This window comes from Populus alba, chromosome 13, assembly GCF_005239225.2.
Source record: "Populus alba chromosome 13, ASM523922v2, whole genome shotgun sequence".
In the NCBI taxonomy this organism is placed as follows: Eukaryota; Viridiplantae; Streptophyta; class Magnoliopsida; order Malpighiales; family Salicaceae; genus Populus; species Populus alba.
In genome coordinates, this window is record NC_133296.1 from 13,233,836 (window position 1) to 13,305,924 (window position 72,089).

The 72,089-nt window shown below is 31.0% G+C and overlaps 5 protein-coding genes and 1 pseudogene across 5 annotated transcripts; 1 reads left to right on the forward strand and 5 right to left on the reverse strand.

Annotated features, from left to right (window-relative positions):
• The first annotated feature begins 9,104 nt into the window (after nt 1-9,104).
• On the forward strand, nt 9,105-12,965 carry LOC118043640 (uncharacterized). The gene is made up of 2 exons (XM_035051666.2): nt 9,105-9,973; nt 12,592-12,965. Coding segments are annotated over exons 1-2 (717 nt in total). The 5' UTR covers nt 9,105-9,257; the 3' UTR covers nt 12,593-12,965.
• A 5,013-nt stretch (nt 12,966-17,978) lies between these two features.
• On the reverse strand, nt 17,979-19,477 carry LOC118043679 (trans-resveratrol di-O-methyltransferase-like). The gene is made up of 2 exons (XM_035051716.2): nt 18,663-19,477; nt 17,979-18,447 (listed from the first exon to the last, which is right to left on the reverse strand). Exons 1-2 carry the CDS (start codon nt 19,431-19,433, stop codon nt 18,139-18,141), a joined length of 1,080 nt encoding a protein of 359 aa, XP_034907607.1. The 5' UTR covers nt 19,434-19,477; the 3' UTR covers nt 17,979-18,138.
• Nucleotides 19,478-27,334: 7,857 nt separating this feature from the next.
• Nucleotides 27,335-30,242, reverse strand: LOC118043676 (G-type lectin S-receptor-like serine/threonine-protein kinase At2g19130). Its single transcript, XM_035051714.2, has one exon. It carries the CDS (start codon nt 30,105-30,107, stop codon nt 27,630-27,632), a length of 2,478 nt encoding a protein of 825 aa, XP_034907605.1. The 5' UTR covers nt 30,108-30,242; the 3' UTR covers nt 27,335-27,629.
• Nucleotides 30,243-33,920: 3,678 nt separating this feature from the next.
• LOC118043675 (uncharacterized) lies at nt 33,921-35,676 on the reverse strand (annotated as a pseudogene).
• Nucleotides 35,677-41,202: 5,526 nt separating this feature from the next.
• Nucleotides 41,203-42,756, reverse strand: LOC118043680 (trans-resveratrol di-O-methyltransferase-like). Its single transcript, XM_035051717.2, has 2 exons — nt 41,942-42,756; nt 41,203-41,640 (listed from the first exon to the last, which is right to left on the reverse strand). The coding sequence occupies exons 1-2, from the start codon at nt 42,710-42,712 to the stop codon at nt 41,332-41,334; spliced, it is 1,080 nt and encodes a 359-aa protein (XP_034907608.1). The 5' UTR covers nt 42,713-42,756; the 3' UTR covers nt 41,203-41,331.
• A 3,975-nt stretch (nt 42,757-46,731) lies between these two features.
• Nucleotides 46,732-48,324, reverse strand: LOC118043678 (trans-resveratrol di-O-methyltransferase-like). Its single transcript, XM_035051715.2, has 2 exons — nt 47,518-48,324; nt 46,732-47,155 (listed from the first exon to the last, which is right to left on the reverse strand). Exons 1-2 carry the CDS (start codon nt 48,292-48,294, stop codon nt 46,847-46,849), a joined length of 1,086 nt encoding a protein of 361 aa, XP_034907606.1. The 5' UTR covers nt 48,295-48,324; the 3' UTR covers nt 46,732-46,846.
• Between the last annotated feature and the right edge of the window lie 23,765 nt (nt 48,325-72,089).

Here is a 72,089-nt window from a genome sequence, read left to right on the forward strand (position 1 = left end):
AATATGATTCTCTCAATCAAGTTTTTTTTTTTTTTTTTAAGCACACTTGCGTCATTAAATATCTTTTTTCAGGTATAAGAAAAATGTTATGTGTCTCAGCATGGTGCGGACTCACAAGTCTACAATGTACTAAAGGAGATTAAAGAATATCTTTATCATTAAAGATAAAAAAAAATGATTTTTTTCAATTATTGGGAAAATCATTAAGCGCTATACAAATATTGAAGGGTAAACTATATAAATTATGTTTTCGTTAAGCATGTATTTTTTTTTTTTTCTTTTTGTGTGTGATTTTAGACAACACCGACAGGAAGTTGCTTACATGAAAGGCTAGCTCACCACCATATAAATCCATCCACAAATATAAATATACGTGTGTGTGTATTATTAAAAAAAAATCAAGTTTGCACCTCTCATTTATTATATATATAAAAAAAATCTTATGTTTTGACATATCAGCAACACACGTTAATTTGGATCATCCAATCAAAAACTAACAAAAATCCTTTAAAATTGCATTGTTAAATTAGTATAAACAAATACAAATTGGTGAAGATGACCAGTCAACAGCTAGCTAGGCAAGTTTGATCCGTTGGTAAGTCATTTTCCAATTCAATTCATGAAATGGAAAGGGGAAAAGGCCGGTCCTAACGTGAGTCTGTTTCACAAGCTATCAAGATTTTTAATTTTAAAGGAGGTTTCAAGAACAAATAAAATAAAAACACACACGACAGCTACTAGTCGAAAATACCCAGATTGTTTGGAAAAACAAGAGAGCAAGTGGCTCATAATGTTTAATGATCTAGTAGAAGTGATGATGATATACCCCAGAAAAGATGGGAGCTAAGGTAGAGGGTTCAATTTAACTTCCAGCAGAGGAAGTAATGAGTTGCGCTAAGTTTTTAGAATTCTTTTTCACAATTAACACATACCAAAGGAGCTCATCAGCACCATTACTGTTCATCATATTACAAATCATTATTATAGATTGTAGCAGTGATATTTTTTTTAGAATTTTTAATTTAATTCTTGAATTTTTGGTTTAGCTTTTTTAAACCTAAATTAACACTCGATTGCATATTTTCTTGCGAGGGTGGGTTGAGTTGAAAGATAGGGACTAAAGTGAAAAAAATAGGTGAAATGGAATGATAGCTGTGAAATTTGCTTTAAAAGTTCATTTTCACCCTTCTATCTTTTTTGGTTCTTAGGTAACCAGTCCTTTCAATTTTTTTAAAAAATCAATTTTGATACCAAACTTTATTTTCCTTTTTTTTTCCAATTCTTTTATAATAGGAGAAAAGAAAAGGGCTCTTCGGATTCCGACTAAGAAAGAGAAAGTTGTCATTGACAACGAATTCCAATCACTAAAACGATCGATTTATATATCAACTGATTCCATTTGATAAGAGGAGTTCAAACTAGGTGTGTGTATATATGTGTTTTTTTTACCTTGAAAATGCCTAAAAAAACATATCTAAGCTTGGAAAGATTTTTTTATTTCAGGTTGGTTTCAAGTTTGAAGGCATTTTTTGTTGTGTGTTTTGAGGTCATAAATTGATTTAACAAGGTTTCTAGAGTGTTTTTTTAGGTGTTTTGCATGAAAAAAAACATGAACTTTATTTTTTCGGTCACCACAATGACCGAAATTTGGAAATCCAAACGATGTGTCATCTATTTTTTTTCAAAAAAAAATTGGGACAGATGACATATTGTTTGCCTTCATTAACTTATAAAATAATAAAAGGGCCCATGCATGGCCCATGATGGGCCAGGCGTTTGGCCTAACTTACCAAGCTTAGCAACGTCTAGCCTCATTCTTTTCTTTTTTATTTTTTTGTAATTAATACCCTTTTTAAATGTCTTTTTTTTTTACATAATTTTTAAGTTTATATTTTAATTAATATTAATTCTCTATGATTTTCTTGGCTTATTTAACATTTTTTAATGGTGGTGGTCGTTTTATTATGTTAGGGTATTGAATTTTTGAGAAGGTTAATATGATTCATCTGTAATTGTTTTTTATATTTTATATAGATAAAATTTATTTTTTAAAAATACAAATGTTTTTTTTTTTTATAATATTTTTAATAAGTGCAGTTCTGCATAGTATTTTTTTCCTTTTATTTTATTCAATAAATTTTATATGTGTATCGATTTCTATTACAAATTAATTTTAATAAACAAATTCATTAAATACAACTAGGTAAATGATTTGTATTACGATATTAAATATATTGATCTATATTACTCTCTCCACCTTGCCAATTTTTATTTATTTATCATTAATTTTTTTTCTATTAAATTATCTTGATCTTATAACGTAGGATGCACAATAAATATGTAATTTGAACATATCTTATATTCAAGTCACAAGTTTCACGTGTTAGTCAGACAATATTTTGTTTATTTGTTGTGCTACATCATTTTTTCCATTAAATTAATTAAGATTTAACTCAATTATCAATTTCTTTAAAAACAAAAAATATAATCGTCCATACTATGCTAAATTTTTGATTGGCATGCAGCATTGAGCATGCCACCAATCTATTTTTGCACTAAATGAGTGGTGTTTCCTTTTCTCTTTCCCTATCTAGGTTTTAGTTGACTATATCCTACATTGTTGGTACCCCATCTATGTCATTATTGGTATTCTATCTCTTCATGCTATCACTCGTTATTTATTCGTTTCATAGACACTTGATCTTCCTAGTTTCTTGACTGGGTAAAATGAGATTGCAACAATTTGTTAATAGATGGGAACTTAATTGGAAAAAAAAAAAACTTAACATAAGGTTTAATGGGTATGCTAAGATTAATCATTCAAGGTTATGCAGGTGTTTCTATGGTCATGTTTCTTAAAGTAATTGAAAAAAAAACTCTCTTAGCTAGTACCATAAACACCATAATCCATGCGTTTGCTCATCAAATTCTCATAAAAGTGTGGTGGAAAAAAGATTAGCTAGTATTGAGTATTTTTATCATTTATGTAACCGGTTTTGACCCCTGTTTTCAATATATTTTTAAAAATAAAATTAAAATAAGAATTGCTACAAATTTTGTTGACGAGTTTAGAGCTTCCTAGTCTTGGGCTATTAAAAAATAAAAATTTAAGCGTAAAATGATTATTAAAATAAAGAGACCAAAATTAAACATAAGAGTTTAAATCATGTTTAACTATAAGAGGAGATCAAAAGAAAAGAAGATAAAGATAAGAAAAACGAATTTAAGATAAAAAAAAAAAAGTCAAGTAAAATGTGAGTTATAAATAGACCGGACGAGAGAAATAAAAGGAGATGAGAAAAATATATATATATATATATATATATAAAAGAAAAAAAATCTTTAGTGATTAGAGAGAAAAAGTTATGGAAGGATACTCCGTGAATTAAAAAAAAAAGATTAATAAAAGAGAGAATAAAAAAAAAAAAAAAAAAAAACAAGAAACAAACACACTAAAAATAGAGAGAACAACAATAAACAAAAAAAAAATCCATTCATCATCTTTTTACATAAAAAAAAAAAAAAAAAAACAAATACTTTCTGGCCAACCATCATAGACCAGAAGCCTCGATTTCCTCTCTATGGCTTTAGCCTAATCACTTTATAAATTATCACCCAGAATCTTAATAGTTACCCACCATCTTATTTTCTCACAAACCAAGTGAATTACATCCCATATCATTGAAAATAAGTGACACACATCATCTCTCTTTATTTGAGTGTCCTAATCTGCTAAAAAAAGACAGAATAGTTATATTTTTTCCTACCGTAAACAACCAATTAGCTTAAATTCTAGCCTGAAACTCAAAAAAAAAAAAAAAAAAAAAAAAAAACCACATGAAATCATAACCCACAATAACCAAAGATCACAATCTTAATTTCCACCTAAAAAAATATTTTTATTTCTTTGCAGGTCCAAACAATAGCGCATACAGGGTATGCATCACCAGACCTGATTTTATATAGCTAAAGAGGTCAGTGTTTTACTGTGGACTGCACTGTGCAGTCCACAGTAAAACACTGAACCCTGCTGCTTTACCGGTTTTTTTTATTATTATTTATAAGTTGTGTGTGTTTTATTGTGGACTGCACTGTGCAGTCCATAGTAAAACACTTATCCCTGTTGATTTACGTGTTTTTTTTTAGGTTGTTTTTTTAGCTTTTTTTTAAGCCTTTTGGAAAATTATTTTTTGCTTCTTTCTTTATTTTTTTTCTTTTAACAAAATTTTTTTGTTTAATTTAGTTTATTAATTTTTTATTAATGTTAAATTTTTTTATTTAGTTATCAGACTTTCATTACACGTTTTCCGGATTTAACGGGTTAACCTGGTTTGACAAGTTAACCTAAATTTTATTTTTTTTGCTTTTTAATCTTTTTAATTAATTTTTTTAGTTTAGTTTAGTTGTTAATGTTAAATTTCTTTCTATTTAGTTATTAGACTTTCATGACATATATCCCGAGTTTCACGGGTTAACCTGGTTTCACGGGAGAACCCAATTAATTCTGGGTTGACCCGTTGATTTTTTTATTTATTTTTATTTTCATGAATTTTTTTGTTTAATTTAGTTTGTTAATGTTAAATTTTTTTTATTTAGTTATCAGACTTTCATGACACAGATCCTGGGTTTAACGGGTTAACATGGTTTAACAAGTTAACCCGGATTTGTTTTTTGATTTTTTCTTTTTGATTAATTTTTTTCGTTTAGTTCAGTTTGTTAATGTTTATTTTTTTTATTTAGTTACTAGACATTCATAACACGGATCTGGGGTTTAACGAGTTAACTTGGTTTGACGAGTTAACCTGAATTTTTTTTTTGCTTTTTTTTTTCTTTTAAATTAATTTTTTCGTTTAATTTAAATTGTTGATGTTAATTTTTTTTCTATTTAGTTATCAAACTTTCATAACACGGATTCCGGGTTTGACAGGTTAACTTGGTTTAACGAGTTATCCCAGTTAATTCTGGGTTAACCCATTAATTTGTTTTTTCATTTTTAATTATCAAACTTTTCACGATGTGAATTCAAGGTATGACGGGTTAACCTGGTTTGAAAGGCTAACCCAATTAATTCATATTTTTTTTTCTTTTTCTTCATTAGTTTTTTTCTTCATGTTAGTTTTTTTTCTTTGTTTTTTCTTTTTAACTAATCTATTTAATTATCACACTTTTATGACACGACCTTTCATTCAGACCAACGTCCAATGCTATTGGGTCTAGTATTGCAGTCCAGACACTTTTATGCTAAGGGTTAACCTAAGTTTAATGTTATTATTAATATTATAAATGTTACTCTTGGATCAGGCGTTGCAATCAAATCTAAGACTCTTGGATATAACTTTGCAAAAAAAACCTAACATTTTTAGATATTGACTATTTTTTAAATGCAAAAAATAATTGACCCGCGGCATCGCGCGGGGCATATAACTAGTTGTTCCTAATATGCCAGCATGTGTAAGCCATAGGTCAACACTGATCCACTTCATTTTAGGGCATTCCAATCAATTTCAACAGTTATAGTAAATCATTCTCGGTTCCAAAAATTTTATTATTATTATTTACTTTGGATAATTTGTTGATTATCTTATGTGTGTGATATTTGGGTTTTTTTTTTTTTTCATATGCTAGTGATCATGTATATAAGTGTTAGGTTATTTTTATTGATTTTTTTTTTATTTTGTGTGGATATGATGGATGATCATTATGTGCGATATTTTATTATCATGTATAGATGTCTTTTAAGTTTGGGTTTTAATTCAGAACATTGAAAAATCTCAATACGATTGTAAGACTAGTTATGATGTGCATTTATTTTTATGAGTAGTTATATTTATGATTTGTTTGTTTGCTTTTATGTTTTTTTATTTATTTTTATTTCATTATCATACATATTGGATTGGATATGGACTTTATGCTAGAATGAAGTCACTACACAACATTCATTCACATGTGAATTACTTTAGGTTAGTATGAGAAATTAGTGTTGTCTTGATGTGGCTTCATCTTGGGTTAGCACACAAGAAACCTCAGACTCTCGTTGAAAGTCTATATATGATTATGATTAGTAATCGACATGTCATTGCTTCAGTCTATATTTCTTTCACCTAGTAGGCGTCAGGTTCTTTTTAAGGTTTGTTTACATGAACGATAAGTGATTCTATAAAGATCTTTAGGTTAGTCAACGTACCCTTGTAATGTCATTGGGCAAGTATGATGTGTATGAAATCTCATAAGATTAGGTTACAAGACAATCAAAATCTACTTGAGAACATGCCATTGTTATCACTTAGAAAAGGTGGAGTCGATTTATATGATGAATTAATGAAGTATTTTGTATATATTTCCCCATCTTTAGATGAATCAGAATCTTGAGTCTTTATTCTTAAAATGTAAGGGTTTGTAAAAGTGTCAAATGTGCACGAGGTGCACACTTCGATAGGCTGTCCAAAAAAGTGCCTGAGGGTGCCAGCAGCCATGCCAACAGTGGGATAAAATGGCAATGTAGAATTGTGCAGCTGTAAGTTCGTCAAAGGAAAATCGGCAGCACATATTGTTGATGAACATGAACTGGATGATGGATTGTCCAGGCAAAGCAGGAAAACTTGTCAGGGGGATAAGCTGACAAGAACTAGGGCTGTTGTGGAATTCGACAGTGAAGACATTGGTAGCCTACATGCAGATGCAGATTTAGTAGTGCACAACAGCTTGTACAAGTCGTTGGTTCGACTTGGCATGATCTGAAACTTGGATGAAGGCCTGTCCAAGGCATGCGAGAGATCAGCAACAGACACAGCAAGAACTGACAGTTAAGGCTGCCAATATTTTTGTGTGAGCAACTCCATCATGGATCTCACCATTAGAGTTTTCAACAACAACAATTGATGTAGATGAAAATAACACATTATGTCTTTGATGTTTTTTTTCTTAAGGAGTAACCTCATTATCCCATCCTTCATAAGTATGTCTTATTCTATAACCTCTTTCAATCATGGTTATTCAACAACACACAATAACTAACCACTAGGAATTGTTAAGCTTTGATAGAAGTTCTTTACGACCTCAAACCAAAGCCATGAAGAATCATAGAGATATTCTAGTCATGGTTATTCAGCAACACATAATAATTAACCATTAAGAATTGTTAAGCTTTAATACACATTCTCTACAATAGCTAACCAAAATCATGAAGAATTGTTAAGCTTTGATGCCAACTAATACAAACAAGAGCAAAGGATAATGAAGTTTATTATAAGTTAAAATCTTCAAAACTAGTAACATCATAATTATAGGAAGATACCCAAAATACTCAATTTTTATTCATGCATGTCTCACTTGCCAAAAAGATATTACAACTCTTTATATAGTAAAAAAAAAAAAAAAACCTTAATAATACTGAATAATAAAATAAAGTTGGAAAACTATTACCTTCAAATAGAAAAAAAAAACACTAGAAAAACTTAATAATGTAAAAATAGAAAAATAAAAATAAGAAAAAAAATAAATTAACTAAGAAAACTATCTATTTTACTAAAAAAAAGCTCTTGTATCAGCCTCAAATGTGTTTTAAGAGGATTTTGGAATTGATGAGGGTTAAAATTGATATTCTTAAATTTCAGATAAAGGTCATGAAGTAGATGTTCAAATATTTTTATAGTAAAGAAACTAGTTCATATCATGTTAGTAATAATATAAAAAATATGGGGAGAGATTGTTTGGTTCTTCTAGTAATAAGTTTCTCGTTGAGTTAGAATTTTAGAAGACTACTGCAAGAGTTGTTGCATTTGGTCTTTCATGTAATGCTTGAGATTGGTTTTATTTTTAGGGAGGTTGAGTTCTTTTGTTAGTATGTGTGATGTTTCTAACAAAAAAGACTAAGCATGTAAATGGTTGAAAACTTTTGATTGGACAATCATAAAATGAAAAAAAGAGCAATTTGAAAGAACAAATTCTCTCTATACTAAGAATAATTATATAAGGAATTTTCTCTAGCACACAACTTTATGTTAACAAGTTTAATTTTTGATTCGATTTTTTAACTGAGTTGAAAGTTTGTTAGGAAATTGTAAAGGCTATGTTTTCTATTGAGTTAGAATTTTATACCATCCAAGTTCGGGAAGGTATTTAAATAAAATAAGGTATAAATATAATTGTTTGGGATTTGCAGTATATTTCTTAATTGATTTAAGATTTGTTTTTTCTTATTTAATTTATATCTCTTTTATTTTTTTTTAGCTTGTTTAAGAAAGCTTTCCTACTATATAGGCAGTTCAGCTTAGAAAAGTTGTAATATTGAGTTTTGATTAGATAAAATATTAAACAATATAATTTTGAATTAAGATTAACCTGCAAATTATTAAATTAAATTGGGGTAATTATTTTTATTAAAATGAGATCATTTTTTTTAAAAAATTTTTCTTGGTATGGCCAAGTCAAGTTTGGACCAAATTTAGTGAAGTCAATTAAGCTATATGATAAGTTTGGATCTAATGAACAAGTTTAATAGTTATGATAAAATGAAAAATTAATAATCATGTAAATTATTCTAATGGTAATTATGCTCTATAAGTGTGTGTTTGATATTATAGTGTAAAATATTTTTTAATTAAAAATATATTAAAATAAATTTTTTATTTTTGATATATTTATATCAAAATTATTTTAAAAAATATTAATTTAATATTATTTTTAAGTAAATATCTAAAAAAAATACTTTAAACAAATAGTTAAAATTAAAAAACAAACGCACGGCACATAGTGAACCGTACGGAAGCCAAGAAACCTTTTTGTCCAGGAAACCACCTAGTACAAGAAAAACAAGTGTTTGAATTCGCCACTTCATCCTCTTTAATAAATCCACTAACTTTTCCCCACGTAAGCAACAGAAAACCACTTCGTACGTATATATGGAGTAACGGTTCAACTGACTTTTTATTAAATTAATTTTTTTATTTAAGATAATTTTAATTTGATTATATTAAAATTAAATTTTAAAAAATACAAAATATTATTTTAATATATTTCAAAACAAAAAATATTAAAAAAAACCCTCCACAGCACTGTCACGTGCACAAAAGTCCAACTGCACAAATAGAACACCTGTACTCTTCTCTCCATTCCTTTTCGTTTCATCTTCAAGATCCAATCCGTGTGTTTTCCCTCTTACCTTTTCCTCTGCAGTTCTAAAATAACAGCCAAAGACCCATCCTTTGCTCTCTGCAAAAAAGCAAACAAAACTACGTAGTGGTTGTTGCTGGTGGTGGATGGCAAGAGCCAATAAATATGCCTCTGTTAACTTTAACCATGTTTATGACAAGAACATAAGCAATTCCACCTCTTCTAATAACACAAACAACAACCCATCAAAGCACCAATCTTCCACTTCCTTTTACTCTACTATATCATCACCTAATAGCCCAAACAATATCTACAAAAGCCAGCTTCCATCCTCGTCAACCCGTACACATGGCCGGATGCTGGTACTGACCCGAACCGCACCTAAACCTATACCCTCTATCCAAACACCACCACTGACTCCCTCTCCGAAAACCCCACCTGCCCATCAAACTCAAGTTCAAATCCCGGCTCAAACAGAGGCTGAACCGGAATCGGACCGGATTTCTCTACGTCCTCTAGGTCGAACCGGGGCTGGCTCGATTGCTTCTTCTCCGGTTCATGGACAGGAGAAGCAGAAGGAGGTTGGGTTTAGTGTGGGGTCGCCTAAATCGGATAAGTTTGTGCCACCACATCTTAGACCGGGTTTTGTTGGGAGAGAGGAAAGGCCTGGGCCGGAGGTTTTTAGGGGTAAGGAGGTGGGTCAAAGGCAGCAGCAGCAGTTTTTTGGTTCTCCGGATCGGTTTGTTGAGGAAGGGAGGCCCAAGTCAGGTGGGTATGAGATGATGAGGAGATTTGATGAATCAAATCTAGGTTTCGTAAATCGACCCATATCCAGTGGGAACCGGCCCGGTTCAAGTGGATGGTATGGTTCTTGCTAATGTTGATCTTGTTTTTTCCTTGCTTTGTCTTTGATTGCTTTATTTCTAGTCATGTTTGCTTATGTTATGTGGTTTCTGATTTATATTTTTAGTGATACATTTTTTTTTGGGATATTTTACTTGTGGATAAGTTTAACTAGCGTGATCACAATTCTGTAGTTTAGCTGCATAGTAAATAGCGTTTAAAGGTTTGATCTTGAAATGGAGTTAGTTGTAGATATTTAGTTTGATAGAACAATTTTTTATTGAAGATCTAAATTTGTTTTGCATTTGAAATTATTGGCGTTTCAAAAATTGGGGGTAGGGGTTCATAGGACTATAATTATTGCAAGCAGGTATGGTTTTGGATGTAAGTATGAAAGCACAGTGTTTGTATTCAAAATCTCAAGTTGTTTAGATTCCTTCTGAACCCGTCGAAGCTAAAAATTAGGTTTTGCTCATCTCACTCAATGAAGCTTTACATTCAAACCCCTTTGAGTTCAATTGTATAATTTCTATCTACTATTTTTCCGTATAAGGGTTTTACATGTGGAGAGGATTGTAGGCATAGACTTCTTCTGCATTTCTTTAGCTCTTGCTATATAAGGTTATGTCATATGATTTCAATTTGAAAACCTGCATATTATAAGCACAATTGTTGCTAATTAATGACTCAATTATGCTATCATAACATTAATAATTGCAGTGATTTTGCATCTTATTTTATGGGAGATAAAGAACTCCTTGAGAACACAATACATGATGAAACCAAAATAACATCACAAATTGACAAGAGCACATTTTCCTTTGGATATTTCCATTCCAAGCAAGAAACCTTACTCTCCAAAAAGTTTACCATGTTGACATGCCATCTTGATGATGAAGTCATGATTTTGTTGAGTAAATACAAAATAAAGAATTCAATGAAGGGTTGGACATAGCAAACTACAGAAGATGAATTACAGTAAACAAACCCATGAAAAAACCCCTTTAAGCATTACTTGGATGGAAACTTTACCCATGCCATACCAATTTATACTTGTTTTTAATCGAAATTATACACTTCCCATTTTGACTTAAATAGGTATACGTTGGTATGACATGGGTAAAGTGTCCATCCAAGTTCATTTTAAAGTGGGTTTTTTTTATTTTATTTTTTATGCGGGCTTGTTTTCTAAACTTTAAGATCTTTTTTATTTTCTGAAGTGGTAACCCTTAATTAATTTCTTTACATTGGTTTTTTCTACATTAGTCAAAACAATACAAAAAGACCATTTTGGAGAGCATCTGTGGTCTTAAGAATGACAGCGATGTTCATCAAACTAAACTTTCAATCCGCCTCCGATGTCCCTGTTGCTATCAGTCTGTTTTTGGAAATTGCCTTTACCTATGGCTTCTTGATTGGAGCCTCAGTTTCGCTATTTCTATCAATACTGTTACTTGTTTGTAAGGCTGTTGATTGCTATAACTTGCTGACCTTGTGTCATCTGTATGTTGATTGCTCTAGGGATTAGTGTGTACTTTCTATTTTCTGCACAACAAGTTTTTCTATCATCCTGTTAAGGACTCATGATGAACAAGGGGTCTGATATTTAGTAGAGAAACTAGTTGCCTCAATTTGAGCAACAGTAATTTGTTTTTTTGTCGTTTATTATGCTGTTAAGGTGTTTTTATTTTATTTTATTATGTGCTGTATTTTCTCATTTTTTGTAGTGGGTTATTTCACTTCATGATCCAGTTGATTTTAGTATGTGTCATGTTAATTATCTTAATTATGCAGTTTAGCTGTCAAGTAAATAGCCAGGTTTTAGTGTTGAAATGGAGATGATGGTTAGATTTGTAGCTTGATGGAAGCAAATTTATTGAAGGTCTTACAAATTTTAGTTTCTTTTGCATTTAAAGTTTGTGGCTCCTGAAAAAATGGTTGGGACAATGTTCAGAGCTGAATAACATGTATACAGCTTGAAATTGGGCTCTCAAAATCATATTCATTACAAGACACAAGCAGATATAGATGTGTTTCAGTGTTTGTGTTCAACATCCCAAGTTTAGATTGAATTTTGATCCAATGGAAACTAAAATTTAGGTTTCACATGACTCTCATCTCACCCAATCAAGTATACTAACCAGTTGCGGTCAATTTCATAATTTCTCGTTACTATTTCACCCTATTTCACCATGCAAGGTTTTACCTGTGATTTGTAGCTGTAAAAGTCTTCTGCCTTTTGCTCTTTCCCTACTGTTTGTTAAAAAAACACAATTGCATCTTGTTACTGCAGTTGTTTCTAATTGATGACTAAGTCATGTTGCCTCGTTTTCAACTGATGTCTAGCAACCCTCTTCCTCCACAAATAATTGCAATGATCTGATATGCTATACGTGGAAGACCAAAACACCTTATATAACTAAAACCAGAACTAATGCCACACAACTGCAGGAGATGTTCACTGAAATGGACCAGGTTTTAGGGAATAAGTTTTAGCCACTTTGAAAGCCAGCATTCATGGAGTTGCATACCATTACGAAGCTTAATTTCATTTCTGGTCATGTATTGAGTTGTCTGGTTCTAATCTGGTGTTTTGAGCTGAAAGTACAACTCACTTGGAATGAATGTGGTTTGCAGAGTTCTTACGGCATTGAAGTCATCGACGTGGACAAGAACAGAACTTTCTCGATACTACTACATACCAGATACATCATTGAGCCCCAGTTTCCATCTATTATTCCCTAAAAATTCTCGCTGTCTTTTCCTGAGGATCAGTGGCATTTTAACCCATGCAGCCTGGTGGCACCTTCTAGTTTCTTAACTCGGATGATAGAAGACACCTAGATACCCATGGATTGTAGGATGTGCTTATGTGATTTTTTGTCTTTGATCAGTTTTAGCGTTCTGACATGCATTCTGTTTGTATGCTGCCTCCTCCGTAGCTTTTCCCTCTTTGGATGTACTTCAAAAATCTTTGTTCTACGACATCTCGTTCCCCGTTATCCCAATAATCTCATTTGCACTATAGGAAATAGGAGTTGCTTGGAGGTTTACTGATATGCATGAACTAGAGTATTGTGATCTGGATATGTTATATTGGTCGAACTTAATATATAATTGCTCTGTTAAATACTATTTATTGAGAGGAGATTCAAACATGGACATTCAAGGTGATGTGAAGTGATGAGACTTGGTGGGCTGTGGCTGGGAATAACCCTTTAGGCTCCCTTAACTGTATAAAAAAAATAAGAACTATAATGGATGTTTGTTTCTCCTCATATTCGGTTGAAACAAATTACTAAGATATTTTAGTTAATCCTTTTTATTTTAAATTTTAAATTTAAAAAATAATGAGTTTATTAGGATTTGGAATTCTTATGCTTTATAAATACAAATCCACATGGAAGAAAAGAGAAGGCAAAAAGGAGAACGAGATACAGAGAACAAACATTAAAAATAAAAAAGGAAAAAACCTAGCTACCCTTATATATCTCCCATGGTTTTCCCAGCCTAGCCGCCCCTCTCTCATAAAAAAAACCCGCTCAGCCTGACTCTCCCTTTGATCCATGATTACCAGCATCACGTCACTAAGGTCAAAAGTCGTTGAATCCTCATTGTTGTTTCAGGTATAAACCTCAGCCATGCATCACTACCTTTATACCTTTTCATGCTCTTGATGTGTGGTGATAATATTTGCTTCAGGTCTATTTGCATGTGAAAATCATCTTATTTTAATCATTATGCCAACATCTTTTATATGTCAGTTTCGGTTAAACATTGTTATCTTGAAAATGCATTGATGAAAATAAAAACCATAGTTTTGAAACCCGACCCAGTAGGTTGACCTAGGACGTGGCTGACTCGAGGCTGAAACCGGGCCAGGTTGAAGAAAAAGTAGGAAAAGAAAAAATCCAGTGTGACCCGGCTGATCCAGTAACCTAAATGACTGAGCAAAACCTGGTCAAAAAGCCGGTTGCAACTCATTAACTTTTGTTTTTTTTATTAAAACAATGTCGTTTTGATTTTTTTTTTTAAATTGACCTGGACAACTTAGTAATTTAATCAAAACCCGGAATTCGAGTCTTGGATCGGGTAGGGTCTAAAAACTATGATAGGAACATTGGTGTTTGTTTAGATGTCTTTCTCAAAGTAATAAATAATTTGATAAGACTGATATCGATTGATTTGCAGGAAAGTTATATATATATATATATATATATATATATATATATATATATAACCACAAATAATAAAATAAAGAATTAAAAAGATCTTTAAAATGTGGTATTAATGTAAATATTTAACAAAGACAAAACAATTCCTAATATGAGAGGATACACTTATGATATTTTAAATAACTAGTCTAAACTCTTTCTATTATTCAACTGGAAACCATACACAAAAGATATTTCAATTAGCTGATTTATCATTAATAACTCATTTTAATTTAATAACATTATCATATTAATTATCTTTAATTATCTTATTTGAATAACACCAACACTTATAAATGTTGTCAAGTATTAATGGTGCTAATTTATTTCAACAACAAATTAAGATTCTTTCATAGTATAGGTGTCGGTTCTCCAAGTGGTAAGTTATGAAAGAATAATTATTTGTTGTGCCAATGATTATACACTATTAATCAAGACTCGCCACTTAACAAGGACGATATTAAAATTGATTAAGATAACAGTTACAACACATGTTAATAGAAAATTTTCTTAAATTTAAACATTAAAATTCATGTTGAGTTTGTACGATATTTATTCTTACACCATTAGTGTAACATTTTCACATTGTAAAAAAGAAACTTAACTAAATATAATTAAGAATAAAAATATAAATAATCAAGATGAGAGTATAGGTATGATAGAAATTAACTAAGTATAATAAGGAAAATGATAGGTATAAACAAGAAATTAATGAAAATATAACATGAAATAAAACTTGAATATTATAAATGCAAATGAATTAAGTAAGAGAATGAATCTTGATCCCAAAATCAATATATCTTAAATGAATGGTAAATACCTTCTTTTATAGGCTAAAATATAGAATTATTGATATGGTAACTAACTTTAATTTGATGGTTAAGCAAAACATCATTAATAAAATCATAATATAATTAGATTGTCTTCATGATGAAAGTTGTTGATATTCGTTTATGCTTTCCAACCCAAAAAGAGTGAGTTTATTTGGGCTTGTATAACTCCATATATGAGTTGAATATCGAACAATGTCTAGGCTACAAGATAGATTTTTGATAAGATTTGAACTTAAAAACAACAATATTGAGTTTTGGCCTTTTCATGAATGTTTTAGGCTTACGTCTTATCTTTTTATCAAGCCAAACCACACTTGAATCCAAGATCAATAACTCTAATTATAACTCAAAAACCAAGTGGTGTTTCAATTTGACTAGAACCAATCCAACTAGGATTTATGAATACTAGTGTGTGTGTGACAAAAATTGTTTATGAATGCTTTCTAAATAAGTATATGAGCATAATTAAGTGATAACAGTATAAGAGTTTGTAAACTTTAATAATTCAAAAAGAAATGTATGATAAAACCTTGTTATGAATTTTACTAATACCATTGTAAAATATTTATTACGATGGATTTTAAGAGTCATGTCAAGAGTAGAGTTCATACTTACTTTATCATCCTAATTAGAAAGTCGCACAAAAATGAAACACAAAACAATATGAGAAAAAAAAATCAATTTTATAATTAAGATTATTCAAATCAATGGATTTATTTTCATAATAAAAATCATCAAAGTATACTTTCAAATGATGTTCATTCACCTTAAAAATATTTTTATTCTTTAGATTCTTGATATCAAAGGCCCTATAAGCTTTATATTCAAGTTTCACTAGTAAGTGACAAGGTTTCTTATAAAGTAGTCTATAAAGTGACATACCACAATGGCTCCAGACTACTTAGTTATAACTTGGGTAAGGCTTACTAATTTTCTATCAGAAATATGGTAAATGATTCATTTTCAATGTCATGTTTTCAAAAGATAACTTTATCACTTCATTTCTACAATTAATCAATGCATCAAAAGTTGTAAGAAATGGACTTCCTAAAAAATTAGGAATTGAATTGCATGCTTTAACAAATTATGTATCAAAGACAATAAGATTCACATGATAAATAAATTTATCAACTTGAACTAATACATCTTCAACTGTTTTTTTAAGCACCTTTATATATCTATCAGCAAGTAAAAGAGTTACAAAAGTTGGTTTTACTCAACTAGATTGAGACTTTAAAAAACTGAATATAAAAGTAAATTCACACTATCTTCAAGATCAAGTAAAACTTTTTTAATTTTATGTTCTTCAATAAGCCATGAAATTTTAAGACAACCATGGTCTTTATATTTCAAAGCATTAGTGTTTTCAAGAATTATATTTCTTTAGCTAAAACAACTTTTTATTTAACATTCATTTTTTGTTTTCACATTGTAAAAGTCTTTTAAAATTTTGGCATAAAAGGGTACCTATTTAACAACATTCAATAAAGGTATATTGATCTTTATTTATGTGAAAATTTCAAAATTTTTAGAATTGTGATTCACTTTGCTTTGATTAGTCATGACATGAAGAAATGAAAATACTGGTGAGGAATCAATCTTTTCTTTAAAATGCTCAAGTTCAACCTCTTATTTAAACATTTAGAAATTGATTCATCATCTTTCTCATAAGTTTTAAGAATATGTTTTTTAATAGCCTTGTTACTGTGAAGAGTCATGATTGATTTGACTTTACATGTGTTGGCTTCTTGAGTTACATATACTTAGGTTGTATTGTACTTTTGAATTTTGTTATGTTGAGAAGAAAACTTATCTTTTTCTTGAAAAATAAGAGCTAATGTGAATTTTGCAAAGAGTGTCTTTTAAATATATCATAGTTTGAACATTTTTAGTATTGATTGACTCTGGCTTTTCAATGAATACATGTTGTGTTTCTTCAAGATTTTTTCTAGAAGAAGGAACATATGAAGGTGCATATCCTTGAGAATTTTTAAAATTATTGTGTGCTTGAAAGAGTAGCTATAAAGTTTGTGCATTATTTTTATTACTTTTCCAAATGAAATTTGAATGATTTCTCCACTAGGGTTTAAGTTTGCGTTTATGGATTAAGATTTAGCCTTTGAAAAATGTTTAAAACATTAACTTTTTAATGAAGATATTCCTTGAAAGATGACAAAGTTGGACAATCATTGGTTGAGTATTAATTAGTTTCACAGATTTGACGTATAATTTTTTGAACAGATTTTAACTAAATAATTTATTTTTTTTAATTTTAGTGCTTCGATTTTTCTAGTTAAAGATTCAAATTAGGCTTGAAGGCCATAATCTTTTTTTAAGGTCGTATACCACTTTATATATAAGACAGAGTTTTAATCAGTGCCTCATAAATACTTGTAGTATTTTAATTTTAAGTATTTTCAACTATCAAATCTAGGCATTCCGCACTCTATTGTATTATGAGGGTTTTTAACTTCAAAAGTTTCATTGTATAACAATTTTATTATTTGTCTATTTTTAGGTGTTAATATAGAAGTGTGAAACTAATTCCATGTTTCAAAACCAAAGTGAAAATAAAAACAAGAATAAAGTTAATATTTTGTATACTAACTTACCTCATCGATAACAACATAAAAAAACATGACATGATTAAATAATTGATATTTTTTTAAAATATGGAGGTGTCAAAATAATAAATAACTCATGGTCAATTCACATAAGGTTAAGTATATAGAACCATAAATAATGAAATAGTAATAATAATAATAATTCTTGTGAGCAGAATTATTATTGAATAATTTATAAATAAAAAAAAAAGAAAGTCGCTCTGAATTATCATCTTGCCATCCGTTTTCATTCGGTTTGTCATCGTCTTTCTGACACATTTTATTGAAGAATTTAATATTTCACTTTTGGAAAAAAAGATTTTGATACGAGCAGTTGGTAAGGCATGATCGCTATCTATCCCAGCAAATAACACAAATTTATTTACGCTAGAGAGAAAACGTCACACAATTTTATTTGATGTCACTCGCAGCAATTCATAGCTAAACTTTAGCACAGAACATGGTTTTGAAAACCATAATATCATGAATTTTCTCACTTAAACATAACAAAAACAAAACACTACTAAGATCTTATCATGGATAAAGCTCAATGAGAGCTCTTGTGCCTAGCACAGGGTGTATCTTATAATTGAGGAAACCAGCATCAAAGAAGAGCTTAGCCCACTCCTTTTCATTTCTCTCCATGCCACTAGCAGCCACCATCATTTCTAGATCAAAAAGCAACTGCGTTTCAATTGACCCCTCGTCTCCATTCTGGTTCTCTCTCACCATATCTATAATTATCACCTTCCCAGCTTTCTGCTGCCCCTTGCTCGCAATTGCTTGTTTGCATCGCTTAAGTATTTTCACGCAGTCTTCATCACTCCAGTCATGAAGTACCCACTGTTTTTCATTTGCCATAAGATAAATAAAATGAATAAATGAAGACGGGGGATAAGTTTTTTTTCTAACACATGCAATCCCCTGCCTAACACCGATTTTCTTATACATGTAGAGATGAAAGGGTTGATATATGACGCAGAGACCTTTGAACCTCTCATAATAGAAGAAAACTAACATATAGTGTTCGTATAAGAATACTGTTAAAATCAATTTACCTTGAGTAAAAGTGCATCTGCTGGAGGAACTGCCTCGAACATATCCCCTCCTACATACTTCAAGTTTTTGCCGCCTTGCAAGTCAGAAACCACATGGGGGAGATCAAACACAGTGCAGTTCATGTCGGGAAATGCTTCAGCAATGCCCTTGGCCATAGTTCCTAAGCCTCCCCCGACATCCACCAAGGAATTCACCCCATCAAAGATGCCTTTACATTTGCTTACAACCAACTTACTAGCCAGTATGCTATCACTAGCCATGGCTTCATTAAAGAGATTGTTGAGACTTGCATCTTGGCCAGCGTACTCCCAAAGTGTCTTTTCATGGGCAACACTAAATGCATTGCGATCATCATTTCGGAACCAAGTGCTCAAGCAATCCCATGGTTTTGTCAGAACTGGGTCGAGCACCAGAAGTAAAAGAGGTCTCACACTCCAGGGATTGTCCTTGAGGAGGAGACGAGTGGATTGGGTAAGGGAATAGGCTTCTTGGTTGTGAACGCCGTTAAGATTTTGCTGGGAAAAGAAACCGGAGTGCACGAGAATACGCATAAGGCGGTGGACATATTGAGCTTTTGATGGGTGGATTGGTAGGGCAGAAACAAGCTCCGAGAGGGTCATGGGTTTGCCATGTTTTTGGATCACGTCTGGTATGCCTAGTTGAACGGCACATTTCAGAGTCATGGAGTTTATGAAGTTGAATATATGATTCCACACATGAGTTTGAGCTTGAAGCAGCTCACCAGCACTTTCCTCGTTAATCAACTCCATTGATTTTTAAGTATAGTGTATATGCTAGTGCATGTTGTGATACCTCGAGAGATCTCTCTTCCTATTTATAGTAGTGAAACGTACTCTACCCTCGGAGAAGGCTTAATTTCTCAACTTTATCCAAAAAAAAAATAAAAAATGAAAGGAAAAATTCCATTACAGGAATCTGTTTTCACAGTGCAACATGTTGTGTGCTTGGTATTTTCAGTTTTTTGCTTCTTCAAATGGGCTTTGTTTCCTGGGTTTCAAGTACAAAATTGAATATTTTCATGTAATTTTTTTTTTTTGAAGTTTCACACAATTAATTTTGTATTGATTCAGCTCGATTCTCTTGCACTCCATACCGAATTCCAAGATTATTAAGCTTGCATGTACTTAAAAGAACATGATTTTATCAAGACATTGGCAAACGTATGATAAGACAACAAATAATTTGTGTCGAAGATTTTTATGATAAATAATAATAATATAATTCTAGTGGTCTATCACCTCATACCTAACCCTGTCCCCATGCTATCTTAAATTCGGTATGAATTATCATGGCCAACCCTGTCCCCATGCTGCCTTGCAAGTCAGAAACCACATGGGTGAGATCAAACACAGTGCAGTCCATGTGGGGAAATGCTTCAGCAATGCCCTTGGCCGTAGTCCCTGAGCCTCCCCCGACATCCATCGAAGATGCCTTTACATTTGCTTACAACCACCTTGCTAACGAGCATGCTATCTCCAGCCATGGCATCATTAAAGAGATTGTTGATTCTTGGATCTTGGCCAGCGTACTCCCATTTTGTATTTTCATGGGCAACACTAAATGCATTGCTATCATCATTTCGGAACCAAGTGCTCAAGCAATCCCATGGTTTTGTCAGAACTGGGTCGAGCACAAAAGGTGTTGATTAAACAATGTTTACACCCCAAGTTTTTAGATGATTCGCTATCCATTAAAGGATCAACCTGATATAAAATAATCAGGTTAAAAAAAAAAAGACAAATAAAAAAAAAAAAAAAAAACCTTTAGATGATTCACTGTTGATTAAACAATGTTTACACCCCAAATTTTTTAATTATATTGATAATTAGTTTTGATTTTTTTTTCTTCAAAAGATACTTTCTTTCATCAAAACCAATAAAATATCCATAAAAAAAATGTGAAATCTTTCAATTTAAAGTACTAAGTAAAGGATCCCAATTGCTTGATTTTTATAACAATTTTTTGGGGTCATAAATTCACCGGTTAACAGCAACTACTTATGGCTTAAAAGATTTCCTCAGGTGCTGTTTTTTTTTTTTTTTTTGGTAAAAGTAGCATACACGCTCTCTCAACGCACTTGAATTTAATGTAAAACAAGTAGAAGATATGCATAATCTCCTTTGAAAACGATATCCATTATCTTATAATACATTTTAACTCCACAAAAACATGCAAAAGGGTGTAGTCATTATTGAGCTGTGAAAATCTTCAATATCTATAACTTCGTTAGAGCAAAACCCCTTTTCTTTTCTCTACTTTTTTTTTTTTTTTTTTTTTTTTTTTTTTTTTTATGTTTTATCATATCCACAACATTCTCTCATCTTTGTAACCTCTTGTCTTTCAATAGAGAAAAGAAGCGTTCGTCTTGGAAAAAAAATACAGTATTTAATTTTGTTCTTAGATTTTATCAAACTATAAAACAAGCACAACAATGAAAAAAAGATGTAGTGATGGACGGTGGGTGAAACCTGGCAATTGCACTTTGGATTTTGGATTTCAAACTTGGTGGAAAAGGAGTTAAAAGTAAGGAAACTTAATTCTCAATTTAACATTAATATATTGTATAATTTATCACTTGAATCCTAAAGTTGAGAGTGAATTGATAACTATATAATATGTTAGGGATTAAATGTGAGGTCTCTCCCTCTCATAATCATGTTAAAGTGTAAAGTGACATAAATAGAATGTATTTCAAAAGCAGACTTAAATTAAGGTTTACTTGGACAATGATTCAAGATTTTCATTTAACAAAAGCTTCAAAATTAAATAAGAAATATTTGTCAGCTTTATGAAATTAAGATTGTCTATACTTAAAAAAAATTAAATATAAAATAAAAATTGTTCGAGATCTTACTCGTTATATATATATACTAGCCTTGGTACCCGCGCTATGCTGCGGGTCTTTTTTTTTGTATAAAAATATTTAAAAAAAACAAAAATTTAAAAATCTTGGGTTTGGCTGCAACGCCTGATCTAAAAGTAATATTTATAATCGTAATAATAAAATTAAACTTGCATGACCCAAGTTTAAGTGAGCCTAATTGCAACACCGGACTCAAGAATTTTGGATGTGGGTTTGGCTATAAGGTCGTGTTATAAAAATGTAATAATTAAATAAACTAATTAAAAAAAAACAAAGAAAAAAAATAAACAGAAAGGAAAAAACTAATGAAGAAAAAGAAAAAAAAATTAATTGGGTTAACCCTTTGAACCAGGTTATCCCGTAAAACCTGAGATTTGCGTAATGAAAGTTTGATAACTAAATAGAAAAAAAATGACGGGTTTACCCAGAATTAATTGGGTTAACCCATCAAACCAAGTTAATCTGTCAAGCTCAGGATACGTATCATGAAAGCATGGAAGTCTGATAACTAAATAGAAAGAAAATTAACTTTAACAAACTAAACTAAATAAAAAAAATAACTCGTCAAATCAGGTCAACCCATCAAACTCGATATCCGTATCATGAAAATCTTATAACAAAATAAAAAAATTTAACATTAACAAACTAAATCAAACAAAAAAATTCATTAAAAAAAAATTAAATTCTATTTAGTTATCAAACTTTCATGACGCAAATCCCAGGTTTTACGGGATAACTTGGTTTAAAGGGTTAACCCCATTAATTTAATTTCTTTTTCTTTTTCTTCATTAGTTTTTCTTTTTCAGTTGATTTTTTTTTTAATTAATCTATTTAATTATCAAACTTTTATGACACGACCTTATAGCCAGACCCACATCTAATATTCCTGGGTCCGGTGTTACAGTGAGGCTCACTTAAACTTGGGTCATGCAAGTTTAATTTTATTATTAATATTATAAATATTACTCTGCAACGCCTGACCTAAAAATAATATTTATAATATTAATAATAATATTAAACTTGCATGACCCAAGTTTAAGTGAGGGTGGCTGCAATATCAGATCCAATAGTCTTGGATGTAGGTCTGGCTGCAAGGTCGTGTCATATAAGTGTGATAATTAAATAGATTGATTAAAAAGAAAAAAAAACAAACAGAAAAAAAAACTAATGAAGAAAAAAAAAATTAATTAACTGGATTAACCCGTCAAATATGGAATTCGCATCATGAAAGTTTGATAATTAAATAAATAAAAAAATTAACGGGTTTACCTAAAGTTAACTGAGTTCACCCATTAAACCAAGTTAACCCGTCAAGCCAGGATTGTTATGAAAATCTGATAATTTAAATAGAAAAAATGTTACGAAGAGAAGACTGAATTGCAAAAAACGTAAAGAAAAACACAGTATAAATTTTAAAAGCATTTAATACAGAATCATGATGATGTTAAAACATGATGATGATGTCGCTTTTGTAAGTTAAATATTCTTCAATCTGCTTTGAAGAATATAATAATAAGAAAAGGCTGTGGCAAATTAACGGAAAGAGAACAAAAAGTGGACATTTGCAAAGCATTTAAATGAGCAGCAAGCTAAAGCTTTTCCTATTCAAATCATCATGGTCTCATCTTGTCACACAGCACTTCGAAAGAAAATTCTCATCTTGTCATACAACACTTGAAAAGCTATAGCTTTTCCTATTTAAATCATCATGGTCTCATCTTGTCACACAGCACTTCGAAAGAAAATTATCATCTTGCCACACAGCACTTAATTCATCAAAAAAACAAAAAAAAAAATAAAAATAAGACAGTTAAATAATCTAATATAATATAATAATAATATATTAATAATGAGTAAAGAGAGGCGTGAAAAAGAAAACACTTTCATTCGCTATGCTTAGGAATAATATAATATAATAATAATAATAATACAAATAAATAACACAAAATACAAACACACCCATTAACTATTTTCATTTCTTTTCTTTTTCTTTTTCTTTTTTATTTTCTTTTACATCCACAATACAAATACAAATACAAATTCAAAATAAATAAATAAATAAAAATACACCAACACACACATCCCCTTTTGTATTATTATTTTCTTTTCTTTTCTTTTTTTTTCTTTTACATTCACATATTACAAATTTAAAATAAATAAACAAAAATTACATTAAAACTTTAAAATTTACAAAATGATCCCTCAAAACTCCCGAATTTGCACGGAAGGACTTCTGGGTATGCATGAACAGTGACGGCGCGTGGGTTCAAGCGCCGTCGTGAAGAAACTTGGGAACAACAGATCCCGAAGGGCTTGTTCTTCTCTGTCTTCGCCGGCATGACCTGCAACAATCAAAAACGCACATAACAGTTGATTTTACTTTGTTTTTTTTCTTTTAGATCAGTTTCTTTTTTCCTTTTTTAGATCTGCAATCAAAGCCTTCTATTCCTGGTGGCTAGTCCTTCCTTCTTCAGATGGCGGCTCTGTCGGAGGCGGGAGCGTTGGAAGTCGGCGCCACGAGTGGTGGTGGCTGCCGATCTGTGGACGGCGCTGCTGTGGCTGGTCTGTCGGTACTGTTGAAGCTGGGTCGGCCGAGAGAGGGGAGGACGCTGGAGGTGGCTGAGAAACCAGAGGACGAAGGAGCGGCGCTGCTGTGGTGGACGGTGCTGCTTCGCCGTTGCTGTTGAGGGAGGAGAAGGCTGGTCTCCGTCCGGTTCGCCTTTTGCTCCTGCAACTGAGAAGGTAAAGGGGCTGTTCTGGTCCAAAGGCTAAAGGAAAATGGGGGAAAGAGGAGTGAAATTAAGGGCTGTGTCGATGGCTCTGTGTTGATGAATGGTGGCGGCTTCTTCGTGGGCTGAGTTTGGCTGGCGAGAAGAAGGAGAACTGTGGGGAGCTCCAGTGAAGAAGAAGAAGAGAAAAGCTGAAGAGGGCGGTCCGGTGAGGAGAAACAATTCAAACCCCGGGGAGGCGGCTGTGTTTGGTTTTTTTAAAGAGAGGAGGGGGCTGCAGCGTTTTCTTCTTCTTTGTTTTTTTTGTGATATTTAACTAATGACTAATGAGTATAGTGAGACCTTTTAAAAACAAAAAATACTTTTATTCATTGATGTACAGTAGGCGTGGGGAAAGCTACAGTGTTTTCCCCACGCGTTTTAGAATTCTTTAATATATATATAAAAAATATTTTTTAAATATTTTAAAAGATTTCATTTGTAGTTTTCATCAATTCCTTTATCCATACTAAGAGAGCATTTGAAAACGCGGGCTAACTCGTGTTTTTAAAAAATTCAATTTTTTTTGTTAAAAATTTTTTTTTTTAAATTTTTTTAATATGCTGATTTTAAAAATAAAAAAAATATTATTTCAATGTATTTTGTAATAAAAAAATATTTTAAAAAAGCAACCATAATCACACTCTTAAATATGGGTATGCACGTTTGGAACGTTATTTAATTTAATTCAATTCTATCGATCTAACTTCCTTAATTGATAAGCTATGAAGATTTGCAGTATATATTTCTATGTTATTTTATTCTTTTAAGATAGTCATTTGTTATTTTTTTAAACGACAATTGATATATATAAAAAAGACCACATTTGTCAACATCTGTTTTACGTCTTTGAGAAGGAGAGTTAAATGCTTAAATGATAAGACCCATAAGATTTTAAAATATATATGTGAAAAACAAGTTAAATTGGCATATATTTTATTAGTTTAAAAATTATGCATGAATTGATTTAAATTTATTTTATTAGTTTATTTACTGGCGTCAAAGCCAGAAATACCATATATTTTTTTAACTGTGTAATATTTATCAACGTCAGAGTGAAAGTATCCATGGTTGAATATTAATTAATGCCAAAGTCAGGAATATCGTAAACATACGATCATAGCATAAACCAACAATTCTTAGCTATTTAAGATAAAACTAGTGTTGTAGCCTACCTAAAGTAAGATGCTTAAAGAGTGATAATATCTTCACTTTTGTTTAACCAGTCTCGTACCATAGAATTTCTATTGACCAGTTAAGGTTTCTAGTGACCATAATACTAGGTGACAACTCCTTAAACAAGACTTTTTTTCCATCAAAGAACAAGATGCTAGAAACTTATTGTTTTCATTTAATTTTAAAGTCACCGCGATGTCAAGTGTGACAGGTCAGATTCTAATGTATAATTATAAACTAGTTATGATATGTACTTTTTTTTTTATCCTTTTTGAAACATGAGAAAGATGCAAATTATTTATGTAAATATACTTGAAAAACTTTTTAAGATTTGGTTGTATATGCATGAAAACAAAACATTTTTTGTTTCTTTTTTTATTTTATTTTTTTATTTTTTGAATTTGAAAGTTTTGTTGCCGGAGGTGGATAAAAAGAGGGTGAAGTATCGCTAGTGAAGGAGAAGAAAAAATAAAGGGGGAAAATGGTTTTTAGCCAACTATGCACTCTGATTTCTTCATGCTCATGCCATAAAAAAAATTAGTATTTATAGGAGATGGAAGAGGGTAATCTTGTCTTCATTGGGAAAAACTTTTGACCTTTGATTCAAATGGAAAGGATCCCAATTGTTGATTCAAAGTTGGCACCATGAAATGTCAAATTTGACAGTTAAATACTGCCTGAGTTTGCCACTTTATGCCAACGCCGCAACTGCTGTGGTGCCTATTGGCCAAAACAAAACATACCTAGTTGTAGAGAAATGTCATGTGATCATTTTGGTTCAGGTGTTGTCAGTTTAGTAGAGAGATGAAGTATTAAATGCACCTGAAAAATAGTTACTCGGACAACGTTTTCTAGTAAAATTGGAGAAGAAAATGAATAGGAACCGAGTGACTTTTTTTTTTTATAACGATGCTGTTTTGGGGGTTTTAATTTAGGGTTCTGGCCAAAGTTTAATTTAATCCTCCAACTTTCAATTTATTTTAATTGCACCCCTAATTGACCATAAATTTTTTATTTAATGCAATTTGATCCTTGAAAAAATTCAATTTTAACCTTGAAGTTTGGCGCCTTTTCCATTTCGGATTTCTTCAATTTATCCCTTAATTGACCATTCAACTTTCAATTTCACCCCTAGTTTCAAACAATTGAGCCCCTATAGTTTGACACCTTTTGCCAAATAATATTTGGCTGTGAAATTTTTGAATTTGACCTCTAATTGATGCTAAAACATTAATTTTCTTGTGATTTTACCTCTAATTTTAATCAGTTGACTTGGTAAAAAATAAATTTGGTCTTTTAAAATTCAATCTTCTCAATTAAGCTATAATAAAATTAATGTAACTCATTTATAGTATAATTAAGTTCTTGCATAAAATTAAGTCCTTTAATTTGTCCCAAATTAATTATTAAACATAATTAAACTTTAATTTGGTTCATAATTAAATAAAATTGGCTTATTAAAAATAATTATTTAAATTGGCCCATTTCCTTGGACTTATTTTTTATGCAGATTCATCCAATAATTATTTAATTTAGTTTTGAATTTGCATTGTTTCTTCAGTCTTTGGGTATAATGGGGTGCAATTAGGCCTCAAATTTATTCTAAAATCATCTTGGTTTTTATGTATTTTTAAAATTCTCTTGTACTTGCTTTCTCCATGTTTCCAACCTTTATCGACGTTGCTAGCATTTATTTATTTATTAGTTTTTATTTTGGAAAGAAAAATATATAATTTTCCGGGATAACCCAGAGATGGGTGATGACAATGTTGACTATAACAAGTTGATTAGAGATTTAAAAATCTAGGTTCAAATGGAAAACTAAGTAATATAATATTTATGATAGCATTAAAAAAAAATATCATTATTAATTCTTTATCAGTTACAAGCTAAAGTTGATGTCATGAAGCATGAAACATAAAATATATTAAGAAGCAGGCTTTCACAACAGTAGAAGCCATAGCAATTTTTCCGTTCTCAGAAATACTCTGAAATTAGCTTTCAAATAATATGCAAACCATTTAAAGAGGATAATTTGAACTATTACAATCACCCAAGACTATTGCATTCTCATATATGACTGCAGCATTACAGTTACTCAAACCCGATTTCTCGAAATGCCTTCTTGGTTCTCTTTTTTAAGACTTGGAACTTGTGTTTGATGTGGTGCTCTTGATCTGAGAAGAAGCGGTGGAGGTGTGGCTCTGTGCCTGTGAACTTTGGCTAGAGGATGAGTCTGTGAAGAAAATTATGCTCTCCTGGTTGTCAAGAAACACTTGGAGAGATCTCGGAACCGGAGGTGGGTTCACGTTCACAACCCCTTCGAGGATCTGAACTACCTGACCCATTGATGGCCTTTGGGCTTCATCATCTTGGATGCACCAGCAAGCAACTTTACAGATTCTTGTTAGCTCTTCAAGATCAGCATTGCCCTCCAACCTCTGGTCCAATAGGCTAAGCATTTCACCATCCTCTTGATTGATTTGGCTTGCAGCATAACTTGGGAAGAACTTCACTTTTCCATCTTCAGATTGCTCAGAGTTTCTCCTTCCTGATACAACTTCAAAAAGCATCATTCCATAACTGTAAACGTCTGCTTTGGCAGTTATAGGCACACCTGAAATCCACTCTGGTGCAAGATAACCTCTTGTCCCTCTCATGGTTGTTAGCACCCTGCTAAAATCCCGGCCTACAATCTTCGCCAGGCCAAAATCTGCCACTTTAGGGAAAAACTGAGCATCTAAAAGGATGTTCTCAGGCTTTATATCGCAGTGTATGATACAATCCCTGCATTTCTCATGGAGATAATTTAATCCTCTAGCTGTCCCCAAAGCAATACCGTACCGAGTTTTCCAGTCGAAGACCGTTTTTGAGTCCTCAGAGAAAAGATGGGAATCAAGAGAACCATTGGGCATGTAGTCATAGACCAACAGCTTCTTATTACCCTCCGAGCAGAACCCACGAAGGCGAACAAGATTGAGGTGCTGGATTGTCCCGATTGTGCTCACTTCTGACCGGAATTGCTTCTCTCCTTGGACGATACTTTCGAGCTTCTTCACAGCTATGACACTCGTATCAGGCAACACCCCTTTGAAAACAGAACCGAAACCTCCACCTCCCAATTTCTCTGAGAAATTCTTTGTCGCATTCTGTAGATCTCTGTACCCAAAAGCTATCAGTGAACCTTCTACTGCTTTCCCCGTTTTGACTGTTTTCCTCCTCCTCAAAAATACAAACAGAGCAAGGCCAAAGAGAGACACTATCACCACTGAGCCCACAACACCACCAATAACTATCCCCTTATCATTCTTCGAGCTTGAAAACTCAGATGCTGCAAGCCTGATATAGATAGTGTTTCCATTTGAGTCATCTGCAAGTTGTTGCATATCCAAAAGATCGCCGAACCAAACTGAGCACTGACTGCCTTCATAAGCATAGGCAGTACAAGTGCAGTTACTCAAGCAAGTGGATTCGCATTCCTGTGCACTCCTGGCTGCCACTGTCTGTAGATTTGCAGGCAACTTCATATTGTTTCTCGAGAAAAATCTGTCACTCTTCCCATTAACAACACTAGAATTCCCACACTGCAGATTTGATGCCCTCTCACATCCACCAGAGAAAACCTCCGAATTCCAGTCCTCCCTGTTTTTCGGGTTGAAACCTGTCAAGCAGTTGCAGAAAGGCTGCGAATTCTCATTACAGCTTCCAAAAGCCCCGCAGTAAGCATAAACCTTACATTGCGTCTTTGGTTGCGACCAGAACAAAAACCATTGCTGGGTACTCGCCAACCATGATTTTTGCTGAATCTGTCCTCCATCCGTCATCACAAACCGAGATATGAGTGTTTCATCGTACAATGAATAGGTGAAATAGCTCTCATTAGTATTGTTAACATAACTAAAGTTGTAAATATAGTTGGATCTCATTTCAGGAACTAAGCTGAAAATCTGTCCATTCCATGATCCACTATCCCAATAGGATTTAGACCTATTCCGAAAGATCAAATATCGACTCTGATTTGGGTCTAGCTCAAGAGAGAAAAGACCCGGTGAAGGATTATCTTTGCTTTTCCATGAAATAAGAAGAGTGTTCCTTTTGGTGATTTTGTTCAATCCAACCTTGGCACCAGGCAGCCATGTATCAGCTGGAAAATCAAAAGACTGCCATAGTGGTGACACTGATGAATTAGACCCATCTCTCAAAAGAAGATTTCCATCATCACCAAGAACTGCTTCCACAGAACTTGACCTACTAGAGATCAAATTTGTGGACCAAATTGGGATCTTGGACTCATTAAAGAGAACTAAATTACCGCCAGAAATTCTTAACTCTGAAGAAAATCTATCAGAAACGGGTGTGTCTCTGTTTGCTACCCAAACTATGGTCTGTTCAGACACTTTATCTGTACTGTACCACATGCCTATATAGTAGTTTAAGGAGTTACCTCGATGGAAGAAACCAAGTTCAAAGACTTTTCGTGCTGAGACAATAGTTTGGTCTCCAGAGAGAGAACTGTTTGCAGAGATTGTATCAGCTCCAAGGGAGACATGGGAGTTGAGAGGAAAACAAAAAAAGATAACAGAAAACATGATCCATGGATTGTTTCGGACATCCATGGCTGCTGCCAAAGACTTTTGCAGGCAAGATTGAGATGCTGGAGGTGCAAGAATGGACACCACAGCTAGTTTAATAGAGTCTGAAAGAGAGAAAACAAGACTTGGTCTCAATATGCTACGTAAGCATTTGCCAAAGAAACTTCAAAGACTGTTGTTTTGAACCATAAGTCAACCGAGCTTTCTTTTGGACACATTCAACGTCATTTTCCTGATACCATCTCCCCATCTTTTATTTATTTATTTTATTACCATATGATATTCTCAATCAATTTTCATTTAAATCCAAATTATTTATATATATTAAAATTAAAGTTAAACCTATATTTCAATATCTATCAAATTTTGTCATTAAATGCGGTGGTTGATGCAATCATTAACACGAAAATGACAAATTGAAATTAATAGATAAATATTTTTTTTAATATGATATTTTTTTTTGTTAAAGAATCATATTATTTTCTAATATATCCTTTTAAGTGAAAATTTTTTGAATTTAAAATTTGTATAAATTTATACTACAATATGCATATTTTTTATTAAATATATTGGTATAGTGAGATTTGAACTCATGACCGCTTGATCATTAAGAATCTGATACCATGTCAAATAACAATCTCCATCTAATAGTTTAAAACTATTAGATGAAATCTTAAATTATAATTTATATTATTCTCTAACATTTTTTTGGACTACATTTGCAACAGAGTTTTAGCAAATTTTGAAAAAAAAAAATTGTTCAAATTAATTTTTTATATATATTTAGATCATTTTAACGTGTTGATGTTAAAAATAAATTTTAAAAAATAAAATATATATATATTTTAATATATTTTCAAATAAAATTACTCTTTAAAATACAATCTCAACTAAACTCCCAAGACACCCTTCATCATTTGAGATGCGGTGGGCGTGATTTTTTTATGATAAAAAAGTCATTCTCGTGCCCAAGAAAGGAAAATTCAAAGTTCCATCTTGCAACCTTCAAGAGATCGAAATTGAATTATGTGAAAGACAATTAATGGTTTGTCATGACCAGAGAGAGGACTGGGGACTCAAGCTTGGTCAACATGGAAGAAAGGTCACATAGCCAAGAACTCTTGTAAAATATTATTTCATATTAATATTTACCATCGGCTATTAATTTGATCAGAAATAATTATTTGATTTAAATAAAAAAATTATATAAAATCAAAATCAAAATTTTACTTTAATCAATTCTCTTAAAGAAATAAAAAAAAAGTTAATATATTTTTTTTTTGTCAAACATACTTTTAATCAATTTAACTCATATTTTTTTTGATAATTTATTTATGAAAAGATAATATTAATTAAATTGTGATTCAGAGTTAAAAACGACGGTTTCAGAAGTCATAAATCATGTAAAACGGATTTTAAAGATAATAATGGTTCAAATTGTTTATTAGAATATTTTATTATTAATGTGTGATATGACGTATTAGATAAATAACACTAGTTGATTAGTAAAACAATACATCTCAACTGTAGTTTAGATCGAGTTGGATGCTCTCATTTGCCGTGTGGAAAACTCGCGCTCTCATTTGCCGTGTGGAAAACTCGCTCCAATCACTTTCGTGAACATAAATAAAATATAATGTTGACTTGGGTGATTTTTTTATGATAAAAAATTGTCTTCATTACACGTTGAATTAAACAATGTTTTTCCTTTGCTCGTATCTTTTATGATGTATTGTTGTAGAGATAATTATTTTCGGTTCTGGTTAATTTTGATATATAAAAAATAATCAAACTAGAATTTTATAAAATATCAAAATAAAATTGAAACCGGTTCAAACCAACCGATTTTAGTTCGATTAAGTTATTTATATTAAAAATCAAAACCCAACCGACCGGTTTTAGTTTAGTTTGGTTCGGTTTCGGTTTGATTCGGTTAAGTTTCAGTTCGATTCAGTTATTTTATATTAAAAACCAAAAACTATATTATTATTTATGTTTTTTTTTTTGGACTTTTCTAATGGGTTTCGTTTCGGTTCAGTTTGTTTTTTTAGTTTCAAGCTTAATGCATTCATAGTTTGGGTGCTTGATGCATTCATTAACACGAAAATGACAAATTGAAATTAATAGGTAAATATGTTTCTCATTTTTTTTTCTTTCCATAAATATTTGATATTTTTTTTTTGTTAAAAAACCATTTCAATTAAAGTTATGATTTATATTATTCTTTAACATACTCTTTAAAATAAAGTTTTTTGGGTTTGAAACTTGCATAGACTCATACTACTATATGCTTGATTTTTATTAAATATATTGGTATGGTAAGTTGAACTCGTGACTGTTTGGTTATTAAGACTTTGATATCATGTTAAATAATCATCTACATTCAATAGTTTAAACTGTTAAGTGAAATCTCAAATTATAATTTATATTATTTTTTAGTATCTTTTTACACTGTATTTGCAACGAAGTTTTAGCAAATTTTGAAAAAAAAAGTTCTTCACATTATTTTTTTTTATATTTTTATATCATTTTGATATGTTAATGTCAAAATAAATTTTAAAAAAATAAAAAATATATTTAATATATTTCCAAACACAAATAACACTTTAAAATACACTCTTAACTAAACTCCCAAAACACCCTTCATCATTTGAGATGCAGTGGGCGTGATTTTTTTTATGATAAAAAAGTCATTCTCGTGCCAAGAAAGGAAAATTCGAAGTTCCATCTTGCAACCTTCAAGAGATCGAAATTGAATTATGTGAAAGACAATTAGTGGTTTGTCATGACCAGAGAGAGGACTGGGGACTCAAGCTTGGTCAACAAAATCAAAATTTTACTTTAATCAATTCTCTTAAAGAAATAAAAAAAAAAGTTAATATAATTTTGTTTTTGTCAAACATACCTTTAATCAACTTAACTCAAATTTTTTGATAATTTATTTATGAAAAGATAATATTAATTAAATTGTGATTCAGAGTTAAAAACGACGGTTTCAGAAGTCATAAATCATGTAAAACGGATTTTAAAGATAATAATGGTTCAAATTGTTTATTAGAATATCTTATTATTAATGTGTGATGTGAAGTATTAGATAAATAACACTAGTTGATTAGCAAAACAATACATCTCAACCGTAGTTAAGATCGAGTTGGGTGCTGTCATTTGCCGTGTGGAAAACTCGCTCCAATCACTTTCATGAACATAAATAAAATATATTGTTGACTTCGGTGATTTTTTTATGATAAAAAATTGTCTTCATAACGTGTTTAATGAAATAATGTTTTTTCTTTGCTCGTATCTTTTATGATGCATGGTTATAGAGGTAATTATTTTTGGTTCAATTTAGTTTTTACCTATAAAAAACAATCAAACTAGAATTTTATAAAATATCAAAATAAAATTGAAACCGGTTCAAACCAACTGATTTTGGTTCGGTTATGTTATTTTATATTAAATCAAAACTCAACTGACCGGTTTTGGTTTGATTTGGCTTGGTTTGGTTTGGTTAAGTTTCGATTCGATTCAGTTATTTTATATTAAAAACCAAAAACTATATTGTTATTTGGGTTTTTTTTTGGACTTTTCTAATGGGCTTGGTTTCGGTTCAGTTTAATTTTTTAATTTTAAGCTTATGAAACCAAACCAAACCGAATATTTTTTAAAATATTATAAAAGATTTAATCAGTTTTTTCCATGGTTTAGATTTTTTAATTATTTTATTTTTGGTTTCTCGATTTAATTGGTTTTTTAATTTTCTTTACTCACCCTTACATGATATATAGGCATATTGAGAGAATCAGATGATTTGGGTTTAAATTGAATAATAAAAAACAATTAACCTAATGAGTGATTAGAGTAAGGAACTGAAAACATGTATTGGTGATACCTTTCAGCATATCCTAAATTATCATCCAGCTTATCAGATGGCTGTCACTTTTTGTAACGAGAAGTTAAGAGAGAACCAAAAAGATTGCCATCTCCTTAAACAGGTTTCAGCACCCATGAAAGACTAGATGGCATGATTCCTATTGTTGGCCGCATTGTGTTAAATCCCTCTAAAGTTTCAATGCTAAAACTGTAACGAGGAACTGCTCGAACTCTTGTTAGAGAAGTTTTAGTTGTGAATGTATCATGGAATCCAAGAAGATGCATGGTTTGTAAACGCTTTGGCCACACCCAAATCTTCAAAGAAGGAAAGGAAACTAAAGCTAAAACAAACCTGAACCAGAAATAGTTCACCAATGTAATTTGCAAGTAGCTCACTAAATTTCATTCAACAACTACTTTCTTATAAAACGATGAGAAAATATGGGTGCCCTAGAATCATAAAAAAAAAACAATAAACAAACATAGAAACTGAGCTAAGAACTTGGTTCTATGCTTTATAAAAACACATCCTTTATAATCCACGCATATAGAAGAACAGAAGCTTCCATCAAACATCAACGATGATCGTACCTTTATGTTAAGCATATGTGAAATGTGAATTAGAAGCTCTTCTTTCCCCGAAGTATCAATCCCAATAACGATGTCATGCTCTGGATGAGAAGCAATGATATCAATAACCTATCATTACCAAGTAATTAAACCAGTAAAAAAAGTTGTATGACTGATATGTTTCCTATTTTGAAGCACTGTAATCTCCGCCAAGCCCATAAACTCAAAATAAATCTACTTACTTTTATGACCATTCCTAAGACACGAATACTAATCAATTGCTTACTATATTTTCTCATTTTCAGCACCAACAATATTTAGCTCTTTATCTATACTTCATCCCTATTAACCAATATCCATTCTCCGCAATGCACATTAACTGTCAGCACCTACCAAAAAACACTCAAAGAAAGAACTGCTATGGAAATATGTAAATCCTACGTGTTGAGCAGCAACTTCTTGGGTGGGAAAATCATAAGATGGATTATACTACGTATTATCCAAGTAAAGAACATCAATTGTCTCATTCTTAAGAACATTAAGTAGCCTATTCCTCTCATCCTTTGCCCTCTCGCTATCAACTTCCTATCAAAAATCCCCCGAATACATCAAGCATCCAAACTCCCCGCGAAAAAAAAACATGACCCCTCTTGTTACAGTTCAATCCCATCAAATCTCCGTAGCCAACCATCCAAAAAGTGATTTCCAGAAGGTTATGATTTCTTTTTTTGAAATCGATTCCCAAAATATCTCATGCATTGCGATTGAATAAGTAAGTGAACTCGGCCGGTGGGTTCTAGTATAAAAAAGAAAACATAAAAAAATGGCTTACCAAGGCAATGGTGGGCGTCGAGAGCCATGACATGAGTGGTGATTTGAGATCTGGTGGTCAGAGAAATGAGAGAAAAAGAATGCCAGATGTGAAGATCAACGACGCGAAGTAGAGAGAGGTTGAAATCAGGGAACTTGAAAGGTAAGAGCTTAGCGGTTAGTTTAGAGCAAAAGAGAGGACATTTTCCCCATTTTAAGGTCAAGCCTTGAGTGTGGTCCGTGTGTAAGTGAGTCAAGAAGTATGTCTGGCTTGACTCGGTGAATCGGTTAACTGATATCAAGCATTTCTCCATCAAGATTAGAGAGAAAGGAAGAGGTTTTGATTTTTTGTTTTGGCGGGGAAATTTGAGTTTATTTGAATTGTTTTTTGATTTATTTTATCTTATTGAGACACAGCACATGTGTTTTTTATATTTCGGAGGTAGAAAATTCAAAGAATGAAATCTTATAAGATGTGCTTAATCATATTTGAATAAAAAATCAATAATTATAAGCTAATTAATATTTATATACCATATAAGAATTTTGGATTATCTAAATTTAATCTTAAAAAAGCCTAAAAATATGGGAAATTCATGTTGATTTATTGTGTATTACGAGACATTTCACCACTCATTCACTGTTTTATTATTCACATATTGTTCATTGCTTTTTATTTTATTTTATTTTGATTATTTTTATTTCAATTGTATTTTTTATAGCTAAATTAATAATCAATTTCTTATAATTTACAATTAAGAGTCAAAGTTCTAAGCTAGATGATTAAGGTTCAAAACATGGAAAAACCAAGTGGCCAATATTAACTTTGAGTAAATTAAAAAAAAAAATTAGTCCCAATAAAAAAAGTTCATTGTGGTGGTTTTTTCCATGGATAATTTCAGAAAAATTACATTTATACTTATTAGATGTTGTTTGGGTTGTGGTAGTGGTTATTTTTAAAAGTATTTATCATTTCAAAACACATTAAAATAATATTATTTTTATTTTTAAAAAATTATTTTTAACATCAGCACATTAAAATAATCTGAAAACATCATAAACATATTAATTTGATGTAAAGGAAAAAAGAAACAAAATTAATTTTTTTTAAAAGCATTTTCCAACCGCAATGCCAAACACTATTCCCGATATAGAGTTGTAGTGTTGTTTTCGGCATCTTCTTTTATTTTCCTCCTTAAAATTGGCTCGAAATGGGCTTTGGAGGTAAAACCACCTAACTAATTTTTCTTCTTCTTCTTTTTAACATTATTGGGACATGCTTTTTCAGCACAAGCCTGTTTCTATACAAACCTAGTGTGCGTCCAACCCAATTTTTTTTTTAATGCCTTTCCTTTTCAATGATGTTTTGCTTTCTTAATATCAATATTATTACAATACTTAATGATTATTTTTCATGATTTTATCTTTTCTATTTATTAAAAATCAGTGTAGAAAAATAATCATTATGGTAAAAATAACAATATTAATCAATTTTTTCTATAATAATTGAGGCTTGAGGATAGATAATATATAATACTAAAATAGAGTTAACGTAATAAATATTTTTTTCTATTAATAAATTCAACATTGACTTTAGATTAATATTATAAGGATTTATTTGTTGATAATTTATCATTTCAAGTTTTTATTATTTTTGATGAATTATTTGTTGGTTCAAAATTGATCATGTTTCTTAATTAATATTTTCATTTTCCTATGTAAATTAATATTTAACTGTACATGATAAAAATAAAAATAATATTCTAATCAATTGATACAATACAAGTTTTTTAGTGAAATGATATATGAGGCTTAGTTCTAAGACACCTTTAGTTACACCAGGCTTTTTTAAGCCTTGATTTGATATTATATTTTAAATAGGTTTAGGCAAAATTTAAATATGTTTTTTTTTATATTTTAATGTATTTTCAAGTAAAAAACACTTTAAAAAATAATTATTACTACACTCTCAAATACTAATAACTAACCAGGGGAAAAGGTGATGTAATACCTTCATACAAGGTATTATTAGTCTTGTCGAAGTCTGGAACAAGCCGCCAATAACTAGCATTTGTTTCTTATGGGTTATAAACTGATCATACATGCAGACTTATATGTTGGTCAACATGTGGTTTTAATCCCATGATCAAGTATTATGTAGCTGTTGTTCAAGAGAAAACCACCATCTTGTGGTGTTCCTATATAATTTATGCATATGTGGATGACAAACATTTCAGATCATTTTTCTGCAAGCAAAATGCAATGGATCTAGGGGAAAGGGAGGAAAGAGACGTGAAAAATTAGATCGTGAATGAAGCTGAAGATTGTAAACAAGCTACAAAATGTAATCTTCCTAAAATAAAACACTCATACTACCTAGTACTTGCACTCACTTTCACTGTGTGTAGCACTCAATCTTATACCAACACATAAATTTATGTATTTTTAAGTTCCAAGGTTGTCCACACAAACTTTCCATGAGTGCACAATATGTTCTATGCACGAAGTGCTTTCTCTATCTAGTCTTAACATCACTTTTCTAGCTAATGGTTATTTTTTGTATTTAAGATTGATATTTGTACCAATGCAAATACATATAGCACAACAATCGGCAACCAACTAATGACTCTGCTTTTTTAAAAAATTTACCAATAATCTAATTATTGATCATTTAAAAGCAATAGAAAAGGTACTCAAATCTTTAGAGTATAGATTGGACTATGGACAATATTGTGCTAGTTACCTTAGAGTATTAGAATGATATAATGATGCGTATTAAAACTAGTTTTGATACCCGCGCGATGACGCGGGTCATTTTTTTTTGTATAAAAAATATTTTTTAAAAAAAAATTAAAAAAATCTTGAGTTTTTCTGAAAAGTTATACCCAAGAATCTTGGGTTTAGCTGCAACGCCTGACCTAAGAGTAATATTTATAATATTAATAATAAAATTAAACTTGCATAACCTAAGTTTAAGTGAGCCTAACTGTAACACCAGACCCAAGAATATTGGATGTGGGTCTAGCTATAAGGTCGTATCATAAAAGTGTGATAATTAAATAAATTAATTAAAAAAACAAAGAAAAAAATCAACAGAAAGGAAAAAACTAATGAAGAAAAAGAAAAAGAAATTGAATTAATTGGGTTACCCTTTAAACCAGGTTATCCCGTAAAACCTGAGATTTGCGTCATGAAAGTTTGATAACTAAATAGAAAAAAAAAATGATGGGTTTACCCAGAATTAAACGGGTTAACCCATCAAACCAAGTTAACCCGTCAAGCCCAGGATACGTGTCATGAAAATCTGATAATTAAATAGAAAGAAAATTAACTTTAACAAACTAAACTAAATGAAAAAAATAACTCGTCAAATCAGGTTAACCCATCAAACCTGAAATTCATATCATGAAAATATGATAACTAAATAAAAAAAAATTAACATTAACAAAAAAAATCAAAAAAAATTTCATTAAAAAAATTAAAAAGAAAAAACAAAAGAAAAAAACAGTCATTTAATATAGTACAATATAATAATTATAATTATAATGAAAAAACGTGGGGAAAGCTAAAGCTAAAGCTAAATTCTCAACCAACTCAATATTAAAAAAATAAATTTAACAAAGATAATTTAAAAAATAAACATGTGGGGAAAACACTGCAGCCAAACAAAAATCATGCAAGGGCAACACTATAGTAATCCATAGTGTTTTTTTTTTTTTTTTTGAAAAAAGCTACAAAGCAAAGTTCTCAACCAGCTTAATATATAAAAAAACCGAGATCCGTGTAATGAAAGTATGATAACTGAATTAAATTTTTTTTTTCACATTAACAAACTAAATCAAACAAAAACAAATTCATTAAAATAAAAAAAATACAAAGGAAAAGGCAAAAAAAAAAAAACCCATTGGCAAAACGAAAAAAAAAAGAAAGAAAAAAAGTGAAAAAAAATTCAAGTGTTTCACTGTGTGCACAGTGATACATTATATGTAAAAAATAGAAGAAACAAAAGCGAGGAAAAAAAAAAAACAAAGCTGCTACAATGAAAAACCCACGCGTTAAAAAAAAACATGTAAAAAAAAAACAAAAACAAAAAAAAAGAAAAAAAAAGTTGCTACAGTGAAAAAACATTTAAGAAAAAACAAAAGCAAAAGCAAAAAAAAAAAAGGAAAAACTGCTACAGAAAAAAAAAACCAAAAACGAAAAAAAATGCCACAGAAGGAAAAAAAAACTAAAAAAAAAAACCTGCAAAAAAAAAAAAAACGCTTTAGCTACAATGAAAAACCTACGCGTTTTAGTATATTACTTAATACTAAGGATTCAAAATCCACTAGCTGATATATCTTCACCTTGATGGAGTAATTATGTCATATAACATTTTTTGTATCGTTAAAAATTATTATTTCCTGTTTATTCCTATGATGAAATAGGTGGTAGTTGTAGTGTGATAAAATGATGAGTTGTGCTATTATTTATTTTTATATATCGGTATATCAAGTAGAGTATAAATGAATACTTTTAATGAAAAATCACATATATAAGTGAGAAATGTGGTCATTTCTTTGAGAACTTTAATGAAGAAAAATTTCTATAAAACATCCATAAATCCAGGATTTGTTTAGTGCCAAAATAAACATAATAATGAGAACCAAAGTAAATATTTAGGTAGAAAACTATGTTAATATTATTGTCTTAGTTTACACAAAAGGTTGAAAGTTTAAGACATATCGCATTCTCTATTTAATCGAGTAAATCTAATAGTTTTTCACTAAAACATATTCAAAATTCAAAGAAACCTATCTTGATGTGATGATTTACCAAATTAGTATTTCTCTATAAATTTTCGAGTCTATTATCGGTAATTTTCATTCATATAAAGGATTGTTGAAATTTGTTTTAATAAAATATGATTAAAAAGCATATATAAGGTCAAATTGAAAGTGGAGTCCACTCACTTTTTAAGGTCAAATCCTTATTAAAAAGTGGAGCCCACCAAAACTTCATTAATATGAAACATTAACATGATTAAATAAGTTATGGATGAATGAAAAATTGATCTCATAGAACTATTGGTTTACATGTTTTTATAAAACCAAAAACCCTATATGCAACATAGAAAAGAAAATATATGTAGGGATGTTAAGGAGTCATAAATGAGTCTTAGCAAAGTAGTATAGGTTTAACCCACAAACACGTGATCAAATCAGCTAAGCTATGGTTCGAGCTCCTTGTTCCAGGTTTCAGATCCTCAATCTTGGTTTTGGGTTATTTTTTGCTAACATATTTTGATCTTGAATTTTGGTTTATTATAAAATAACTCTTTGGCTTATAAATAATTATTTTTTGCTAGCCCATTGTTTAATTTGTCCAATCCAGCCCATGAATCTAATTAGTTTTCTTTAAGAAGAGTTTCTTTAAATTGTATTAGTTTTTTCAACTTAGAGTCGTCAAATTTAAAGCCAAAACATTCATATGTAATTTTAATTTTATGACGGTTAATCAAAGTTAATGGTGGAAATCAATTCTAGTAATCATTATTATTAATTCTTTATCAATTTTAATTCCAAAATCCATTATAAAAAAAAAGGTGAATAAATAGTTTCTTGCATTGTTTATCCTGATTTTATATATTCTCCCTCACCTTAGTTTTTAAAGTTATCTCTACACTTTTTGAATTTTGTTTTTCCTCCTAATTTAGAGTTTAGACTCTATTTTATTAAGAGATAATTGAGTCTAAATAAGATGTTATTGGAATCTTAAAAAATATATTGTAAACATTTTAGTTGTACTAAGTGAGGAGTAATGAAACATTAAGGATAACAAATTTATTATGACAACGACAATAACAACAACAAAAAGAGTAGCAAGCAACAACAACTTTATTATTTTTCACATAAACATTATTTTGGACAAAACCAAAATATCATGAATTTCACAAAACCATAATATCATGAATTTTCACACTTAAGCATAACAAAAGCAGAACATTACTAAGATCTTATCAAGGATAAAGCTCAATGAGAGCTCTTGTGTCTAGCCCAGGGTGTATCTTATAATTGAGGAAACCAGCATCAAAGAAGAGCTTAGCCCACTCCTTTTCATTTCTCTCCATGCCACTAAAAGCCACCATCAGTTCTAGATCACAAAACAACTGCGTTTCAAGTGACCCCTCGTCTCCATTCCGGTTCTCTCTCACCATATCTATAATTATCACCTTCCCAGCTTTCTTATTCCCCTTGCTCGTAATTGCTTGTTTGCATCGCTTAAGTATTTTCACGCAGTCCTCGTCACTCCAGTCATGCATTATCCACTGTTTGTCATTTGGCATAAGATATGTAGCATGAATAAATGAAGACGGGAAAAAAATCCTAAAGGAAATACAAAACATAAGATGCATATATATATAAACTCCGTAGTGTAGATTTTTGGGTTAGAGATGATGTCCATCTTTGAATATAAATCTCCATATGCATGTGTCAAAATATAAGCCCAAGGATGGACGTGTGAATAAGCACCTCTCAAACGAAAACTAATTATGAAAGACGTTTATATATATATATGCAAATTTAATATATAGTGTTGGTATAAGAATACTGTTGAAATTAATTTACCTTGAGTAAAATTGCTTCTGCTGCAGGAACTGCCTCGAACATATCCCCCCCCACATACTTCAAATTTTTGCTGCCTTGCAAGTCAGAAACCACATGGGGGAGATCAAAGACGGTGCAGTCCATGAGGGGAAATGCTTCAGCAATGCCCTTGGCCATAGTTCCTAAGCCTCCCCCGACATCCACCAAAGAATCCACCCCATCAAAGATGCCTTTATATTTGCTTACAACCAACTTACTAGCCAGTATGCTATCTCTAGCCATGGCTTCATTAAAGAGATTGTTGATTCTTGGATCTTGGCCAGCGTACTCCCAAAATGTTTTTTCATGGACAACACTAAATGCATTGCGGTCATCATTTTGGAACCAAGTGCTCAAGCAATCCCATGGTTTTGTCAGAACTGCATCAAGAAAAAAAAGTAAAAGAGGTCTCATACTCCACGGATTGTCCTTGAGGAGGAGACGAGTGGATTGGGTAAGGGAATAGGCTACTTGGTTGTGAATGCCATCAAGATTTTGCTGGGAAAAGAAACCGGAGTGCACGAGAATACGCATAAGGCGGTGGACATATTGAGCTTTTGATGGGTGGATCGGTAGGGCAGAAACAAGCTCCGAGAGGGTCATGGGTTTGCCATGTTTTTGGATCACGTCTGGTATGCCTAGTTGAACGGCACATTTCAGAGTCATGGAGTTTATGAAGTTGAATATATGATTCCACACATGAGTTTGAGCTTGAAGCAGCTCACCAGCACTTTCCTCGTTAATCAACTCCATTGATTTTTAAGTATAGTGTATATGCTAGTGCATGTTGTGATACCTCGAGAGATCTCTCTTCCTATTTATAGTAGTGAAACGTACTCTACCCTCGGAGAAGACTTAATTTCTCAACTTTATCCAAAAAAAAAAAAAAATGAAAGGTAAAATTCCATTATTGGAATCTGTTTTCACAGTGCAACATGTTGTGTGCTTGGTATTTTCAGTTTTTTGTTTCTTCAAATGGGCTTTGTTTCCTGGGTTTCAAGTACAAAATTGAATATTTTAATGTAATTTTTTTTTTTTGAAGTTTCACACATTTAATTTTGTATTGATTCAGCTCGATTCTCTTGCACTCCATACCGAATTCCAAGATTATTAAGGATGTACTTAAAAGAACATGATTTTATCAAGACATTGGCAAACGTATGATAAGACAACAAATAATTTGTGTCGAAGATTTTTATGATAAATAATAATAATATAATTCTAGTCGTCTATCACCTCATACCTAACCCTGTCCCCATGCTATCACTTCTCATAATTAAATTCGGTATGAATTATCATGGCCAACCCTGTCCCCATGCTGCCTTGCAAGTCAGAAACCACATGGGTGAGATCAAACACAGTGCAGTCCATGTGGGGAAATGCTTCAGCAATGCCCTTGGCCGTAGTCCCTGAGCCTCCCCCGACATCCATCGAAGATGCCTTTACATTTGCTTACAACCACCTTGCTAACGAGCATGCTATATATCTCCAGCCATGGCATCATTAAAGAGATTGTTGATTCTTGGATCTTGGCCAGCGTACTCCCATTTTGTATTTTCATGGGCAACACTAAATGCATTGCTATCATCATTTCGGAACCAAGTGCTCAAGCAATCCCATGGTTTTGTCAGAACTGGGTCGAGCACAAAAGGTGTTGATTAAACAATGTTTACACCCCAAGTTTTTAGATGATTCGCTATCCATTAAAGGATCAACCTGATATAAAATAATCAGGTTAAAACAAAAAAGACAAATGAAAAAAAAAAAAACCTTTAGATGATTCACTGTTAATTAAACAATGTTTACTAGAGGTGTTCACGGTTCGGTTCGGTTTAGACTAAAAAAACCAACCGAACCGAATCACATTAATTTTGTGAAATATTAACCGAACCGAACCGAAAACCGGTTCAAATCGAACTGGTCCGGTTCGGTTAAATCCGGTTTTTTTAGCAAAAAACTGGGAAACCTAATCCCATCATCCAGATTTTTCATATGGCAAGGAGAAAACACAGGCACAGAAAAAAGATGGATTTTACAGCAACTTTTGCATGAAAGGCATAGAAATTCAAGACAGAAACTTTCTTGATGGAGCCAGATGAAGGATAATTATCTTTAATATCCAAAACAACTCCTCCATGGTTTCCATTGCCATTAGTCCCATTGATCTCAACCATTACCACCAATACTGACCACAAGAAAGACAACTAAGAATGAAAGAGAGGAAAGATAAAAACAAGAAAAAGAGGAAGATTATGGTTTCCATTGCCCTTTGCCATCAATTTTTGTATGTGAAGTTGAAAAATGTGACCTTTGTATTGAAAGCTTATTCAACAAACCCATTGGAAAGGAAGATTGGGAAATGAAAAAGGAAGATTAGAAATTAATTGAGAGGAAGATTGGGAAATGGGAAAGGAAGATTAGAAATTAATTGAGGGGGGGGGGGGCGGTGGCTTTTTGTGAGAAGGAATGTTATATTAACTGTTAGGGTTAGGTTACAATTTATACCTTTTTTTGTTCAAAACCGAAACCGGACCGGACCTGTTAAAATTTATGGTTTTGACAATTGGTTTAATCGGTTTTTCATTTTGGTTCGGTTTTTTCGGTTAGTTTTTCTTCGGTTTTATCGATTTTCTCGGTTAATCGGTAATTTTGAACACCCCTAATATTTACACCCCAAGTTTTTTAATTATATTGATAATTAGTTTTGATTTTTTTTCTTCAAAAGATACTTTCTTTCATCAAAACCAATAAAATATCCATAAAAAAAAATGTTAAATCTTTCAATTTAAAGTACTAAGTAAAGGATCCCAATTGCTTGATTTTTATAACAATTTTTTGGGGTCATAAATTCACCGGTTAACAGCAACTACTTATGGCTTAAAAGATTTCCTCAGGTGCTGTTTTTTTTTTTTTTTTTGGTAAAAGTAGCATACATGCTCTCTCAACGCACATGAATTTAATGTAAAACATGTAGAAGATATGCATAATCTCCTTTGAAAACGATATCCATTATCTTATAATACATTTTAACTCCACAAAAACATGCAAAAGGGTATAGTCATTATTGAGCTGTGAAGATCTTCAATATCTATAACTTTGTTAATTAGAGCAAAACCCCTTTTCTTTTCTCTATTTTTTTTTTATGTTTTATCATATCCACAACATTCTCTCATCTTTGTAACCTCTTGTCTTTCAATAGGGAAAAGAGGCGTTCGTCTTTGAAAAAAATACAGTATTTAATTTTGTTCTTAGATTTTATCAAACTATAAAACAAGCACAACAATGAAAAAAAGATGGAGTGATGGACGGTGGGTGAAACCTGGCAATTGCACTTTGGATTTTGGATTTCAAACTTGGTGGAAAAGGAGTTAAAAGTAAGGAAACTTATTTCTCAATTTAACATTAATATATTGTGTAATTTATAACTTGAATCCTAAAGTTTGAGAGTGAATTGATAACTATATAATATGTTAGGGATTAAATGTGAGGTCTCTCCCTCTCATAATCATATTAAAGTGTAAAGTGACATAAATAGAATGTATTTCAAAAGCAGACTTAAAATTAAGGTTTACTTGGACAATGATTCAAGATTTTCATTTAACAAAAGCTTCAAAATTAAATAAGAAATATTTGTCAGCATTATGAAATTAAGATTGTCTATACTTAAAAAAAAATTAAATATAAAATAAAAATTGTTCAAGATCTTACTCGTTAAATATATATATATATATATATATATATATATATATATATATAAAAGTATTTTAAAAGATTTCACTTGTAGTTTTCATCAATTCCTTCATTCATGCTAAGCCGGCTATGCACGTTTGGAACGTTGTTTAATTTGATTCAATTCTGTCGATCTAACTTCCTGAATGGATAAGCTATGAAGATTTGCAGTATACATATTTCTATGTTATTTTATTCTTTCAAGATAGTAACTTGTTTTTTACGTTTTTGAGAAGGAAAATTAAATGCTTAAATGATAACAGCCATAGGATTTTAAAAATATATATGAGAAAAACAAGTTAAATAGGCATATATTTTATTAGTTTAAAAATTATGTATGCATTGATTTAAATTTATTTTATTAGTTTATTTACTGGTACTAGAACTAGGAATACCATATATTTTTTTAATTGTGTAATATTTATCAACGTTAGAATTGAAAGTATCCATAATTAAATATTTACTTACATCAAAGTCAAAAATATCATAAATATATATACAATCATAGCATAAACCAAAAACTCTTAGCAAAATAAAACAATACTGGCATAATAAAAGCACAGGGTGTATCTTATAATGGATAAAGCTCAATGAGAGCTCTTGTGCCTAGCACAGGGTGTATCTTATAATTGAGGAAACCAGCCAAAATTAACATTCATATGTAATTTTGATCTTATGACGGTTAATCAAAGTTAATAATGATGAAAATTAATTTTAGTAATCATCATTATTAATTTTTTATCAATTTTAATTTTAAAATTCATTATAAAAAAAAGATGAATGAAGAGTTTCTTGCATTGTTTACTCTAATTTTATATATTTTTTCTCATCTTAGTTTTAAAGTTATCTCTGCACTTTTTGAATTTTGTTTTTCCTCCTAATCTAGAGTTTAAACTCTATTTTATTAAGAGTCTAAATAAAATGTTGTTGTTGGAATCTTAAAAAATATATTATAAACATCTTAATTGTATTAAGTGAGGAGCAATGAAACATTAAGGATAAAAAATTTATTATGACGACAACAAGAACAGTAACAAGCAGCAGCAGCAGCAACAATAACTTTATTATTTTACACATAAACATTATTTTGGACAAAACCATAATATCATGAATTTTCACACTTAAGCATAACAAAAGCAAAACATTACTAAGATCTTATCAAGGATAAAGCTCAATGAGAGCTCTTGTGTCTAGCACAGGGTGTATCTTATAATTGAGGAAACCAGCATCAAAGAAGAGCTTAACCCACTCCTTTTCATTTCTCTCCACGCCACCAGCCTCAACCATCATTTGTAGATCAAAAAACAGCTGCGTTTCAATTGACCCCTCATCTCCATTCAGGTTCTCTCTCACCATATCTATAATTATCACCTTCCCAGCTTTCTTCTGTCCCTTACTCATAATTGCTTGTCTGCATCGTCTAAGTATTTTCACGCAGTCTTCATCACTCCAGTCATGCAGTATCCACTGTTTTTCATTTTCCATAAGATATGTAGCATGAATAAATGAAGACGGGAAAAAAAACCTAAAGGAAATAGAAAACATAAGATGCATATATATAGAAACTCCGTAGTATAGATTTTTGGGTTAGAGATCGATGATGTCCATCTTTGAATATAAATCTTCATATGCATGTGTACGCAGAGGTCAGGAATGGAATAGTTTATATATGTGTCGAAATAGAAGCTCAAGGATGGACGTGTGTATATAAGCACCTCTCAAAACAAAAACTAATAAAAGATGTTTATATATATATATATATATATATATATATATATGCAAATTTAATATATAGTGTTGGTAGAAGAATACTGTTGACATCAATTTACCTTTAGTAAAATTGCTTCTGCTGGAGGAACTGCCTGAAACATATCCCCCCCTACATACTTCAAATTTTTGCAGCCTTGCAAGTCAGAAACCACATGGGGGAGATCAAACACAGTGCAGTCCATGTGAGGAAATGCTTCAGCGATGCCCTTGGCCATAGTTCCTAAGCCTCCCCCGACATCCACCAAGGAACTCACCCCCTCAAAGATGCCTTTACATTTGCTTACAACCAACTTACTAGCCAGTATGCTATCACTAGCCATGGCTTCATTAAAGAGATTGTTGAGCCTTCCATCTTGGCCAGCGTACTCCCAAAATGTATTTTCATGGGCAACACTAAATGCGGTGGCTTCATCATTTTGGAACCAAGTGCTCAAGCAATCCCATGATTTTGTCAGAACTGGGTCGAGCTCCAAAAGTAAAAGAGGTCTCATACTCCAGGGATTGTCCTTGAGTAGGAGACGAGCGGATTGGGTAAGGGAATAGGCTTCTTGGTTAAGATTTTGCTGGGAAAAGAAACCGGAGTGCACGAGAATACGCATAAGGCGGTGGACATATTGAGCTTTTGATGGGTGGATTGGTAGGACAGAAACAAGCTCCGAGAGGGTCATGGGCTTGCCATGTTCTTGGATCACGTCTGGTATGCCTAGCTGAACGGCACATTTCAGAGTCATGGAGTTTATGAAGTTGAATATATGATTCCACACATGAGTTTGAGCTTGAAGTAGCTCACTAGCACTTTCCTCGTTAATCAACTCCATTGATTTCAAGGAGTACATATGCTAGTGAATGTTGTGATACCTCAAAATACTATTTTCTCGTCATATTTATATAGTAGTGAAACTTACTGTAACCTCGGAGAAGGCTTAATTTCTCAACTTTATTCATTATTTAAAATAAAAAATATATTTTTTTAATTGTCTTTTTATTGATTTGTCTCTTTGTAAGTTTGTTTCTAAAATAATACATATTAAAAGATTTCAAACTTGTCTTATGGAGAGGACAAAAATCACTTCTTGTTATATCCGAGGCATGCACCAAATAGTTTTAAAATAAAATTGTTTTGATTAAAAAATATATTTTTTTTCTGTGGCCATAACCTTTCCGACAAACAGCACCCGAAAAGATTTGTCGAAATTTCTCCGTACATGGTGGGCTCCCTATAGGAAAACAAATTGTAAAAATCTTCACTGATGCTGTTTTTTTTTTCTTTTTGGTTAAAAATAGAACTCCAAAGAATATGTAAAATTGTTATGAAATTCATAAATTTTATTTGTTATTCCATGTCTTGATTTGTTTTCAAATTTCAAATAATTCGATGAATTATTGTATTTTATATATACATATATTATTTTTCCTGCCTAACATGTTTTAAAAAATCAAAAGGTATGATAATTGTTGGCATGAGAAGTCTATTATGAATATAGTAGTTGTTTCATAATAGAAATCCAATTACATATAAGAAACAAATCAATCTTGTATATTAATATAGGAAAGAATATATTCCGTCTCTTAGGAGAAGATTGTTGTCTATTTGAATTGTAACAATGCCTATATATATTTCCTCCTCTACGGAGAAGAATACAATGAATGAAAGATTGCAGTCTGCAGAAACCATTATCTTTCTACATGGTATCAAAGCTAAGGTTGTAGAATTGCAAAATTGCTCAAAACACGAATCTCATACTCTGTTAGCTTTTCTCTTTGTTATTCGTTAAAAGCTAAATACTCATAAAATAATACATGGCTAATCCCACTAGTATTATTCCAGTTCCACCAAATAACACACCAATTATCATCCACCAAGACAACTCTGCATTCCCTAAATGTATCATCTTGAATGAAACTAATTATCCATTATGGTCTCAACTTATAGAGATGCGCATTGGCGCTCGTAACAAAACCGGATATCTTACTGGCGAAACGAAGAAACCCAACCACGAAGATCCCACGTTTACAACATGGATCACTGAAAATCAGAAAGTGAAAAGCTGGTTATTGATTCAATGAGTCCTTTACTCAAGCAACGGTTTATTCGTCTCCCTACAACCAAGGAAATATGGGAGGCTGTATCGAAAACCTTTTATGATGGATCAAACGAGACCCGCATCTTTGAATTAAATCAAAAGTCCTTCTCTATCAAGCAAGATGGTAGATCATTGTCAGCATACTACAATGACCTTATTTCTCTCTTTTAAGAAATTGATCACAGAACTGCTTCTCAAGAAGAAACAATTGAAGGAGTAGTCCAACTACATTCAGCAATTACTCGACTGCGAGTTCATATATTTCTAAGTGGACTTGATTCTGATTTTGACCAAGTTTGTGGAGAAATATTGCGAAAAGACCCAAAGTTGGACTTGGAAAGTTCGTACACATGTGAGGAGAGAACTTCAACAAAGACAGACTATGGGGAGTTCTCGCTCAATTCCTGAGCACTCTGCCATGATAGCTAATCAAACCCGACAAGGGTTGTCATCTGGGAAGAATCGCAATAATCAAATCACTGAAAGGTATAAAAATTTTATATGTGGGCATTGTGGTGAATCAGGCCATTCAAAACAAAGATGATGTTACGAGATCATTGGCTATCCGGAGTGGTGGGATTTTTCAAAAAAACCAAGAAAGAAGTTTGCAGGAAAAGCTATGGTGACAACAGCTACCAATGAAGTTCAACCTACAGTTGAAGACAAATCGCAACCTATAGCTAATGTAGCTCACCCAGGTATCGGTGGTAAGGAAAATGTATTCTCTATTACTTCTAAGGATAATACTTGGATTATTAATACAGGTGCATCAGATCATATGGTTAGAGACACTAGTCAGTTACAATCCCTTAATTCGTTTACACACTCCTTTATCTCTACAACTAATGGCAGTACCTCTCCTACTGCTGGAGAAGGATCTGTCATCCTGTCCAAAACTCTTACATTAAAATCAGTCCTCGTTGTCCCCTTTTTTAAATATAACCTTTTGTCAGTAGGCCAAATTACCTCTGCACTTAATTGTACTGTAACTTTTTGGCCTTCATTTTGTGTTTTTCAGGACATTCTGACCCTGAAGATTCTTGGTTATGGTGTTAAAAGAGGCAAACTCTATTACTTGGAACTTACAGAGACTGGAGGACATAAATTCAGTCATGCATATCAGGCTAGGAGTTTGGATACAGATCGCGAAACTATATGGTTATGGCACCGCCGATTGGGACATCTGTCTTTTGGATATTTTAGAAAATTACAGCCACATCTTTTTAAAGCAGTCAATGATTCAGAATTTGATTGCAATGTTTGTGAAATGGCCAAAAGCCACCGTATTTCATATTTACCAAGTTTGAATAAAAGTTCAGAACCTTTTGCTATTGTACATTTTGATGTACGAGGCCCTGCAAAAATCCTTTCCATTTCTAAAGCCAGTTACTTTGTTACGTTTATAGACGAATGTACGAGAATGACTTGGATATCATTACTGCAGAAAAAGAGTGATGTTTTTACAGCTTTTCATGAATTTCATAGCATGGTGGGAACTCAGTATCAGAAACAGGTTCGTAGTTGGCAAACTGATAATGCCATGGAATTTCTAGATACTTCTGTTCAAAAGTATCTACACCACTATGGCATTCGCCATCACACTTCTTGCGCTTATACTCCACAGCAGAATGGATTGGCGGAAAGAAAGAATAGACAAATACTAGAGGTGGTTCATGCTTCTCTCTTTGGCATGCACATGCCCCGGTTCTATTGGGGAGAAGCTGTGAAATTAGCAATTTATCTACTCAATAGGACATCCTCCAGAGTGATAGATTTTCAAACACCTCTACAACGACTGCAGTCCCTACTGTCCATTCCACATCTCCCGAATCTTGAACCTAGAATTTTTGGTTGCACAACTTATGTCCACATTCCAAAAGTTTTGCGAACTAAACTTGATCCATGTGCCAAACGGTGTGTGTTTGTTGGTTATTCAGATTTACAGAAAGGCTACAGATGTTATGATCCGCAAAACAAAAAGCTACATGTAACCATGGACATATCCTTCCGTGAATCTGAACCATATTACTCTACAGGACTTCCAACCACTACTCTTCAGGGGGAGAAGTTTAATCAGGAAAATGTGTTACTAGAGGGTGGCAATGATGATGGCAATAACGAGTTTTTAGAACTAGAAGAAATCACTAAGAGGCTTAGCAACATAAATTTTGAGCAAAGAAGAGAAAAAAGAGAGAAGGAAATAAAATGTCATCGGCATTACATTGCCATATCAAAGTCACCATGTGCTCTCACAACAAGAAGATGACGATGCAACACTTCTAACGACATGAAAAAAGAGCATTTTTAGCTACTAAAAGGTGCCACACACATTATTTGAACATATTGCATGTATTAGTTATTTTTTAAAAATTATATTTTATATTTAATAAAATACCAAATTGTGCAACCTCAATCTGACAATAACAAAAATTAATAGTATAAAAATATAAAAGCCTCTTAATACTAGTTTTAATTTATTTTTTGTTCCGAATAGTAATTAAATCATTCCACTTTGCTTTAGAAATTTGAAAAGATTGAATGGTCCCAATTAATTTGAAAAGATTGAATGGTCCCAATTAATGAGATTTGTGAAAAGATTTTATCACCACCAATAATCAGTTCAATAATATTTTATACGAGACCAAAACTTTATTACCACCAAACCCATTTTTGTCATCATTTGTTTTACGTTGTTGAGAAAGAAATGAAATGCTTAAACGATAAGAGCCATAAGATTTTAAAAATATATATATGAGAAATCCGAACAAATAAAAAACCGGCAAGAGCAAAAAAATAGTTAAATCAGGTCGATCCACCAGATACCTTTATTTTTTTATAATTTTTAGTTGGTTATTAACTATTTTCAAATTTTTCTATATAAAAAACTAGAAGAATGTTTATTTTTTTCAATGTAGGATTTGAAGTATTTTAGTATATATACTTTATGTTCACAAGAAAAATATTATTTTTTCAATGTGGAACTTGAAGCTCTTTAGCATATATAGTCTATATTTATATATAAAAAAAAGTTATGTTTTTTTAATGTGGGATAAAAAAACATATTTTTAGTTTAAATACTTCAACTTAAAAAAGATAATATAGTATCTTTTAATGTAAGATAAAAAATCTTTTGAAAAAATCTTTTAAATTTCATTATTTATAATATGTATAGTTTATATTCATATGAATTGTTTTCAAACAAAAATTAAAATTTTTCAGGTTAATTCGAGTTAATATAGGTGAACTCAAGACACGTTCTTTTAGCCGGGTCAACCCTAAATCAGGTTGAATAATGTTATTATCACACAACAACCATAATCTTGTCGTGTTTCGTCATTTGTGGTCCATGGTTTGCATGTTAGAAATTTGAGAATTATGGAGGTTTGGCATCTTTATTTGGGAATAACATGTGCAAATATTTTCAGAACCGCACTAAAATTACATATTTAAATTCATATGATCTTCTTAGAGCTTCAAAAAAAAAAAGCGATAATTTCAGCTTATTATATATATATATATATATATATATATATATATATATATATTATATATATATATATATATATATAATTTATTGAATTTGTATTCTTAAGAAAAAAACCCACATTTTTACGTCAAAGAATTTTTAAATTATTTGTAAAAGTGAATTAAATTTTCATTGGCATCTATAAAGAATTTCAGTTAAAAATACCATATTTAAAAACAGTTAGTATTTGTTAAAAAACATGATAATTCAAGTACAAGATTGACCATTTATGAAATTGATAGTGGATGTTTAGTGTTTTGGTATTACAGTTAAAATATTATTTTTCAAGTTTTTAATTTAATTATTTTTTATTTAAAAAAATTTTTATAATGTTTTTATATCATTTGAATTTACATTAAAAATAAATTTTCAAATATAAAAAATTAATTTAATATATTTTAAAATATAATTATTGTCGTAATAACAAACACACATTCTGAATATATCACAATCCTAATAGGATAAAAATGCCATTATATCCCAACTTGGCCATGAAAAGCAATAAATCACAGGATCGACAACTTTTCTTCACCCACCTACCGTATTTGGCCAGAAGATTTCTTTTTATATTTTTTATACTAAAATGGTATACAAATAAACACGAAAAGGGATGAATTGTGTGATTTTCCACGGTACCTCATTCTTTTCATCAAAATTCTTTGTAGATATAAGAAATTACAGAGGTAGAATTTCAACGCGAGAGATTAGAGAGAAGTATATTTATTAACTAAAAACAAAAAGAAATTGGGTTTTTAGTGTGAATCACGTAATAAAACACTATTTAATATAATATTTTTTTTATTTTTTATTTTAATATTTTCTATTTTTATCATTAAATATTTAGATTATTAGAAATTAAGTTTCTTATTTATTATGGTTAATGTTTTATGGAGTCATTCCAATCTCATGGTTTGTGTCACTAGTTTGACGAGTTAACATTGTTGATTCAAGTTTTTTTCTTTTTGAATTGACATTTTTTATTTAATCCTTTAAGATTTGGTTGATCATAAATTGAACTTTATGATTTGTTTTGGCTTGCTTTCTATGAGGTTATCTTGATCTTATGACACGAGTTTTGTAAATTAACCCGGGTAAACTTGGTTTGTTTTATTGTGTCTTTTTTATATTGCTTTTTTTTTTCAGTTTCATTCTTCAACAATATGTTGATTGAGAATTCAGTTTTATAATTTGTTTTGATTTATTTTCTATAAGATTATCTAGCCTCGTAGACCAGGGTCGCAAGTATGACATATTAACCTAGATTGACTCGAGTTATTTTTTACAGTTTATTTTCTATAAGGTTGTTTTGGTTTCATGAACATGATAATAAGTTTGGTAAATTAACCTGAGTTAATTTGAATTGTTTTATTTGTGTCCTTTTTTAAATTGAATTCTTTTTTCAATTCTATCCTCCAACATTGAGTTGATTAAGAATTGGATTTCATAATTTATCCGATTTACTTTCTATGAGATTATTCTAGTTTCATGACTCAGATCATGGGTTTGACAAGTGTCATAACCCAATTTTTGAACAAATAATAAAAATTAAAATGGGGTTAAGACAACAAATTTTGAAGTTTAGGAATAAAATTATCAGATTTGAGAATAATTTGGTCAGAAATTGAAGAATTAATAAGTTTGAAAATTTATTTAAAATTTAGATTAGTTTAATTAATGAAATTAGAAGAATTAATAAGTTTGTGGACTTAATTAAACTTTGATTTAATTAATTAAATAAATTCAGGGACTTAATTGAAATTAATCAAAAAGGGGCAAAATTAGAAGAAGTAATAAGTTTGTGGACTTAATTAAACTTTGATTTGATTAATTAATTCAGGGACTTAATTGAAATTAATACAAGGGTAAAATTAAAAGGGATTTTAATTGAGGTCCAACTATCAATATTTCCAAAGAAAGCAGGGACCAAAGTGAAAAAGTGCTTCAAACACACAAACGGCACCGTTTGGAAGCTGTGTTCTTCATCCCTTTCGTTTCGCACGGAGGCAGCCGATTCAACAGGAAAATCCCAGTGCATCCGATCCAAATCGTGACCATGTCTTCTGCCACGATTGCCACAATCCCGTTGGTGGAGGTGATGGTTTTTTGAAGGTCTCTGGCCTTATAAAAGGCAGGACGAAGAAAACACAAAAGAAGGAAGATCGAGAGCTAAAAAACAGAGTAGAAATACAGAGTAAAAAAAAAAAACAAATTCACCAAGGGGGAAGGGGCCATCAACCAGCAGACCTGGTGCTTAGACCACCATCATCTTCGTCTTGAACAGAGAAGATCAGGCAGACGAGCAAGGGGAAGGACCAGGGAAGAACAACCCAGAACACAGAGGAAACAGAACCAGGGGGGAAAGAAGCCAACGTACCCTAGCTTCGCCTTCGTCTTCAGAACACAAAGACAGTAAGCAAACGAATAATAGAGAACAAGAGCAAGAAAACAAAGAAAGGAGCGACTGGAAACAAGAACAAGGGACGAACAACCCAAGAACCGAAGAAAAACAGAGAGAAAGGGACGAACATAAGCAGAGGAAATCCACCGTGACCAGAACCATTGTTGCTGCTGCCTTCGGTGTATCCAGAGCCGGGTAAGTAAGTTTCTCTTTCACCGCTTTTCATTTAGTTCACGCGTGCTTCATGTTACCCAGCCGGGTCACAGGCCCAGTCCAAAAAATTATGCTGAGCTGGGCCCAGCCCAGTCCAAAAAATAAAAAATAAAATAGAAGCCTGAAAAATAATAATAAAAAAATATGTATACATGGAAAAAATAATAATAAAATAAATTTATTGGATTATTCACTGATGCAAGAGTCAGGAATAAAAATACCGGTTTAAATTTATATTATTCATTATATTTTATTTTTATTTAGCAAGAAAAAACAATAATATAAATTTATTGGTTTATTCACTGACGCCATAGTCAGGAATAAAAATACCGGTTTAAATTTATATTATTCATTGTATTTTATTTTTATTTAATAAAAAAAATGTTCATGTGTAAAAATAAATTTATTTTATTTGTTTATTCACTGACGCCAGAGTCAGGAATAAAAAAATAATGATTTAAATTTGTTTTGTTTTTTATAGCTGCGTAATATTTACCAACACTAGAGTTGGAAATATTCATAGTTAAATATTCACTGGTGCTAGAGTCAGGAATATTATAAGCAAATTTTCATAGCATAAAATAATAAACATTTAGCAATTTAAGATGAAACTAGCAATGCAGCCTGCCTCAGGTAGGATGTTTAAGGGGTGATAATATCTTCCCTTTTACGTAACCAGTCCCGAATCATAAAATCTCTATTGACCAGTTAGGGTTCCTAGTGACCATAATACTAGGTGGCGACTCCTTAAACAAAGACAATTCCCCATTAAAGAACAGGATGCCAAAAATCCGTTCTTTCCAAAGATTTAAAAATTTTTAAGGCCGCCGCAATGTCGGTTGCGACAACAAGTTAACTCAGATCATTTTTTTTTATCTCTTGTTAAAATATATAATTTTTTAATTTTATCTACATTGGGTTAATTAAGAATTAGATTTTATAATTTACTTTAATTTGTTCCATATTAAATTATCAGTGTCTCATAACTCAAGTCGCAAATTCATTTAGTTGACCCACATATTCACAAAAATGTGAATATTAAACTAGAGGACTTCTATTTAAACATAAAAACATAGTAACAGATTGCATGAAATCTATCTGATTTGATTTGAAACCAATATATAAGCATATCTACCATTTTTATTGGAGTTTCCTTGTCTTGTTGAACTATCATCTTGTGTTGAATTTGTTGCCATTGAAACTCCTTCGTCCTTCAATGTCTCTCCACCAGAACAACCTTTAGGGATTAAGTCACGAGCAGTTGGCAAGACAAAGGGTTGCTATAAATCCCAGGAAATTAATAAAACAGATTTATTTGCACCAGATAGAACTTCATACAATTTATTTATTTATTTTTTTCATATGAAACTCTGTCGAATTCATATATGGCTAAACTTTAGTACACAAGGTATAAAATCCATACCTAATATCATGAATTATCAAAATAATCATTTTAAGAAGAAAATAAAAAGGAGAAGAACAAATAAGAGCTCAATGAGAGATCTTGTGCCAAGCACGTTATGTATCTTATAGCTGATGAAACCTGCATCAAAGAAGAGCTTAGCCCACTCCATTTCATTCCTTTCTAGGCCAGTAACAGTCACCATCATTTCTAGATCCCAAAGCAGTTGCGTTTCATTTGACTCCTCGCCGTTTTGGCTCCCCCTCACTATGTCTATGATTATCACCTTCCCAACTTTCTGCTGGCCCTTGCTCGTAATTGCATGTTTGCATTGCTTTAGTATTTTCACGCAGTCTTCATCACTCCAGTCATGCAGTGTCCACTGTTCATCATTTTCCATGATTAGGACATGTTACAATTACAAAATAAACTAAAAAAACTATCCAGGTTTCACAATACATGCATTGTTCATCAAGACTCATTAAACTACTCACGTCATTATTCATAACTATTTTTACTTTTTTAGGTCCATGTAGTTTTTGTGCTTTGTGCTTCTTGTTAAATAATATTTATGTAGTCTTATTTATTAAGGATAAAATGGTACTTTCAATTTAACCTATATATACTTTATTTATATTGAGGTTAAGACTATGCACTCATAATATATAGATTATTCAGAATTCTAGCCTCCTTTTTGTGTTTGATCTTAATTATTTCAACATGGTATCAGAGCTGGTTTTATGGAATGAAGCTTAATCCCGAACACAGCTTAATTTTTTAGAGTGATATTTTGTCTTCCGCTTCTGCACAAATTTGGTATTTCATCTTCCTTTCAACCTCTATAATTTGATATTTGCATTTAGTTTCTGCAATTATTTTGGTATTTCATCAAGATGATATTTGTTTAGTTTCTATAATCTTTGTTCAATTTCTGTAAATTAGTATTTTGTTTTCCGCTGCTCTTGCATTCTGGTTCTTTGTGACCATTGATTATGGCTACTGAAAGAGATGATTCGCTTCAGTTTGTGAGTGTGAGGTTAAATGGGAAGAACTATTCGTATTAGAGTTATGTAATGAGAAATTTTTTTAAGGGTAAGAAGATGTGGGGGTATGTTAGTGGAACTTATATGATACCTAAGAATATTGAGGAGGGTGATGTTGTTTTGATAGATACATGGGAAGCAAATAATGCAAAGATCATTACTTGGATCAATAATTTTGTTGAACATTCGATACGTATGCAGTTGGCGAAGTATGAGACAACAAAAGAGGTTTGGATCATCTGCAAAGGTTATTTACACAATCAAATTTTGCAAAACAGTATCAATTAGAGAATGGCATACAAGCTATTCATCACAAGAATACGAGTATTCAAGAGTTTTATTCTGCTATGACAGATCTTTAGAATCAATTGGCTCTTATATAATTGGCAAAATTAAAGGCATGTGGTGCTTATATTGAGCCTAGAGAGCAATAATCATTGATACAGTTTTTAACCACACTTTGCAATGATTTCGAAGGACTTAGAGGTTCAATTCTGCATCGTTCTCCACTACCTTATGTTGACTCTGTTGTTAGTGAGTTATTGGCTGAAGAAATACATCTTCAGTCTTATTCTGAAAAGGGAATTGTTTCTGCTTCAAATTCTTTTTGCTTTAAATCCTTCAGAATAAGCCTTACACAAGGGTTGGCTTTTATGAGTGCAGTTTCTATAAGCAGAAAGGTTATTGGAAGGCTCAGTGTCCTAAGTTGAGACAGCAGAATCAAGTTTGGAAGTCTAGCAATTAGTCACAATCTAATGCTCGTAAACCACCTTAGGGTTATAAACCACCACACCACAACACTGCAGCAGTAGCTTCCCCAGGCTCTATATTTTGGCTGAGCAATTTCAAAAGTTTCTCTCCTCACAGCCACAAGCAATGTCTGCTTCTTCTTCCAAAGGTATGTTGCCTTATAGTTCCTCAGGTATGTCACACTTTGAATAGGTCTTAGATTCTGGTGCTTCCCATCATGTCTCTAGATTCCTCATCTTTTACCTTTGTGTCCCCTTTGTCCTCCATTCTTGTTATGACTATTGATAGCACTCCCATGCCCTTAGGAGGTGTTGGTTCTGTTGTCACACCTCACTTGTCTCTCCCTAATATTTATCTTATTCCAAAACTAAAATTGAATCTTGCGTCTGTTGGTCAAATATGTGATTCTGGTGATCATTTAGTCATGTTTTCTGGTTCGTTTTGTTGTATACAGGATCTACAGTCTTAGAAGCTGATTGGGACAGGCCATAGGGAGAATGGACTATATATTTTGGATGTGTTAAAAGTGCCAGTTGTTGCTGCTGCCGCTGCCACTACTATCATTGATTTGTCTTCCTTTCATTTGAGTCTTTCATCTTCTAGTTTTTATTTATGGCATTCCTGTCTAGGTCATGTTTCGTCTTCTTGTTTGAGAATTTTGGCATCCACATGAGCTTTAGGAAATTTGAAAACTTGTGACATTTCTGATTGTAGTTGATGTAAATTGGCAAAAATTTTCGTCTTACCTTTTAATCGAAGTATTTTTGTTTCTTCTTCACCATTTGATTTGATTCATTATGATGTATAGGGACCTTCTCTTGTTGCCACAAAAGGAGAGTCTCAATATTATGTCTTTTTTATTGATAATCATACTCATTATTATTGGGTTTATTTAATGAAACATTATTATGAATTCTTTAAGATATATGCAGCTTTTCGAGCTCTTATAAAAACTTAACATTTTGCTGTGATCAAATGCTTTAAGTGTGATTTGGGTGGAGAATACACCTCTAATAAATTTTTCCAATTGATTACCCTAGATGGAACCATTTCATATATAAATACTCCTTAGCAAAATGGTGTTGCTGAAAGAAAACATAGACACATTGTCGAAACTGCTCGTTCTCTCTTGTTGTCTGATTTTGGTCCTATTAAGTTTTCTTACTGTTGTAAGTTTGATTAATACAATTCCATCTTCTCATAGTTCAGGTCTATCTCCTTTTGAACAGTTATATGGCCATGTCCCTAATTATTTCTCATTTAGAGTCTTTGGTTGTACTTGTTTCGTTCTTCGTCCTCATGTAGAACGAAGCTATCCTCTCGATCCGCTATTTGTGTCTTTCTAGGTTATGGTGAATGCAAAAAGGATTATCGTTGTTTTGATCCAATAACTCAGAAACTTTATGTGTCTTGTCATATTGTCTTCCTTGAGCATATAACTTTCTTTTCTATTCCATCCACTACTCATAACTGACTAAATATGATCTTATTAATTTCTTTTGTTTTTTTCTTTAAAAATTATGTTATCATGGTTTTATATGTTGAAATGTGTTTCTTTATGCATGCTCTCACATATACACTAACAGAGTTTATTCTTGCATTACATTAAAAACCGTTATTACAGAATAGAATTATAAGTTACTCTTTTAAAAAATTAAAAGAATAAAAAAAATAAGAGAGTTGTCTTTTCATTTACGTTGTTCAAGAGGCAAGAATTTCTACATTTTGATCCTTTTTGTTTTCAAAATATACATTTCAACCATAAAGCTTTATTTATATTATATTTAAGTCCCTAGCTAACAATTGAGAGATGAGACAGAGAGAGCCATCAAAAAGGGAAGGAAAGAGAGTTTTTGGTCAACCTTGTTTTGGCCACACACAAAATATTGATCATAGTGTCAATGAGTTTATCTTGAAGAGAGGAGTTCATTGAAAATGATTTAACCCTTTAATCTTGCTGAAAAAAATAGTTTAAAATTCAAAAAGTTTTTTTAATCTTGGGTTCTTAGTTTGATTTAGGGCTGAGAATTTTCAGTTCGGTTTGGTTTTGGACCAAAATAAACAACCAAACCAATTTTTTTTAGATTTTGAGCCAAACCGAACCAATAACTAGTTCAAACCAATTAATTTCGATTCGGTTTGATTTTTTTCCCTTCCAAACCAGTTCAAACCGAAATTATGATGCTCGAGCTAATTTCATATTCAATCCACTCCTTCCACAGGGAATGTTACAGGGCCTACCGGTTGCAAACAAATAAAAAGCAATTCCCAACATCATGCATGCACCCAAATCTCATCCTATTGAGGTCACTAAAGATTTGATCGAGTGCATGATTACAGGATTCAACTAAAAGCATTTCCAAAAGCAATTACCAAACATCACCATAGGGAAAGAATTAAACAGAAGCGTAAGCAGGTCTTGGCCAACAGAATGAAACCTACTAAAACTTATCAAACACCATAAAGCCACAAGATTTGGGCCAATAACATGCAAATTTAAGATATGAGAGACAGAGATAGAGAACATGGAAGAGAAAAAGATAGATTTGAGAGATGAAAGACAGAGAATAGGTAGAGGAGGCGACTAGAATGCATTTAGGTTTAGGTATATAAAACCCTTTCAAATTTAGAGCCGAAAGGAGCATAGAGCAGAGCTTAACAACTAACAAGTAACAATCGTAGGAGCTGAGCATGAAGAAAAAGCAAAGAGGAGAGATGCAGAGAGCAAAGGGAGGGGGGGCTGAATGTTACTTTAGGTTTAGGGTTAAAAAACATTATATTTATACTTGTTTTTTTCTTAAGTGCATGCCTGGTTGAACTAATTCGGTTCAATTAGCTTCAAACTTTAAAAACCAAAACCGAATCGAAACTTTTTTTTTGTTTTTTAATCGGTTAATTCGGTATTTTTTGTTTGATTTTTTTAGCTTTTTTTTTCAGTTTAATCAGTTTATCGGGTTTTTTGCTCACCCCTAGTTTGATTAAAGTGTGCGTGTGTGTTGAAAATAAAGTTATAGAAGTTCTTAAGATTCTTTTTTGGTAAAAATGTGTTAAATTCAGATTTCAAGGATCCAAAAACTCGAACCCTAATTTTTTTTATTACTAAATGAAGCTAGAAAGTGTTACAATGGACGATGTGTTATTTTTCTAGATAGACATGCAGGGCTAGCCTTGCAAGCCTAAGAGTGTCAGGCCTATATTTTGAAAGGCCAAACACTAGCATGCATGGGTTACCCCTTCAAAGCCTAGTCACACCTAGGCTTCATTCTCATGGCCCATCAAGTTTTTGTTTCTTTTCGATTTATTTATTTATTTATATTTAAAATAAAAAATAATTTTTAAATAAATAATACAATAATATTTAAAAGATCATGAGACCAACTCTAAAGAATGAAAATTTTAAAAAAAAATCAATGTAAAAAATGGATATAAAAGAAGTATCGATATCAATTCAGGTTAACCTTTCAAACTCGTTATCCAGATTATAAAACTAGTATAAACCTAACAAAAAAATCATTAAGCCTAATTTCAAATCAACCATATATTAAAGGATAAAATTAAAAAAAAATCAATTTTAAGACAAAACCTAAAGCAAAATAATAGTAATCAAAATAATGAGAACTAAAATTAACCTACCTTTAATTTTTGGTTTGACCAGCATGAATTCCAAGAAGAGGAGAGAGAACAGAGGGGATAAGGGAAAAACAATGTCAACATCTATTAACTAACTAGATACAACATGCATTACCCCAATGGAAAGCCTATGGTGCGATGCTTTAGAAGACAAGATGGAAGGTTGTTTTTGGCCACCAAAGGAGCTCACACGCGCCACTTGAATGCAATGGGCCTCCTTCACATGATGGTGTGTATGGTACACACACTAACCTAGTTGGCCTGCCTATTCATCATAGTCCGCTATATGTTTTTTAGTTTCAATTTTGGTTCCTTGAAATCTAATTATTTTACATCAATTTAATTTCAATTGATATTTCCCAACTAGTCATATAATCAAGGGTCAAGATTCTCAATACATTGCAAGAACCTTATATCTAAGGGGAAAAAAAACAAATTACAAATTCAAGTCTTAAATAAAATCAATGTGAATGGATTGAATTAAAAAAATAACTCAAAAAATAAATAAACTCATCCCCTAACCATACAAATGACTCCCTGATATTAACAGAAAAACAAAAGATTGAACTGTCCAACCTCAAATTCGGTTTATAAAATCTCATTCTTTTAAATAAATGAAAAAAAATATTTTTGTTTTGCAAAACTAAATATCAACAAGTGACATTACATTTCTCTGACACCTCAAGATTCTCATACGCAGGCATGAAAAATAGATCACCAAGACCAATTGCAAAAGAGAAAATGTTAAAGGACCAAATAAAAAAAAATAAATTGAGGTACTAAAGTGTAAAAAAATCATAGGAATCTAAAAGAGAGAGACATTGCTTCAATGAACAATGAGTGAATAACTAAGCTCTTTTAAATAAAAATTACAATAATTTTTGAATGAACAATGTTTCATATAAATCATCAAAACCAATTGCAAATCAAAATAATTTTAAAGGATTAAACAAAAAAATTAAAGACTAAAGTGTGAAAAAATATAGGGAAAAAAAAAACATGGTTGAATAAACTTCTTAATTTCTTGTTTTTTGTTTGACCAGTTCATTGCAATAGACCTAACCAATATTTTCTTTATATTAATATTCTTTTTAAATTATGGTTGCTTCTTAATTTCTTGTCTTTTGTCTGACCAGTTCAGTGCAATAGACAATGCCACCCTAACCAATATTTTCTTTATATTAATATTCTTTTTAAATTATGGTAGCTTCTTAATTTCTTGTCTTTGGTCTAACCAGTGCAATAGACTATGCCAACATAACCAATATTTTCTTTATGTTAATAATCTTGTTAAATTATGGTTGATAACAAGACAAAATCATACCATTTCAACTCTATCATTTAAAAGATGTATTTAGTTAATTTGTCATGTTAGGCGTATAATTGATGAATTCATGGACCAAATCAGCACTTAGGTTATGTGTAGACTTTTGACCTTCAATATAATATTATTTAGAAATACTCAAATTTGCAAGTCTTTTTTTAATAGTTTTTTTTGTGTTTTCTTTTGTAATTTCTTTAGTGCTAAATAACCCTCGTCAACATGGTATGTGCTGCGTTAATTCGTTTTTGTTAATGAAAGGTAAGCATATATGCAAACTTACATGGAAACAGCAAGAAATTACTTTGAGTAAAATTAACGTCTGCAGGAGGAACTGCCTCAAACATATTCCCTCCAACATACTTCAAGTTTTTGCTGCCTTGCAAGTCAGAAACCACACGCGGGAGATCAAACACAGTGCAGTCCATGTGCGCAAACGCTTCTGCGATGCCCTTGGCCATGGTTCCTGAGCAAAAAAAATAATATAATTATTCCGTGTACTATATGTCCAAAAAAAAAAAAAGTTTAACATAAAAAAAAATGTTAAGTGATACTAGCAATTTTAAAGAATAGTAGAATCATTAAATCATTGAATTCAATAAATTCAGGTAATTAATAATATAATTAAAAAATATTAACAATAAATAAAAATACTAATAATAATAATTAATTATAAAAAAAATTAATAATATCATACATGATAGAAAAAAAAAATTATTGAAGATTTATCATTGTTTTGCCGTGAACATCACTTCGTTATCAGAAAAAACTCACCAAAATATTTGAATAATGCAAAAAACACCCCACTTTCCAATTTAATTAATAATTTATGTCTATTTAAATACTAATTTGTCTTTCTGTCCACTTATTATAACAAAAAAAAAAACGATGAAAGTAAAAAAAATCCTAAAAGTCAATGAAAGATTTTTTTATAATTTAATGGTAATTGAGTAATTTTATTGTACTTGTCAATTTAAATTGTTTTATTTTAATAGTAAATTAATTAATTATTTTACTTGTAAATAATTATGAAAAAAACATTATAAAATCATATACCGCGTGAAACGAGCGGTAGCAGATGATCAAGAGAAAAAACATTATTAAGTCAGGTCAAAATACATGGAATATAATAATAATATTAAATATAATTAAAATGGGTAAATGTTTTCCTGTACACTGTATAATATAGTACATAATAAAATATTGAGTTATTTTATAGCTAAATTCACCATCAAATTTTTGGTCTGGTATTTCAGCTAAACTTAAAACTCTTAAACTTTACATCATATCTACTTAAACTTGGATAATACAAGTTTGATATTATTATTAATATTAAAAATATTATTATTTTTATTATAACGAAAAGTGCTAATATAATAACTAATGAATTTGAAAAACATATTATTAATTATAGGTTTTTTTTCTTTTTAATTAATCTTTTTTTATTTAATTCAGTTTATTAATATTAATTTTTTTCTATTTAGTTATCACACTTTCATGACATTGATCCCAAGTTAGACGGGTTGACCTGGTTTGACAAGTTAAACCAATTGATTCATTTTTTTTCTTTTTCTTAATTAGTTTTTTTCTTTCAATTTTATTTTTTAATATCAATTTGATCAAGAATTCTTAAATTTTATGATTTGTTTTGTTTACCGTTTATTAGATTATTGTGATCTTATAAGAGGATTTTACCGTACCCCTCCTTGCAAAGTACTATTTATTTGAATAATGTTTTGTTTTTTATTGTTTTTTTTTAATTAATCTTTTTTTTTAATTTTATTTTATGATATTAAATTATTTTTTTTATTATCATATTTTTATGATATAACCTTATAGCCAGATCCATATTCAAAAACTCCAAATCTGATGGTATAATCAAACTCACTTCAATTTTTATCATACAAATTTAATATTTTTTATTAATATTATAAATATTATTTTTTAAATCAGTCACTACAGTAGGCAAACCCAATACTCAATATAGGTTTACATAAAAACCTATCATTCTGCTATTAGATTTTTTTAATATTTTTTATACCAAAATAAAATTAACCCACGGCAGCACAAACTGAATTTATAGTAATATAGCTAAGACTTGAATGCCACCAACTCTACCACAGCTAGTTGCTTGACACGCCACCCATAAGATAAGACAGCGAAATGACAGGCCCAGAGTTCATTGCTTTGGAAAATTCAACCACCTTATCCTATATTTTGTTTTAAAACAATTTTAAAAAATATTGAAATTTTTTTAAGTTAATTTTTTAAAATAATTTTAGATTATTTTTATCTATTGATATAAAAATTAAATTTTAAAAAAAATAACTATCACAATAATAAATATTCTGCACCTGCGATCAATCCACTACTCTCGAGTCAATATTAATAAAACCGCGTGTTACAATCCCAGCGTTTGACATTGACATGGATATGGAAGTGTGACGCTAATAAAGGCAAACTAGTCCAAAGTCATAACAAACTTTGTAATTTTAATAATCAAGTTGAGATTATATTTAATTGAAGAGTAAAATTAATAAAAAAAAGTTGATATATAAAAAAATAAAAACAACACTGTAATTAAATGATAAAATTAAAAGAATGATAAATTTTATAAAAAAAAAATCAAAACCAATAAAAATCAAATTGAAAAACATAATTCCATCATTTTGAAATGAATAATAAAATTGAAAAACCACTAATAATTTTACAAAATAACTAAGGATAAAAATTAGAAACCCAAGGGATAGAGACCACATTGAAGAATATAATATTTAGTAAATTGAAATTGAATGATAAAATTAAAAATAATAAAAAATTTTATAAAATGACTAAGACCAAAAATTTAAAATCAAAAGAATAAAGATTGAAATTAAGACGTTAACAACAAAAAAGCTAAGCTGTAATTTTTAAGAAAAGAGAGATTATGGAAAAAAATATATATATCCATCATTGTCAAACTAGACCACCAATAGAGACATGTGTCGCACCCAATAAGAAAAAGAACTTAGTGACGCTTTCAACAACATGGTGGAAAAAGCTTTTTTGGATGCCAAAAGGTGTCGCGCATGTCGCTTGAAAGGCATAGGTGTCCTCCACATGTCCACCTTTTTTTTTATTTTTCCAAATATAGAATTGCCCCTAAGCCAACTTTGTAATTACAAAATAATCATTGTGAAAAACCAAAAATGCCATTTGACCTCAAGCTTTGTTTTTTTATTTTAAGGGTATTTTTGTAGTTTCACTTTGCTTTTTAATTGTTTATTATTTTTATATTTGTGCAAAAAACCCTAAGCTGTAATTTTTAAGAAAAGAGAGAATGAAAAAAAAAAAAATGTCTATCAGTACCAAACTAGACCACCAATAGAAAGACATGTGTCGCACCAATAAGAAAAGGACTTAGTGGCGCTTTCAACAACATGGTAGAAGGGCTTTTTGGGATGCCGAAAGGTATCGCACGCGTTGCTTGAAAGGCATGAGTGCCTTCCACATGTTAACCTTCTTTTATTTTTTCAAATATAAAATTTCCCTTAAGCCAACTTTGTAGTTACAAAATAATCATTGTGAAAAACCAAAAAACGCCATTTGACCTCAGGTTTTATTTTTTTTTATTTTAAGGGTATTTTTGTAGTTTCACTTTGCTTTTTAATAGTTTATTATTTTTATATTTGTGCAAAAACCCTAAGTTGTAATTTTTAAGAAAAGAGAGATAATGAAAAAAAAAATGTTTATCAGTACCAAATTAGACCACCAATAGAGACATGTGTTGCACCAATAAGAAAAGGATTTAGTGGCGCTTTCAACAACAAGGTAGAAGGGCTTTTTTGGATGCCAAAAGGTGTCACACGCGTCGCTTGAAAGGCATGGTTGCCTTCCACATGTCCACCTTTTTTTTATTATTTCAAATATAGAATTGTCCCTAAGCCAACTTTGTAATTACAAAATAATCATTGTGAAAAAACTGAAAACGCCATATGACCTCAGCTTTATTTTTTATTTTAAGGGTATTTTTGTAGTTTCACTTTGCTTTTTAATTTTTTATTATTTTTATATTTGTGCAAAAACCAAAGTTGCCCCTCGGCTTAAATGATAATAGCCAAAAAACGATTATGAAAATACAAAAATATCCATTGACACTAGTTTAATGTTTTTAATGACAAATAAGCCATTAAAAACATTATTATATTATTTAACACCCTTCAAAGTTAATTTTGAATTTTTGGATGGTGGGACAAAAACATTATTATATTATTTAAGTGAAAAAGAACTATAGATTTGTAACTACTATACTTTCTTAAGAGGTTTTAGGTTTTTTTTTTAATATTTTCTTGACCCTTCTTTCCTCCTTGCGAAAGCATTAGGTTCCTTTTTTTTATATAGTGTTTTGAAACATGAATTATAAACAGTGTTTTCTAAAAATAAATTTAAATTATTTTTTGTTTAAAATTAATTTTTTTAATGTTTTCGGATCATTTTTAATATACTGATATAAAAAATAATTAAAAAAGCTTATTTTGATATATTTTGAAGTAAAATACACTTTTAAATCATAATTATTACCACACTCTTAAACAACCGTTATATAATATGTTAATTGGTTTAAGTTAATGTTTGCGGTCATCAAGGAAATGTACACAACCAAAAACCAAAAAGCAAGTTTTATACGTGGAGGAGCTATCCTTTTTATGAAATCCACTTACATTGACTTTTGTTATCATCTTAAATTCTATCAAGTTTTATACTTGATAGATTTATCTAGAATTTAGATGCGTTGATTTTTAAAAATTTAAACACAAAATGGCTACGTTTTCTTATGTGAAAGCTAATATAAGGATATTAAAATTTATAACTATAAGAAGTTGATCAGATGGTTATGAACATTTGGTTGTTCAAGGCAATACTTAGAAGATTTTATTAAAGTTTTCTAAATATACTAGATCAATGTGAGAGATATATCTTTAAAATAAAACAAATCAAACTTGAATGATAAAAAAACACTAAAATTACTATTTATCTTGATATTTATTCTTGCCAATATTCGTTTGAAGGTATATAAATATGTAAATTGCGACGCATTTTCATCCGTCTCCTTTCTTTCTTGATATATATTTTCATATAACTAGAAAAAATATAGATTCATAATATAGAATCATTCAACTGAGTATTAGTTGGTGGCTTACTCTCATCACTAGAAAATTAGAAAGAATTGACAGAATATTTTCGCCATTATGGACAAACTTATGTCTACAATCACTATTCCAATGGAATAGCTGATGGAAAAATGTCACCAGCAATAAGATTCTATTGGTAAATTTTTTTAATGGGATTGCTGATGAAATATTCAGACCAAAAAATTAGATTTTACAGTCCTATTTTTTGTTGGAGTTCCATCAACAACATTAAGTACTAAACAAAAATTTTGTTAGAAATTCACCTTAATTGTCGACGAAATATTCCATTGCATATTTTCATTAAAATATTTATTCACCTATTCCATCGGACTGTGAGTGCTCATTTTTTATGGCATCACTGACATAATATTTCAACGGACTATACCATCGGTGTTTCCGTTAAAAATTCCAAAACCTCCTATAACTTTGCAGCGAAATATGACCAAACATTGCTGATGGAAATGCCAACATAATAGTCAATTCTATTGATATTTCTATAAGAATGTCAAATTTGTTTTGTGTTTCTTTGTTGGTATAATCCCCAAAAATGCATTTAGGATTACAATCTTAGAGCTTAAAAAAAAAATTGAGATAATTTCAAATTATTTTATATATATATAATTTATTGAATTTGTATTCTTAAGAAAAAAAACTTACATTTTTACTTCAAAAAATTTTAAAACTCTTTGCAAAAGTGAATTAAATTTTCACTGGCATCTATGAAGAATTTCAGTTAAAAATACTATATTTCAAATCTTTAAAAGAGATTTTTGGTGAATACTAATAATCAAATCAAACAAACACTTAGTATTGTTAAAAAACATGATAGTTCAAGAATAAGATTGATCATTTATCAAATTGATAGTTGATGTTTTAGAATGTGTTTGGTATATTGTGGTGAAAATGTTGTTTGTAAAGTTTTTAATTTAATTTTTTTTACTTAAAATTATTTATAGTATTTTTTGTATAGTTTGAATATGCGATAAGAATAAATTTAAAAATATAAAAAAATATTTATTATATTTTAAAATAAAAAATATTTTTAAAATATAATTATTGCCGTAATAGCAAATAGGCGTTGCCGTGTTCTGAATATATCACAATCCTAACAGGGTAAAAATGCCATTATATCCCAACTTGGCCATGAAAAGCAATAAATCACAGGATCGACTACTTTTTGTTCACCCACCTACGGTATTTGGCCAGAAGATTTCTTTTTATATATTTTATACTAAAATGGTATTTTTAACCATAGCTTGACAAATAAACACAAAAGGGGCATGTATTGATCCAGATTATTGTGTGATTTTCCACAGTACCTCATTCTTTTTCATCAAAATTCTTTGTATCAAAGAGACTGCAAAGGTAGAATTTCAGAGCGAGGAATTAGAGAGAGTATATTTATTAACTAAAAACACAAAAGAAATTGTGTTTTTACTATGAATCACATCATTATTATATAATAGAATTGTTTCGTTGTTTATTATTTTACTGTTCATAAAGATATAAATCATTATAGATGGGAGCAATATAATGATATAATTATCCTTGCCAAAAAAACTTACTAAGCATGCAGCTACGAGATTGTCCTTTTTATGAAATACATTTGGCATTGAAAGAATGGTTTGTTCGGGTTTTTTTTTAGTACAATATAGATATTGATTTGCCATTCAGGACATAAAATTTTAATATTTGGGTTGGGGGCTTCTTTTGCCTTCTCAAGAAAAATAAATATGGTTGTCAAACCTCAGGCACATGGCATAGCTGCCAGACACCTAGCATTGGGGTTATGCATGTCTACCATACCCTAAGACACTCGAGTCTGGCAAAACAACCACACCATAAATGTCGGGTCAGGCATGACTGTTAGATCCTAGCGTCTTGGATCTGGAACGTCATGGGTCTGACAGGGACACCAGAGCCATGTTGATTGAGTTAGGCAAGGGATGTCATACCAAGAAATTTGGGTTTGGCACCAATAGACCCAAGTAACATGGATCTGTCAAAGCAGCTTTTTGAACAAAACATGTTGTTTTCATTTTAAAAAAAATGATGTCAAAAAGTTTTTTTGTTTCCAATTCAGTCTTTAATTTTTTATTTGTTCAATCACGCCCTCTAATGCAACCATATTATTCAATATTTTTTCTCACATTTACCTATTATTTTTCCTATGTTTTATATTATAATGCCTTGATATTCTTTGTTTTTATGTTTTGAAGGTATTTTTGGATGTAAGACTAAACAAGAAGTAAAATTGGAGATAATTGGCAGATTTGACCTCCAATTGATGTTTTGTGCAGAAATTTAGCTCTAGTGGTCAAAATAAAGTGATTCTAGTGGCATTATAAAGATAACATTCATGCTTTCTATAAGTATATGAAAGAAAAATAAAAATAGAAAGAGAATGGAAATCGTAAACTTCAAAGAAAAATCTCGCATTTTGCCAATGTTGACCTTTGGGCATTCTGATTTGAATATCTCAAGCTAGAAAAGTTCATTTGATGCAAACTCAATTTTGTTGGATTCCTAACTCGAAGACCATTTCGGCTACTAAAGTTCACTAGAAAAAGATCTCATATGAGAGAGATATAAGTTTTCTAAGATGACATATTAATTATACAGGCAGACAGGTTTTGTGAAGAAACAACTCCAAAATACTTCTAAAAAAGCATCCAAACCGACATCTAGGTCTTTATTTCAACAATTTAGGCTCCTTTAAGTCAAAGTCAAAGCTTGGAGATTTTATGCAAGGTTATTTCTCCTTTTTTTAGAAAAATAGTTATTACACTACTTAAATGTAAATTGTCTACTTAAGAAATATTATTTTGTAGAAAAAGAAAATTAGGGTTTCCTATCAAAATAAAAAGAAAGAGAGAAAGGAAAGAGAGGCAGCCATAAAGAGAAGAGAAAATGCACCCTTTATTCCAAAAACCCAAAATCATGCATTCTTCTTTTCTTTTGATTAGTTATTCAATAGAGATACAGGGTTAAGCTCTTTTTCTTGGTTGCAAGGACATAGAAACCTTTGGATTTCAAGAACTGTAAGATTTTATTTTACCTTTTCTTTTCAGTTTATATGATGAATATGTTTTG

What these genes read in the sequence shown, in the direction of transcription:
- LOC118043678 (XM_035051715.2), bottom strand. Translation starts at nt 48,294, where the DNA reads ATGTACTCCTTGAAATCAATGGAGTTGATTAACGAGGAAAGTGCTAGT. An exon ending in CAGAAGCAATTTTACTAAAG is followed by an intron (nt 47,156 to 47,517) that starts GTAAATTGATGT and finishes AATGAAAAACAG; the next exon opens with TGGATACTGCATGACTGGAG.
- LOC118043680 (XM_035051717.2), bottom strand. Translation starts at nt 42,712, where the DNA reads ATGGAGTTGATTAACGAGGAAAGTGCTGGTGAGCTGCTTCAAGCTCAA. An exon ending in CAGAAGCAATTTTACTCAAG is followed by an intron (nt 41,641 to 41,941) that starts GTAAATTAATTT and finishes AATGACAAACAG; the next exon opens with TGGATAATGCATGACTGGAG.
- LOC118043676 (XM_035051714.2), bottom strand. Translation starts at nt 30,107, where the DNA reads ATGGATGTCCGAAACAATCCATGGATCATGTTTTCTGTTATCTTTTTT.
- LOC118043640 (XM_035051666.2), top strand. Translation starts at nt 9,258, where the DNA reads ATGGCAAGAGCCAATAAATATGCCTCTGTTAACTTTAACCATGTTTAT.
- LOC118043679 (XM_035051716.2), bottom strand. Translation starts at nt 19,433, where the DNA reads ATGGAGTTGATTAACGAGGAAAGTGCTGGTGAGCTGCTTCAAGCTCAA. An exon ending in CAGATGCACTTTTACTCAAG is followed by an intron (nt 18,448 to 18,662) that starts GTAAATTGATTT and finishes AATGAAAAACAG; the next exon opens with TGGGTACTTCATGACTGGAG.